Raw genomic sequence first — 53,704 nt, forward strand, 5'->3', positions numbered from 1 at the left:
GTTTCAAAACTTTTCGCAAAGATAGCGTTTAATAACTCTTGCGAGTGTTAGTTAAACCATAGTGTTATTAAATGCTTGTGTTTTCAAGTATTATTAACGAGTACAAACCCTCCTGGTATACACCAAGTATTATTAACCACTCCTGATTTCCATATCCAATCCTGACTAGTCCGGGTTTAACCACTCCTGGTATCTAAGTATTATGATCATTCCTGGTATCAACCCTAGACAACCGTCTATAATGTCTAACTCTCCCCAGCTAAACAATACAAGTGTTCTAATTCTCTTCAGAATATCCAAACACAATCAATGTTTGTTTACAAGTACATATTTGAGTAACTCTCAATGAGACAATAAGTGCAATACAATGAAATCTGCTAACTTGAAAGTTTTCTTTTGTTTTATGAAGAGACTCAGATGATGTAAGCTTATAGAGAGAATAATAATGTAACGATACAGTGATAGCAAAAGTTCTTTTTTTCTTTCGTGTGAATCCTTCTTATATAGCTTTCTTCGAGAGATGATGGTTACTCAAAGAGAGTTGACCTTCTTAAGAGTTGGTGGCTTCTCGTTTGAAGATATGTACTTTTCTACGTCTTGGGAAGAACATAATCACTTTTGTAGTAAGAGTTTGTACAACTATGGTAGGACATAAAGCTTTAGGAAACATTACAAGAATGTCTTTCTATTTCACAACACCTTTTTGATCCACGTGCAATATATATATATATATATATATATATATATATATATATATATATGCATTTAATAATTTATACGTTGATAGAGTATTGAATTATGATTCGTATAATATAAGCATTTAGTACGAGTCTAAGCCTTTTCAAACTAATGACATTTGATAAGATATATAGTATTTACTACTTCTTTCTTCTAGACATGTTTTGTCAAATATTGTTTAATATTTTATAAGTGACACGTCATGATTTATCTTATAAGTGTTTAATAAAAATGCATTTTTTCCAGACACTATATTTCACTAAATAATACTTCGTTAAATATTATTTGTTAAACTTCAAAACTCGAAATGCTAAACATTCTATTCTTTTTAGACAATCTTATTTTAACACCCATATCTGAAAATGAGGATGACGACACCTCATTCCGGAACTCCTTTCTCATGTATGCAACACTATAAAACCCTAATTCCCAAAAAAAAATCCCTATGTTTGTAACACCAAAAAAACCCAAATCTTTTGATTTCACATAAAAACTCTTTTTCAATTTCAATATAATCTTTCCATTTCACCATTCATTCTATTTGCTTAACATGGTTTGTTTTAATTAAAACGTTAAAATGTGTTGTATTTTATAACGTTTAATTTTCATTCAAAATATAATATTCAACAAATTACAGACACGTGCCACTTGACGTGTAAGTAGGATATATACTTAAGTGGACACCATTTGCCACGTGAAAATGAAAAACTAAAGTCATTACTTTTCAAAGTAGAATAAAAATTTTGAACAAGGACCATTTATACATACAAAAAAAATATTTAACCCTTTTATCTTATTAACATATGTCAAGAAAAACAATTTGAATAGACAATATATATTTTTAACTTAAGTTTAGTGAAATATTAAATTTATTTATTTTTTAAAATCTTAAATACACAATTCAACTCTCTTATTTATTATGTATTTAACGTTTTCACACCAAGATAATATTTTGTATATTTATTTTATTTTATCTTCCGTGATTCAATGTATTTCTGATTTCTGTTTCTATTAAGTTCTTAAGATCATTGCAGTTGATGATTTTTATATTTCTGTTTTTTCAAACTTTGCAAAATCTTCAATTTTGGTTTAATTCAAGGCTCTGTATACGTTTTAATTCTTTCATTTTAATACAATTAGGTATAGAGTATTCATTTGAGACGTCTTAAGAAAAAACTTGTTTGTTAGAATATAAAAAGTAAAATAAATGCAAGCAATTTTAAATATTTTAGACCAAAATTATAGTTTTTCTAAAATTTTAGAACTATATTGTATAAAAAAGCAAAAAATTGTGGAACAGTGATTAAGGGATCAAGATTACAATTGAGACCATTTATATTACAAGACATTGTTTATGTAATATATATTGTATTAAAAAGTGGTTTTTAAGTCTAACTTAACCTTACAAAACTTCAAGCGTGAGAATAGAAAGTAATGAGTGGTCGAATAACGGTCCGACAACGGGTGGAATAGAATATCCACATAGATCTCGCTAGGATAAGTTCCAACCATAACTCCGATATCATGTTAGAAATTAGTTTTTAAGTCTAACTGAACCCTATAAATCGGTTTGTAAGGTGAAGTTTGTACTCACTTATATATTATAAATTGATCTTATCTTTAATCGATGTGAAACTTTCAACACATTGCCAGTACCTAATATTAGAATTTTTATCCATATTTTCTTAAAATTCATAACATATAAAAATGTTTAATTAATATTAAAAGTCCTATGGACTGTGTCTGTTTACACACACAAAGCCTATTATTAGTGAGAATGTGAAAATGAAAATGCTAGAAAGATAAATAATATTGAATGAATATTGGAAACATTCTTCCAAAAAAAAGAATATTAGAAAGAAACCCACTTGAAGAGTGATATTCACATTCTATGACCATTGACTATAATGAAAAAGACAAAATTAATGACCGTTTGTTGCGGATAAAGTCACGTTCGTTTTGTATTATTATCATTATTTTTATTTTATATTAATATTTTGAAGGTTTATTCTATTTGCGAAGGCAACGAAAAGATGTCGTTTTTTCAGTTGAGAGAGTCTTCTTGGAATTTCAGACACAAACGACACCATCCAGATACAACCTCAAAAGAGTTGTTGTTCGCTAAACATCACTTATTTTTTCTTTTTACTCTTTATTAAACAGTACATGCATTTATAATATATATTCTTAATATTAATTAACTTTTTTTGATTGTCATGGCATCAGTAATTTTAACTTCAAAAATACAACAAAATATAAATATTTTCTTAAGAGAATTCGATGCTTGAAAAAGGAGCCGTATCTAATTCATTTTCCAAGATTATGACATCATAAGAAAATCTATTTTATATTTTTTTTTATGTAAAAACATTTGATAGAAGATAAACTTTTAACTTCTGAATAATATGAGATTAGAAAACTAATTTTCTAAAGGATAATGATACTTTGACAACATTTTAACATCATCTATGTGTTATTATGTGATTAGTCCAAAATTATTCAACAATCAATAATAATAATCATAAACACCAAAATGGACCAATCATAGAATGACATGTAGATAATATTAAAATGTTGTCAAAAGAATATTGTCGAAGTATCATTATCCTTTCCTAAAATAACATTGTAGTAAAGTTGTTAAGATGGACTCTGATCAATCCATCTTGATTCATCCATCCCATATTTGGCTTGTAAAGAATGAGCTGGTCCAGTTCATCCCACTTAAAAACTGCAGATTAATTTCTTTGTCTTGCCTTACATAACGTTTTGTTCGCATCAGACTAGCTCGTGACCAATACAAGATTTAAATAACTATATTTTTTTTAATTAAATTAGTAGAAATAATAACTTGTATAGACCTATTTCTTAAAAATAAGTAATATTCATAGTTATATAATTTATAATCTTTAAGTACGAGTCTATTAAAAATAGAAATAACTTTTTGAACTTGATTGAAATAGGAGAAAAAACACGGATGAAACTATTTTTGAATGAAATAAACACGAATAAAAATAATTTTTGAATAGACTAAAAAAACATAAATAAACAAGTTTGCATAAAAATTATATACACGACATAATGTGTTAATACTACAAGATTTTAGAAATTTAAATTAATATGAATTATATGAGCCAAATACGGATCAACCCGTAGTTAACCCATACAAATATAAATTATGGAGAACGAACCTAAGTGGTTCAACAAATGAAAATAGTCTTTTCTTGCGAGCCAGGTCTACATGCCCGTATTGTTATCCCTTCACATGCTTCCTAATATTCTCCCCATTCCATGTATACTACATATTTTTTTATGCTTAATATTATTGAACTTGAAAAATGAAATAAATTCTACGCGTTTTTTTTTTATTATTATAAACATGCTTTGCGACTTAGTGTCCTAAAATAATTAAGAAAATTATTTTACTTTTTTTTCTATAAAAAGTAACATCTAAAATCTGATAAAAGAACATGTTTTACGTTTTTAATAAAAAATAATATTGTTAACTTGGTCGCCGATCCTTTAAGGACACGGATTAACATTTAATTTGTCCAACGATTTTAAAGACCAGTTAATTTAAAACCAGTTTTAAATTAAATTTGAACCTATTTATTGCATACTTAATTAACTAATTAATTAAAATTAATTAATTAATTTAAATGCTTCACAGTGAAAAGACAAGCATGCCCCCATAAAATTTAAGACACAGAATCATTCAACCATCTTCCTAAAACTACGTCACATTATTTTTTCTTTTTCTATATAATGAAAGTTTAAAAATTTGATGGATCAATCACTTAGTCTTTTGTACTAATTGAGTAAGAAGCGCGTGAACAAAGTTTCAGAAAAAACTATAAAAATGGAAGAATCATGATTAGACACATAGCATTGAATCGTGAGAGAATAACACTTGCAAATTGTTCATACGTCAAAAGTTTCCAATAAGAGTTTTGAAGGCATGGGATTATGTCCCAGAAACAATAAATTCGAGCTTTCAAAGTCCAAAACTCAGCACAATTAATTTTGAATGTGACGAGTGACTGAGGCAAAAGGGTCTTCAGAAGAAGCCGTTTCACACAGAAAATTGAAGAGAGAAGAAGGGCTATATATAGGGATAGATAGAGAGAAAATCTGAGAAGGGTGTGAAGAGAAGAACAAAATGGCTGGTGGTGGTGGTGGTGAAGAAGGGAACAACTTGGAATTCACTCCCACTTGGGTGGTTGCTGTTGTCTGTTCTGTGATCGTTGCTGCATCATTTGCTGCAGAACGGTTTCTTCACTATGGAGGGAAGTTTCTCAAGAAGAAGAATCAGAAGCCACTCTATGAAGCTCTGCTGAAGATCAAAGAAGGTTCTTCTCTTCTTTCCCTTTCCTTTTATTGTGTTGGTTTGACAGATAATAGTTGTTAACAATGCATGTGTTTTGGTTGTTCTTTTGGTATGGTTGTCTTTGAGTTAGACTTTTGCAACACCAACTGTTTGACGAAGGCTAAAAAAAGAAGATATTGAATATGTTTAGGGAATCTAACTGTGAGTCTAATTAGTAATACAAAAATTCATAAATCTGTTACAGTTTTTGGGTTGAAAATGGTGTTACTGTCTTATAAAAATTTGATTTCAAGTTTCATTTGTGTTCAATATCTTTGCCCAATGAAGTATCCCTTTTGAAAGACAACTTATTATTAATCAGTTCATTTCCTAAATTTGATCCTGATGTCTAATGGGTATGCTGACATTTCTGATAAGAAAAATGGGATGTGATCAATTTTGCCACAAACTTTAGGTTCTTAGCCAAACATATGCTTTTGGGGTTTTGGTGTGCTTCTCAAACTAGAGCTCCACCAGAATATATAAGGAGGGATGAGCTGCTGAGATAAAGCTCTAATTTTGATTCAAGAATGTTCCTATTTTAGCTTAACGATTAATGTGTATGCAGGGACTTCTGATATGAAAAAATGGGGTGTGATTAATTTTCTGTTTTTGTTTCAGAGTTGATGCTGTTGGGATTTATTTCTCTGCTGCTGACTGTAACACAAAATGGGATCATCAAAATCTGTGTTCCTGAGGGTTGGACTCACCACATGCTTCCTTGCAGTCTTAAGGATAAAGAAGAGAAAGAATCAGCAAAACTCACAGAACATTTTCAGACTTTTTTCTCTTTCAGTCATATTCCTGCCACTGTTAGGCATCTTTTAGCTGATAATGAGGATCACCAACCAACAGCTGCTGAAAAACTTGGACACTGTGCTAAGAAGGTATCAGAGCAGTAGAAAAAATGATCATACTAAGTTTTTCTTGGCCATTTTTTCTTTGATGATTTCTCATTTTGTATGCCTTTGATGTTCTGTTTCATTCCACATCTTAACCAAAGTGTAATGCAAATTTTCCTTTCAGGGAAAGGTTCCTCTGTTATCTGTGGAGGCACTGCATCATCTGCATATCTTTATTTTTGTCCTGGCCATTGTTCATGTGACATTTTGTGTTCTCACTGTTATGTTTGGAGGGTTAAAAGTGAGAGCATAATTTGCTGTTTTTTTCTTACAAGATGTGATTTCTGAAAGATTTTTTTACTGATAAATTACTCTACTTAACAGATAAGTCAGTGGAAGCACTGGGAAAACTCAATTGGAGATGAAAATAATGGAACACCAGGTAAGAAGAGATAAGCTGTTCGGTACTGAACATCATGAAAGCTATCAAATTTTTTATTTTTCGTCTGCTGACTTCTTTATGTGCATATTGATTTCATTCAGATTTGGAATCAACAGTGACTCATGTTCGTGAACACGCTTTCATCCAGAATCGCTTTACTGGTTTTGGCAAAGATTCTGCTCTCTTGGGTTGGGTGGTAAGTTATTTACAAGTATTATTGCTCTCAAACTTATACAATTTAAGAATTCATATAAAATTCATATAAATAGCAATGAAAGAATTAAACAATGTATAAAAAAATTTCATAAATTTATTATTTTAATGTTGAGTTAGAAGTAAAGTTAATTCCTTTTATAAGTTTCATTCTGGTCTCATTGTTAATCAACTTTCTTTTCTAGTAATTTCACTTGAAGACATACTATTGTCATATTTCCATTGCAAGTTAATTCAACTAAACACAAACACATGTTATATTTCTTTTACCAATTAACAATTTTTCTAAGGGTTTAACATTATATAGCTGTTACTAATTTTTCATTTTTCTTCAGAAATCATTTTTCAAGCAATTTTATGGATCCGTGACAAAGTTAGATTATGTGACATTAAGGCTTGGTTTCATAATGGTAAGGTTCTAAATGTTCTGCCAACGAAGCTGGTATTGTCATGATTGATGCATAATAATATCTATTTTATATCTCTGTTTTAGACTCATTGCAGAGGAAATCCAAAGTTTAATTTTCATAAATACATGATTCGTGCCCTTGAAGACGATTTCAAGAAAGTTGTTGGAATAAGGTATGTGCCTTCTGAACAATAATTCTTTAATAATTATCGGTTTAATAACATTTTTAATCCGTCTAACAAAAATTTAATATATTTTTTTAGTTTTAATTCAAGGTGATTTTATATTTTTTTTCAAAAATTTTATGTGATTCTTTTGATTAGATTCGTGCTAACGTCATTTCTTCTACTTTACTTTTGAAATTGGACAATAAATATTTAAGAAAGAGTGAATAACTATATTTACATATACAAAGTTATTTTTTTAAGCGTTAACTCTCGTATAACAGAAAAAATATATATTAAATCTTCTTTTAAAAAATATAGGTTAAATCAATTTTTTTTTTGTAAAAAAGTCTTAAATCAGTATTTTTTTTTCTTTTTTTTATACGTCTTAATTTAGTTTTTATTTCAAAAAATTTGATGTAATCATGTTTTTCCTATTATGATTTTACTAAACTCTATTAAGCTATCACGTAACTTCATCAATAAGTAATTAATGGCTAAAATTTTTTTTATGTTATTTGGCTGGCCAAGTTTTTTATTCTTTAAAGTTACAATTATTGTGCAGTTGGTATCTTTGGATCTTTGTGGTCATCTTCATGTTGCTTAATATCAATGGTAAGCTTTGGATTTTTGGTAATCTCATACCTAAACTGAACTTAAATGTATTGAAAACATTTAGAAAAAAAAACACTTAATTTAGTACTTAATATGAAGAAATCCATTTAATGTCATGAACAATTTTGTTGATAAAGAGAATCTGAAGGGATTTTTTTTAGTATGTGCTTAATTCCTAGAAGGAACAATGAACATTGTTAACAATGAACATAGTTAATAATGCCATGTTTTGTTTTTCGTAGTTGTCTAAGAATATTAACTTGATTCCCAAATTGCTTTTCCAGGTTGGCACACATATTTCTGGATTTCTTTCGTTCCTCTCATTGTAAGTATAATGTTCATAGAAAAGAACCAAACAAATTTAGGGTTTGTAGGGAATTGTCAATAAAAGAAACAAACTTTGGTTTCTAATGAACAATGTGTGGTCATATATAACTTGTGTATTTATGTTGTAATTGTGGAACTAATGTTTGTTTGGTTGGTTTGAAATGTTCAGCTTCTACTAGCTGTGGGTACGAAGTTGGAGCATGTAATAATTCAACTAGCTCATGAAGTAGCTGAGAAACATTCAGCCATAGAAGGTGAATTAGTTGTTCAACCAAGAGATGATCACTTTTGGTTTCATCGCCCCCACATTGTCCTCTTCTTGATTCACTTCATCCTTTTCCAAAATGCTTTTGAGATAGCATTCTTCTTTTGGATATTGGTAAGCTCCATTTTTGGTTTTTGTGAGTATAGAAGGAGTTGGAGAAAAGTATGTCATAACCAAAATGACTATATAACCTTATTGGTTTGTGTTTTTCAGTTTACATATGGCTTTGACTCATGTATCATGGGACGAGTCCGTTACATTATTCCAAGGCTTGTTATTGGGTAACTACAATATTATCTCTTTGTTATATTGATTTTAATATGTTAAAATATATTTAAAAAAATTAATATACGAAAATATGTGTATTTTGAAGTTACAACATAAGAATAACACAAAAAATAAAAAACTTAGACTCCTTGAATCTCATACTTTCAATTATACAATTATATTTTTCTATGTTAAGGTTTTGTGTGTGATCATGTCATATAAAAATTATATATTTATCTTTATTTTTTGAATTAATCCAAATTCTAATGAGATCTAACCTATTTAATTTATATGAAGAAGATATATAGCAAGATTTTCAAATAAGAAGGATCCATTCCCTTTCAATCACCCATTTTATATTTTGGTTCATGAGATTTGAAAACCAAAATTATTGTTGCTTAAATTGTTCATTATTTTTTTACATTTTGACTCCATAATGAGCATTCTAATTAATTTCAATCTTTTTCCTCTCTTCTTTGTTGGGTTTGTTCTTTGTAGAGTATTTGTTCAAGTACTATGTAGCTATAGTACCCTACCACTTTACGCAATTGTAACACAGGTGAGTTTTCTTTCAAAGTCAAATTGCAAGATCGCTATTCTTTCGTTTAAATATAATTTTTCTTTGCATTCACATTCAAAACAATCAAACAAATTTAGACATTATTATAAACTTGAACATTTCAAAGCTATCAATAATTTATCATTACCTGAAATTTCATTTAAAAAAATTGCAACACATGTTACATGCAACGTAGATGGGAACTCACTTTAAGAAGGCCATATTTGATGAACAAGTGCAAGCACGTCTTGTTGGCTGGGCACAAAAGGCAAAGAAGAAAGGTTTGAGAGGTGATAGTAATGGCCAATCTGCTCAAGGAAGTGCTCAGGTGGGTGCTGGAATTCAACTGGGACCAGTCTTCAGGAGGGCATCTGCCCCAGAAGACAATGTTATTGTCCCTAGCAATGAAGGGCATGAATGAGTGTGGCTGCCCTAAACAAATGTTTTCAACCATATTAATTATATAGTTTCAGGTGTTGTAAGTTTGCTCAGTCTCAAATCAGCAAAGAATAACCCCACAATGTTGTGGCGGAGAGCAAAGACCCTATGTGATAGGGACATAGTGGATTAGTGTGCATTAGGAAAATGTTATCCATTAGGCAGAATTTTGTGATAGAAATAAAAAATTTCAATCGTTAAAACTTGATGTATATATATCGTGAATTGGATTAAAAAATGTTGGACCCTTTTTAATAAATATTTCAATGGACATTTTCAATCTTTTAAGAATATAAAGAATGAGTAATAAGTTTAGACGAGAATCACGTAAGAATTTATACTAATTCGACTCTAAAAAAACTTACATCCAGTTTTTTTTTTTTGCAAACAATCTTAATTATGAAATAGGATGATGTAGAGATTAAAGATGTACAAGTTTAATTTGTAAATCTAAACTTTAACAACCAAAAGAAAAAATCTTTGCAAGTGATGCTACACATAATACTTTTGTTTTGTTTTCTGCTTACACAACAAGTACTCAGTACAAGATGTTGATTTAGAATGAAAGTAAAAAACTATATATACACATAAAGTGAAGATTTCACAACCTAGACCAACCGTCAGGCAGATCTAGAGACATGCTTAGTATCGATTGATTTCCAAGTGTCTAACTTTTGAACTCTTCCAGAACTCTTTAATCACTCTTCTTTCTTTGAAATTCTCTGTTTAGGATCTCACTGTTATTATTTTCGAATTGAGGCAGTCTTACATTTATAGAACACCTGTTACTAATATTATTATGTATTAATTTAATCGATTAATGGCTTTAACAAATTGTATTATCACAAAAAGAGATTAAAGACTTGTAATATAGCATTTTCCACATTTTCAGAATAGTTTGAACATCATAAAAACCTATCATCAATTTATGTTCTCCTTCATATATATATATATATATATATATATATATATATATATATATATATATATATATATATATATATATATATATATATATATATATATATATAATATGAGCACTAGGTTCTAAGAAAATATATTCAAATTGTTGAACTCAAATAGTTGAGTTAAATGTTTCCAAGTTCTTTGAACATTTACTTGATAAATATTTTCTGATAAAGATTGGATGGTTAATTGTCCTTGCTTATTATCTTGTTAAATCTTTGAAGAGTTGAAAGATTTATTGAAAACAACTTTATACACTAGAAATTTTTTAAAGGTTAAAAGAGTTTTAAAATCAATTCACACATCTCTTGGTTGAAGATATATTGTTGTTATTACAATTTAACAAACACATTCGCAAATGTAAATTTATACAAACTCTCAAATCCACATTTCGCCTAAAACAAACGTAAATAGTTGGCCGCCGCCTCCCTCCCCCCCCCCCCCCCCCCCCCCCCCCCCACCCCCCACCCACCCCTCCCCTCCCCCCCCACCCCCCCTTTCAAAAGGAGATGTTGTTAATCTCTTGTCAGTCAGGAGAGGTGTATTCTAAACCTCTATTCTACTTCACTTTGTAAGTTGTTGGTTTATTTCTAGTTATTGATTAATCCCTCTTTTAGAGAGATTGAAACCTTGATGTAGGATGTTTTTAATCTGAACCAATATAAAAATCACATGTGCAAGCTTTTCTCCCTCATACTCAATTATTTACTTGCTCTTATTTGACTTGATTTTTCTGTTTTGTGAAGTTAATTTTTAAAAGGGGAAGTCCGTTTAAAAAAAACTAGTTTTAACGAAAAACCAATTCATCCCCTTCTTAGTTATTATCAAACATCGAACATTTCGTTGTTGTATGTTTCTAACAGATTTATTGCCTCTTTCAGATACAACTTCTTTAGTACATAAAGAAGGGGTAACAAAAGTGGGTTTTATTAAGAAGTTTTATAAGAAGATCAAAAGTACATTGGATACAACAACAAGGAGTGTAAAAAAAATGGTTTTTTAGGAAGGGGACACTACTACAAAAAAGGCTTTTGACATATGTTATTTTTGACATTCAACATCTAATCCAGATCTGACGTCAATTGGACGTTAGATCCCCTTTTCCGAACGTCAGTTTTGATGTCAGACCCCTCCTAAACTGATGTCCCTTTTGTTTTTTTTTTAAATTAATTTGTTTCTACAGTATTACCACACCTGAAATACAAAAAACCATTATAGCACATTATAAAATTGTATAGACTATGAGTTTCAAGCAATGGAGATTGGGCACTCATTGTCGCCGTCAAGATACATCAACTCACGAACAAAACTGCATTATAAGCCAAAATTAATTGGTGCAAACGGAATTTAATCGGTGAAAAAATAAATTAATTGGAAGAAAATTAATCAAACATACCTTATAGCAGCAATGACGAACGCGAAAGAAAGTGAGCCTCACATTCTGAGTTTTTGGAGTTTAAAAAAGCATTTGACGTCAACTCCCCTCGAGATCCAACGTCTAATTATTAAAAAAATTCATTTTGGCGCTAGTTTTTGGGTATTTTCGTAGCTTATTGACGTTTGGGAAAGAGCATCTGACGTCTAATGTGTATTAGACGTCGACCCGTTCTACGTTCGATGTCCAATGTTTGAAAAAGTGACATTTCAATTCCGATTTTGCAGCAGAGGATTTGACGTCTGATCTGGGGGCACCGATGTTTATTTTCGGACCTTTTTGAAGTCTGATTTGGGGGACCGACCTTTATGTCGTAAAAGAAATTAATATTAGCGCTTAAAATGAGGTATTTTTGGACCTATTTGACGTCTGATCTGGGGTGACCGACGTCTATACCTTATTTGACGTCTGATCATAGGGGAATCGACTTCTATAATGACGCTTTATTTACAAAAATGTCATCGGTCATTTTTTATGTTGGATTTTCTATCGTTAGACGTTAAACATGTGACGCTAAACATTATTTACGCACTAGTGGGACTTAGTTTGGCTTCACTTAAAAAAGGAAAGATCAATTTCCTTCTCAAAGAAAGTCTAAACTTAGACCTAACGGAGATGGTCTTTTCAAAGTGGTCGAGAAGATAAATGATGATGCATATAGGTTAGAACTTCCTATTGAATATGGAGTTAGTCCTACTTTTAATGTTTGTGATTTGATCCCTTTTTCAGGTGCTACTGATTATGAAGAAGTAGTGGATCTGAGGATAAATCATTTTCAAGAGGGAAGGTCTGATGGATTTGATGGAAGCCACATTGAACCTTTGACTAGAGTCATGTCTAGGAGAATGGAAGAGGAAGAAGGACTTCAAAGAACACTACTCATTTGGAGAATAATTTATTAACTTATTTTCCCTTCTCTTAAGCTTTGTAAATAAGTCTTTTCTTTAGAATTTGTATTTGGACCAAGCTTACATTTGATGTAGGCTTGTACTTTGACTATTTTTGTTTATCAATCTTTGATTTAATCAATTATGTAAATCTCATAATCGATTAAAACAGACAACAACCTGCAAAAAGTGTAATTCTCTTATTTAATCAATTATGTAAATTCCATAATCAATTAAAACAATTATCTTTCTTCAGAAATTGTAGTTTTGACTTTTTAAGTTGATTATTGAGTGACTATACGAACTAAGTGGTTCTTTTGGCTTGTTCGGCCTCAAGTAACCCTTAGAACATTACTTCAAGGCTAAGGCACCTTGAGAGGTGCATGTATCCTTTGTAGAAGGTTCTTGAAACTTTTAGATTCATTGCACGTTCTTTCACTTAAGTTAAATCTTCTGTTCTATAAATAGGAGTATCCAAGCTTTGTAAATTCAACTTGCAAATACTATAGAGAAATTTTGCCAACATTGCAACTCTCCCTTTTTAGGTTTATTAGGCTAGTTGTCTTCTTGACTTCTCCTAACCTTTTTCTTGATGGTTGGCCTAACCTTCTTCAAGATACACATTCAAACCACTCTTCAAACCCCATTTTCTTCATCTTTACATGCTTCCACATCCAATACATAATCTCCATGGAGTCTCCTTCAACTTGCATGAAGAGGGTTTCCATCTAGAAATAAGAATCAATCTCAATGGTGATAATAATTAGGGGATCTCTTATTCCCATTGGGCGAAATTCAAAAAAGAAGCACTAATGGAGGTCCTCCAAAGTTCGTAGTTCTCGCACTAGTTTAGAAGTGTTTGTGGTAGCTTTAAATGGGGTCAAAGAACTAAGAAAAATAAAGAGAAACATGGGTGTGGAGTAAGGGAGAGTTTCAAAATAAAGGAAGAAAAAGAGCAAAAAAAAAAAACTCACTAATGGATTTCGTACAATGTTTGTAGGGTATTTGCATTGTCTTTTGATGTTGTTGTATGAAGAAGAAAATAAAAATGAAAGTAGCACAAAAACTACATGCAAGAGATTTTACGTCTAAGTCCTTATAGTTAGACTTAAATATTGACACATTATTTACAAAGATACCATTACATATCTTTAACGTCTTACCTTCTCTAGTCAAACATAAAAATGTTGACTAATAGACTCTTATTTTATTAGTAATAGTTTATTTAGTATAATATCCAATTGTCGTTTAAAATTAAATTGAGTGGTTGATATAGTTATTGGACATTTTATCTTATCACAAGTTGCTAAGTCAATTCATCAAGTAATATAAAATTTTGCGTTTGTCTTTCACATATTCAAAAATTTATCAAACCAATGACTTAATCTAACCATTAATTCTCACCCACTATCCATTAATGTTAGCATTACTTATTATTTTAGTTATAATTATAAATATTATATATAAAGGGAGATAAATATCTTATATATTTTTTTGTCAAATTTAAAAGATACACAACATTTTCTAAAAATTGTAATATACTCCTTAGCATATAAAAAATTATATAACTGGTAAGATATGTTTAAATAAATTCAACTTATAATAAAATTATATATATATATATATATATATATATATATATATATATATATATATATATGGGTTTGTGTGTGTTTAATGTCTGTACGTGCATTGTTAGTTTTTAAAGTGGCATATTGATTAATATGAAAAAGGGAAAAAAAAGGATGAAATATTATAATAATAAAAACTTGATTTGATAGTTGTGTTAGTACATATGGAGATTTAGGTAATTATATGTTATTGAAAGGTTTGCAATTTTATCGAGAATTATAATATTTACTAGAAAAGTTGTATAGAAATACTTGCAGTTTTTGTTAAAAAAACTTACAAAGTTTACAGTTTTTGTCAAAATATTTTATAATGATTAATAATACTTGAGTATTTGTGGATATAAGTTTATATATATATATATATATATATATATATATATATATATATATATATATAATATTACGAAATATCCCATATTGTTTAATTGTCATTAATATGAGCAAAATAAACTATATTTGAGTTATCAAAATGAGTAAGTTGTTACGATAGAAAACTTTGACATTATAGTGCAAAGAGAGATCACGACAAGGGTTATTTTTTTGTGTCAAAATAGATTATACAAGAGAATGAAGAGCAAGAAGAAGAGTAATGTTCCCAATCCAAATTCAAATCCACCAATATCACGGTTGGAGATGCTTGCATGGTGATTTACAGCATAGTTAGATGAGTTGCCAAAAGGAAAAGAAGAAGGCAAGTGAATAAACACATACACTAAAAGAACAAGAAACACCAAGATTAGGGTTGTGACACTTTTCTCTTCAACTTCTGAAACCCATTGAAATGAAGATGATAAGGTATCTATAAAGGGAAACAAACTAGGCCAATAGATTAGGAAGCCCAAGCAAAGCAAGAATAGAGAAGGCATCAATGGTGATGGCCCTCTTTCCATCTTCTCACTAACCAATATCTTACGATGTTCAAAGAAGAATTGAAATCAAATTTATAAGAGAAACATTGTGTGTTGTAACATGTTTTGCCACATAGGAATTAATAATAATATAAACTTTGTTCTCTTATATTTGGTGACATATGTCTTATAATTGGTTGAGCTATCCCAACTTCTCGTGATGTAATAAAGACCACTTTTGAATATATATCATTTTCTCAATACACAATATAATATTATCAACATGCAAGTCATGCATATGTAGGCATATGAAGTTGGATACCAACCACAATTTTTTTAGTCTCTACTTTTAACCTGGGCCTAAAATGGTAAAAAAAAATGGTCTTTTAAGAATATTAATTGATAAATATACAGCATGAAGATAGTCTTGTTCAAAACAATGGTAGTTATGACTTTTTTTCTCCAAACAAGTGTTTTCATTAAGTTGAAAAGAAAAAAATACAATATATTTTTTGTGCATTGATTCCCCGAATATTACACTTTCCATTTCATTTACGAAAAAAAGAAGAAAAATGTTACTTACTAATATGCGAAACACTTTTTTTATTTTCAGACTATTTTAATTTGAACATAATTTTCATTAATTGAAAATTATAAGAGTGTATGACTCTTACATCCTACTAAATAAATCACTTTCATGATTACGGACTTTTTAATGAGTTGTCTGGATTCTAATCTTGATCCCTTAATTATCAATTAATAATTTTGTGCACTTTTTTTAACGATTTTAGTTCTTAAAGATTAGGAAATTTATAATTTTGCATGCACTTTTTTATATTTTAATTAAGAATGTTTTTTCTTACGGCGTCTTAAATGAATGCGTTATCCCTAATTATATTGAAATGAAAGAAGAAGATTTTGCAAAGTTTGGAAAAACAGAAAAATAAAAATCATACAAGCAATGATCTTAAGAACTTAACAGAAAAAGAACATAGTAACAAATTTCACATGGTATATGAACATAGTAACAACAAGCTTGTATAAAAAATTCTCTATATAATCCTTCTTATCTTTTCTTCAAAGCTTCTATCTATTTATAGTTTTTCTTCAAAAATGTCTGTTAGATAAAGAGGTTGACTTCATGAGAGCTAGTAACCTTTTTAGGTGGGAAGTCAAACTCATTCTACTTTGTAGGTACAATGCATTAAAAAATATATTAAAATGAAAAATTTGTATTCATACCATAAATCAGATTTCCTTTTTTTTTTTCCTGAAAACATATATATTGATTTCATGAATCACGGCATGGAGTAAAAAAAATGTGAACTTAAAAGGTGAGAAACCTTGTGATATTTGGTGATTCATAACTTTTTGTTACATTATAGTGGTATATGTTGGTTAACATGTAATGTATGAGATACACATTTTCTTCTGTTTAGATAAAATCTTTGATATAAACTTAAGAAAATCACTAACCAACAAAACTTAATCACAAAAGATATTGTTATAAATTAAAAGGAATTTTATTGACCTATATTTTCAATTAGAAACGAACTCGTTATATATATACATAGTAAAAGATTTGTTTAATGTCCTATGCAACTTCTAACTATTTCCATTTAAAACACTTAGTTGTGAATTCAAAACACCTTTACAACAACCAACAAAAAAGAAAACATATGCGCGTGTGTTAAATATATATTTAGATATGTGAGTTGTATCAATACAAAATTTTTACTATAAAATTAGCAAAAGAAGAAACGTTCACATGCACACCAACTTTTATCAAAAATTACTTACACTTTCAAATAAGATTGAATCTTCACAATGACAAATCATTCGTATTGTTCACATCTGGTATGCATTATTTATATTATTATTTTTAATTTACCTAATTTATCTATTCTTTTATAATTTATTTGAACTATACTTAAAAGCACTAACACCATAAACAAAATTATAGGTAACAATACTTTCTTGTATGCAGGTGAATATGAAGTTTATATTTTCATTTTCAATACTTCTTTTGCTACCAAGCGCATCATATTCACAATATCAAAATCCTATAAATCTAATCAAGACAGGTACTTTTGTATCTGAAAGTTTTGAAATGGAACCAGGACTAATCATATCAAAAACACTCATGGATATAGAGTTTCCAAAAGGTCACATTGGAGTTAAAAGTTTTGATGCTGAACTAGTTGATCAAGAAGGAAATTCTATACCCTCATATGAAACATACCTTCACCATTGGTTTGCCGTAAAATACCATCAAAATATTACCATGTCGCACGATCCTAAGCTTATTCGTCAAGAAGATTTCATTTATCTAAGAAATGAAGGCACATGCAATGACTATATTCTTCCACATTATTGGGGATTTGGAGTGGAATCACGAGGAACAACATCAAAAATTCCTGATCCTTTTGCAATAGAAGTAGGTAACCCTACAAAAATTCAGAATGGATTTGAAGAGAAATGGTTACTCAACATCATGGTCATTGATACACGTGGTGCACAAGACAAGAAAGGTTGCACAGAATGTAGATGTGACCTTATTAATCTTCCAAAAGACTTCTATAATGTCACAAGAGATATACATAACCAAACAATAACTCCTACAAATTATAAAGATGGACTATTTTGTTGTCAAGATAATGTACAATGCAAACTAAGCGAAGATTTTCAAGGTCCAAGAAGAAATGTTTCCATGAGATACAAAATAAGTTGGATTGATTGGAATAAAAATCAAGTACCACTCAAGGTTTATATACTTGACTCAACAGATAAAGTAAGATCAAATGGTTCCCAAATAATTCATGATTGTCAGGTAAATGATTCTTTTCAATATTTCATTTTTGAATAATGATTCTTTGACACACCTAAAGTTTTTATGTTCATTTGACACTATCTTTACTTACTTTTTACTCTCTTCTTTCTTGAAAAAATACAAAAAATTACACTTTTATGACCATTTTACTCTTATACTGTGTTAAATGAATGTAAAAGTGTGTCATGATAATATTACTTTTTTTCTTAACATAATAAGTAAACCTTTTAGTTTTCATTATATTGAATAAACAACAAAGGTTTTTTAATTCTTTGTAGGCAGAGTATACTATTCAACCAAATGGTGTTGGTGACACTCCTCTTGTCCAAATGGCAGATATACCAATGGAAAAAGGAGGTTATTTAATCTTTGGACAGGTGTTAAACAATTTTATAATGAATTATTTTTGTGATTATTTTGTTTACTATGTTGTTTCCTTGTGATTGCAAGATGTGTCATATGGTAATGCATTTAGAATTATAAAATTTTAATTCTTTTATATTTTAGGATGGAAGGACTCTATGTACTTCAACACCAAAGTATGGAACAGGAATAGAGGCAGGAAATGAAGAAGGATATTTGATTGGAATGTCGGTTTGTTATCCACAACCTGGATCTATCCAGATTAAAAATGGTGAAATTTTGACTGTGGAATCTAGATATAAAAATGAATTTCGTACGGGAGCTATGGGTCATTTCTACATGTATATTGCTGAGAATATACCATAAGAATATTACAAATATTTTATTTCTTTTTCACAATTTGCTTAATTTGTTTTCTACATAGTTTGTTTCACCATAAAAAAAGTTTCAAAATTTCTTTTTGCTCTTGTGTTACTTAATGTTTTTTTATTGTATATGCCATGAGGACCTATAAAAGAGGAAAAATACTATTAAGATTTTTGGTCCAATATCAATTATTTCATACTTTAAAACCATATTATGTTTCTTTTAATCCAAATTTTCTTGTGTTGTTTATAGCATATATTTGTCACTCATTATAATCTCCACATAAGAGTATAATAAGGATAATTACTTCAATTTGTTTGCATTATATACTATAAATAATAAATTTAAATGTGTTTTATTTATACAATCAAAGAAACCTTTACATATATGATAAAATAATTTAATAAATAGGAGTGCTTTTTTTTAACTTTTTTAAATTATTTTTTTCCTTTACAATGTGGACTGAAAAACAATAAACAACCATATTTTTTAAAATTATAGAAATATACAATTGAATAAAAATTACCTAAAAATGTAAAGAAAAACAAATGATGGGTAAATTTTATTACCTTTTCACTAAAATGATTTTATTTAATTATTAAACATTTCTTTATCATATATCCTTTAATTTGTTTCAAAGTCTATTTTATAACTATTTTACTTCATGTAGGAATCTCGATTGAAGTAGCAAACACACTCTATAAGAGAGGATGGAATAAAATTATATAGTTTTTTTGAAAGCCTTAGATAATCTAACAAGTAAAAGAAAAATAATTTACATTGGTTCACCTGGTCATTCTCCTTATAAGAACAATTTATGTTCTACCAATCAAAACTTATTGTAAAGACAAGTACTAACCTTCCTCGATTAAATATTCTTCATTTTCATTCATAACTAAAATCACTTAAAAATGGAAAAATAAATATTATCATGTATTTTAATCTAATTTATAGAAATAAAAATATCTATCATTCATAAGTTGTTGCTAATAAGCAAAAAAAAAAAAAGTTCTAAGTTTTTTACTTTAGTCATGCTTAATAAAGTGTGTCATTTTCACTCTTTAGACCACGATTTTATACCCTTGTCAATTTTGCTTTGCCTAATTCTGAAATATTGTTGTGTGTATCTTTACAAAGTGCGGAATACCAAGTTTAATAATCTTCCCAAGTAAAATATTACACAGGAAACTTATGTTTTTCTCTTCTAACTTCTTGGATTTTATATTAGGTTTAACGAATAAGATTATTGTTTATATAATCTTGGGAAAAAAAATTTAAGTTGATAATATTTTTGTTTGAATCATTGCATAATGATATGCTTAAGGTTGATGCTCCAATGCAATTAATTTAACCAATGAAATTAATTTTCTAGCAAGTATATTTGATAGTTTGTAGTACAACAAGTGTCATATTCACCAGGATTTGGTAGAGTACACAATTATTAAATTGGTTTGATTTTTGTTTTGTAAAAAGGGATGAAAACATAATTAATGTGTAAAAGTGCTTATTTAGTATAACAAAGACGTATTGAAATAGTATTAAGTTGAAAGATTGATTTCAATATGATAAAGAGGTGTTAAGGCTAGATTTCACCACTTTGTCACGCTCTTGTACCAATTCAATTATTGTTCCTGTCATCTAAAAGCAGGAGGAGAATCAGTTAAATCACAACTTTGAACCAGTTCCCATTCCATTCCAAGCCAATGAAATAAGATAAGTAATGGGCTCATCCAACAACAAACTCAAACTAATTCATAAACATGTAACAAAAGCATACTTTAAGAAATAAAACAATACTAATACAAGAGAGTTCCAAAGGATTACATCTTGACCTCAACACAAAAAGAGGCTTAGCTCCTCATAATATATGCAAACATTACAATGCTTGAGTAGCCATATCCTTATGCATTCCCTAATAATTACAAAGGAAAGTGTTTCCAAAGACTCTCTAAAAGTTTCTCAAAGTATCCCTCAAAATGTCTATCTAAAACAAGGGTGCAACTCTATTTTTATAAACTAATAGGACAATGCCCAAAAGTTCACTTGTGGCTCAACAATAGAGGTTTCCTTCCCATGTGGGTTTACTTTTATGGTCCAGTCTCATGTAGAGTGCTCAACTCCTAAGATAACCTTTTGAGAAGGAGTCTTCATGGCTTAACCTCAAATTTGATGCTTGAGGTTTCCTCTTCCAAGGGGTTTGGTCTTTGTGGCTCAACCTCAATTTTACCACTCAATCGCATCAATCACAGTTAGAGCTGTCAAAACGAGTAACTCGACTCGACCCGGTTTGGCTCATCACGAATTGCTCACTTAGTGAGTCAACCCAACCTGGCTCATTTATTAGCAAGTTGAAAAAAATTCAAACCTGACTTGACCCACCACGGGTTGATGGGTTAAACGGGTTGACTCACTGACTCATTTAATTATAAGTTTTTTTAAAAATAAAAAAATTACAATTTTTTTAATTCAAATCTAAGTAAACGTCACACTAAAATGATGTTAAACTCCAAAGACAATTTAAAATAAAAAGAAAAAAGTATCATACAATCAAGGCGTAATCCAAAAACATGTATAAAAGGCGAACAAATAGGTTTTTAATATTGATAATTTTTGTATAACTTGTCCATTTATAATATTAGAGTCTTGAATAGATAAATATATAATATTTCTCTCTTGAAACATCTTCTTCTTTATGACCATCTACAATATAATAAAAAAATGATAACTAATAATATTGAAACACAAAATAATAAATAATAAATAATTAAATTAAATTAGGTGGGTTGGTGAGCCAACCCGACTCACCACGGGTTCAACCCGGTGAGGGTTCTAAGTGAGCTAGGTTGAAAACTAGTCCGCATAAAAAATTACATTTTTTTTCAAATCCAACCCGGCTCAAACCCATGACGAGCCGAGTTGGCTCGCGTGTTACAATCCATTTTGATGGCACTAATCACAGTTTGCCCATAATTGCTTGAATTTTATCGAGTTTCTCTATTTTTCCCCTTTGACTCTCTTCTGGTACTAGAAATTACAAAACAAACTTTAATTCAAAATTAACAAAATCAAAAGAAGATAAATGCCCAATTTATCTCAAAATCAACTAAAGTTGCGAAATTATCAATACCGCCAATTAGAACCCTTTAGGATTCTACTAAACACTTAGAAAATTTTCGGACAAATTAACGTATTTATTTTCATCATAAAATTAGAAAATTAAAACGTTCATTTATTTCATCAACTAAATGTTCCACTTAATAAAATGTATTTCTAATAATAAAAAACATTTAGAAATATTCAATAATTAACGTTTGTCCAAAATACATCCAAAATACAAGAAAACATGTACAACCCCCATACTCCTCACTGTTGTGCATTTGTACCACTATCTGCAGCATTATTTGTTTACATATAATATAGGTCATATGATCATCACAAGTGGAAAACAAAACCACAAATATACAAGGGTGAATTAACTTAACAGAAAACATAATAATTAAAATTATAGATAATTAACAATAATCTGCCATAACACGCCTCATTCAATCGTTCGATGATTCATAAATACCACATAATCAAATGATAATTATTGTCGTATCATATAGCAACCATGAATCTATGTGTAGACTCGACCCCAAGAGGTTCAATCATCACATATTCCTTGCACATAGTTTACCATTCAAAACGAGTTCATGTGTGAATATTCACAACTCTTGTAAAGAGTTTCCAGGAAAAATTGAACAAAAATAAAATAAAACATGAAAAAGATGCTCCACCACATCAAAAGAGCATTTGTCGTTAAGGAATATGGATAATATATGGCATATCACGACCATACACAAATTTTAAAGGAGAAATGTTATGAGAAGTGTGAAAGAAATAATTACACAGTTTTACCTATGATAAGAAGTGAACCCGGAGCTTCGGAAATTCTTGAACAAAATATCAGAGATATATGTCTCAAGATATTTACTAAGAACATCAAAGTAAGCATCACTTTGAAGGTGAGATAAGCTAGCGAAATCTGTAAGAAAACGTCTTAAAACTAAAATAAATAAATGAATTTAAAATTAAAATCACGGTCATTCAAAATCGCTATTGTAAAATTTTATCACAATATAAATAAAAGCTTGAGCATAATATTTAAAATTTAATATTCATAGATGAAAAACTGAAAAATATTTTGAGATACATAATATTGTATTTTATAGGATCTTTTAGTGGTATACTTTAGCTAATATATAATGTATGAGGTACACATTTTCTTATGTTTAGGTAAAATATTTAATAAAGTTGAAAAACACTCATTACAAACTTAATCACAAAATAAAAATTATCAATTTAGAACAATTTTATTGACTCATACTCTCCATTGAAACAAGCTTATTATAGTATAAATAGTAAAAAAAATTGTTTAATATTTTACACAACTTCTAACTATTTTCATTTAAAACATTAGCTATGAATCCAAAATACCTATTACACCTACTATTTTTCATGAACTTATTACACTTTAAAAAAAATGCACTTTATTGAAGCTACATAAGCGTTTAAAAACTTATCTTAAGAGAATTGAAAAAACATGTCATATTTGTACACTCATTTGTATTAGCAAATGACATATTAATAACCGCTCAAATGATTTCAACAAGTTCGAATTCAAACGGTGCCAATAATACATTATAACAATGATTCTCGTCATCATAAACTTCGATTGTTTCATATATGAAAGTTTACCAATAGTTGATGATCGTACTTAAGGATAACAAACAAATATCTATCTGCAGGTAAAATCTATAAATACTAAATAAATATTCTTAAATGAATAATGGATATGGATGATAGAGTGAGTATGATTATCATGATATTTGATTCATAAATACCTGCTATCTATTAATAATTATTAATGAATTTTATTTAAATAGTTTTTTAATTCAAATTATCAAAATAAAATCATTAGTGAAAAGATATTAATCATTGAATAATCATTTAAAATTTGACTTTATATATTTTTATTTTTTTATTTAGACATATGAGATTGAAGTTATTTTCTAAATATTAATTTTTTAAAATTTATATTTTGTCACAATTTATTTACATTTAATTTTTAAAAAGATCGAATTTATATGTAGTAATATTTTATTGAGTAATTTAATTTAAATTGTACTTAAAAATTAAGTTTTTTTATTTAAGTTTACATTTTAAAGAAATTGTTAAAATATCAAACAACTGTTAAAAATTAAAAAAATATTAATATTGATAATATTTTGTAGTCAATTTTGATTGTTGTAACTTTTTTGTCCAAGCTCTTTGAAAAAAAAATTATTTTATATTTGTAAGACTTTTTCTTAATTTACATTAAACAAATTATTTTTAAGTTATGAAATGTTAAATAGGCTAGATCAAAGTAAGATAACATCATATTGAAGTTGTCCAAGATTGGATTGAGTCTTCTCAGGTTAGAGTCAAGCTAAGTCAACTTGAGCTCACGCCAAGTTGAATAGTCTTAGTCCAGCTTAAGTCAATTTTGGTTCAGGTCCCTAATCAAGTTGAGTTGGCCGAACACAGGTCAAGTACAGTTGGTTTGGTACTAGGTCAAGCCCAATTGGTGTAGCGCAAGGTTAGGCAGAATTGGCTCGAACTCAGGTCAAGTTCAATCAGCTCAAACCCAATTCAAGTTGAATCAATTCAATCTCAAGTCAAATCGGGTCAATTTAGATCTGAGTTGAACCAGGTCAATTAGGGCTAAGATTGAGTAAGATTGGTTCAAACTAACATCCAATCGAGATGAAATGAGTTCATATTCATCTGAGTCTGAGCTTACCCACATTAAATCAAGCAAAGTCTATCCAAATTCAAGTTAGACCGAATTAACTCTGACTCAAGTCGGCCTAAGTTAAAAACATCAAAATATGAATTTGAGAATAAAAATAATTTCAAATTTTTAATTTTTAAGTAGAATTTGAAATTCTTTAATTTTAAATTATGCAATTTACCCTAATAAAATTCTAGAAATTTTAATTTCTTCCAAAGTTTCTTAGCCAAACAATATATATTGTCATAAAGCATTTCAAATGCTTTAAAAGAAATGAACTACTCTCTTAAGATATTTCATTCAAACTCAAGTTTAAAGTTATAACTTATAGTTAAGAGCAACTCATTCTACTTAAGAAAATAACAATTCAGATACTATGATTTGATTTGTGACTTGTTCCACTTGTCTTACCATAAGAGACAATTGATATCACTCACAACAATCTTTCCTAAAAAAAATCTGTTAAGAATTGAACTTTTTAATTATGATTTGGTCTCCCTAATTTTCACCATTGGATAATTATACAACGTGCACTAATGTTATCCTAAACAATTGTTTCACTTAAAACCGAACTCTTAACATTAACTCTAATATGAAATGTTAAATTAAGCTTTTATCACTGGATAAAAGTTTTAATTTATAGTCAAAACACAAGAATAGCAAAATCACTGAGTCCATATTATTTAATGAATTTTCACTATCCCTCTTCGTATATTTGAATTGCGTTAAATTTATATATTTTATTAAATTTTAAAATATCAAAATTAATGCAAGTTTGAGGCATTATAAAAACAATAAAAAGAATCTAAATTAAACAACTAAAATAAAAAGCAGCAAAAAATCTAAATACAATAACCAAAGAAAGTGAAAAGGAAGAATTTATTTTTCTCCAAACCCACCCAAACCTTTCATATTAATCAACAAGATTATTTCCTCGAAACCTATTAGAATGTAATCGAAAGAAATTCCCATGTTGAGAGACTAAGCTCTTGGAAAAAGTGATTTCAATAGACAGAGATGGTGATATAGTGCTATGATGAACGAATGCTAGAAAAGGATTTTGTGAAGATGTGTGGGATTTTTAATCCAATGAGAAAAGGGGGGTTCAAAGATAAAATAGACCTCTGTTACTACTATAACCAATTTAAAAATTAATAAAACTACAAATTTGATACTAATAGTCGATTTAATAAAAATGAATATGATAATTTTAGTTAAAATTATTATTAAATAACCAATTAAAATGCTTGTTTTCAAAAAGACTTAAATGCATAAATTGACTTCTGTTTATAATGAGACTTTAATACATTTTACTTTTTTCATTCTTGAAGTTTAACCAATCAAAAACATACAAAAAAAACAAAAATACATATGCATAAGCATGAGTTTAAAGCATAAAAAGGTATGATCATGAAAATCAAATCTGTTCAAAGTTTATGATCAAATCTTACAAGAAAATTTTTTACATCAGCAAAAAAATATAACTCTAAATTCCTTTCAGAAATAAAATAAAAGCAAAATAATAAACTTCTCTCAAACCAAGATCAACTGATAAATTAACTTTTACAAAACTCTTCTCACCAAAAAATTTTAAATCCAAAGGGCACTAGTTTTTGGTTTTGTAAAAAATATGATGCATTTTACTTTTTTAATGGTAAATTAACTGAAGAAATTTACCAAAACAAAACATGTATATATCAAAAGTTCAAAGAAAACTATGTTCATAATCCACCATTTCAACTTGAGTGGAATCTAAGCATCAAAAAATCCAATTCAACTAGATTTGTTAACACTGCAATGAGAAAACCGTTCAAAATATTTTAAAAGCAGAAAACTAGAAACACTACCCCCTACCCTAGGCTTAAATTGATAAAAATTCAAAAATAACTTCTGAATACTGACCGACCACTGCATAAAAAAAAATAAAAAATATCCAACAAAGTTTGCATCTCAAGTAGAAAGAAAATTGGGTGAAACATAGCATTTGATTTAACAATTTCACATGCAGTTAGTTGTGGATTTTCCTGCATTTGGTTAGAATAAAGTCAATCAATCAGTGTATAAAATATAACAGGCAAACATAAACTGCTAATAAATAGCTATAAATTTCCATAAAATTTGACATCATCCAAAATAGTTTTTCATTCTTGACTAACTAATTCTTAAGAAACTATTTGATCCAATCCTCATGTCTTGAGACACTAAAAGTATGTAGTTCTTTATGCCACCAGGTTGCATCATAGTATGTAGCCAGACAACCACTGGTTAAAATGTCAATACCTATATGTAACTAACAAACAATGCATTTCTTACCCTTTACTATCTTTTGCATCTACAAAAGATACTCTTAAAAATAACTAAGTGCTGTCATGTGAAATCTGACTACATACTCAAAGCACCTTCAATACTTTATTCGGTCAAGATGTAGGGCTGTAGCGAAGATGCTGCTCATAGAAATTGATGAGCTGCAACATATGAAAAATATAAGGGTTATATGAGAAGAGGCCTTAGAAACATTGACAATGAAATAATCAAATGTAGTAATGAGAAGGAAGAGGGTACTACAAGAAGTGGATTAAATGCTTTTAGATACTTGTTGTTAACCATTACTTCTGTTCCATCAGACCTGCAAAGTTTATCACTAAATTATTAAGCTCATATAACATACTCAGAATAGAATAAAAGAGAGAAGGATATCATTTAGGAACAAAATTGAGTAACACAAATGAAACCCCAGGCTCCATCGAATCAAATGATATATAAGCCAAAAATAAAGAGTAGAGACATGTTTAAAGAAACTTATCCCTTTACAATTAGAGAACAGATGAGGTAAAAATGAAATAAACTTGATCAAAAAATAAAACTATCTCATAAATAAGCTGATTTGCTAAAAACACTCAGTAATTTCTTTAAAACCTAACTTATGCATAAGCTAGTTCTAACTTGTAAGGAAATTGATTTCATTTTTTCTTCATCTAAATACATAGGTTTATCTAACAGACCATACGTACATTTCTTCAATGACCTTGAACAAACTTCTTTGGCAGAATTTTGCTTCATTTGTTGCTCTCACATAACTATAATATCTTTCCTCTCAAAATGCTTTCGAAATTATAAAAATGAGAGCAGGCAAGATCACCCTTCAGAAATACAATAGATTTAAATGTATATGAGAACATACAAAACTTGCAAGACTAGTTTAGAAAATCATAGCTCTCAATTGCACCCAGTAAGGCTGCAATCACAGTAGCATTGCAGAGCAGCACCCTACTGTTCTAAGAGCAATCTCACAGCACATTTTTTTGCCATTTTCACAGGCAACCTCTTGTGTCTCACCTGCCTGATACCAGAGCTTAGCCAGGAATCTTCTACTCTGAATTTTTCAGCAAAATTGGTTATCCATCTCGCAGCAACCTCTACTCAAAGAGGCAAATCATTAATGGGTGAGTGAGCATGTATGTGAGAAAGAGGTCGCAACTGGTTGGAGAGGATAGGGAAATTGTTTTTTGGGACTGTTGTGCATCCCCAAATTGGACCACTCTATACCTCCAAACAGTCCACTATAGGAGGAGGGTATTTTGTTGTTTTCCTATTAATCATAGACAAAAAAATTTTCTCTGGTGAAGGATAACTATGGTTTCTACCAAAACATACAAGAGACAAAACAAACAACATATTTATATATCATTATACTGATATATAAACAGAACTTATGAATAAAAAATTTAATAACCAAATTGAAAAATGCATATAATAATAAGAAAGAATGCAAAATATTATCAAACAAATACATATATTTGAATATAACAGAAGCTTTAAAGAAAGCAATGTTGCCAAACTCAAGGATAATATAAAGACAAACAGATCATAACATTCTTCCAAAATTGCACAATTATTTTAGATAGATGCATATATGTAAGAAAAATAGCATACAATAAGAAAAACAATCTATAACTTATAAGTCGAATAAATCACCAAGAACAGAAATAACAGGCATAGAGAAATAAAACCCAACAGACGCAAATACACTAAGAACAAATGAATGTAAAGCATAGGTTCATTTCACATATTGACCTACATGCCCAAACCCCACCTTCCCTATCATTTCTTTTTAAAGATCACACAGTCAACCCGTGTCTAGACTCAATCACAACAACACACAGAAACCTTGTTACCTCTGTTATGACATGCAACGTAAGAGTCATAACAAGCATGGCAGTAACAAGGAGCAAAACAACCACAATGGTGTTTCTCAGGAAACCTGGAACACTGATGACAACATCCAGCTACGATTGCTGCAATGCCCAGTTATGGCAATGGCAATATTTGACAACAATGAAAGTATCAAGTGCATCTTCATTCATCTTAGAAAAGATCAAAGCAGACCAGTGATCTAATTAATCATTTGTCTGCTGAAACTCTTGATGCACAAGTGACCTATGCAATTAGCAATTTATTGACATCACAGAGAAAGAGAAACAATGTTTTTGAGTGGCTGCTCTTGGTGCTATTGAATAGTGAAAATGCTAATCATCAAGGCAGTATGGACTAATTTGGCATTAGTAAAGAAAATGCATGTACAACATGCAAATAAGAATTACAATGATGACCAATTTAAATTAACAAACAAAACAAGCAAACTTCACACAACTTGATAAATCTCAATTTCCAATTAATGCAGATGCATTAGAACTTTATCTAAGGCAAAGGGTTTTCAGGATATTGAAATAAAGTTCAAACTTACCAGGCAAGTAATTATGTCCATCAACAAGGAAGGAAACAGATTTTTATTAGATAAATAAAAATTGTGTCTAATAGATTGTGTCTAATAGGGATACATTTTCAGAGAATATTTATAGAGAAAACTTGTAACAAAACTTATCTTTTCTACAACATGTCATCCTCAAATGGTTAAATAGAAGTTGTTAATAGAAATCTTTCTCAACTACTTAGGTGTTTGATATCTAAAATCTAAGTCAAAAGATCATCTCCCTCATGGAGTTTGCTTACAATAAAGTAGTAAACTCCAAAACTTCTCATTCTCCTTGAGTTAGTCCATGACTTCAGTCCATTAACACCTCTTACTCATTACATCTTCCTAACTTCAAATCTATGATGTGTTGAGATAGGCTTAAGAAGATGACTTTGTTAATAACCTACCATTAGAGTCATGGTTATCAAACTCGCGAGTTAACTCGTACGAGTTTGCATTTCTACACACAGCTTCCAAGTTAACTCGGATGTAAACTCGCTTTTGGTATAAACTCGGTAAAATCGGAAGCAAACTCAATCAACTCGTCCAAGCTTGAGAGTTTGCAACCGAGTTGGCGAGAATTCAGAGGAGAAATTTTTTAAACCCAAAACGACAACAACCATAGTCGTTTGGTGCGCGAAACTAAAAAAGGAAAACTCGCGAGTTAACTCGTTAACTCGTACGAGTTTGCATTTCTACACACAGCTCCCAAGTTAACTCGGATGTAAACTCGCTTTTGGTGTAAACTCGGTAAAATCGGAAGCAAACTCAATCAACTCGTCCAAGCTCGAGAGTTTGCAACCAAGTTGGCGAGAGTTCAGAGGAGAAATTTTTTAAACCCAAAACGACAACAACCATAGTCGTTTGGTGCACGAAACTAAAAAAGGAAAACTCGCCGTGAATCGATTGGCGTCTCGCTGCACGATTGTCTCCTCACTACGTCCCTCACTGCTTGTGGTGCCACTACTCGCTCACCGCTCGTGACGCCACTATTCGCTCACGCTCGCGACGCTACCACTCGTGGTTTGCTCACGCTCGCGACGCTATCACTCGTGGTTTGCTCGTCACACAATTGTGTCATCGTTTGCTCGTCGCACAACTGTTTGCTTATCATTCGTGTATCTGATGTTGTCTCTAGTCCTCTACTCTGTTCCAAAAAGGTAAGTTTTTTTTGTTGGTTAGCTACGCACCATTTTTTGGAGGAAGGGATTTAGGGGATTTGTGAGTTTTTTTTTGTCAGCTGCAGGAAGGGATTTTATTTTCTCGTGGTGTGCAGCTTTTAGAAAGGAAATTAATTAGGTTTTTAATTAATTAGGATTTTTAATTAAGAATTAGAGATTATTTTTAATTATTTAATAATTGTATAATGTTTTGTAATGTTGTAGTTGGAAACTGAAATTATGAATAATTTAAAGTATGTCTAGGAATAAATCAAATTTAATTAATAGTAGTCTAAACGTATCTTATTTATTAAAGAATAGAAATAAAAATACTTTAACTATTTTGTTTGATCATTTTGTTGTAATATTTGAATTAATATGTTATTTATAACTTTTTTTCGTAAAAAAGTAAACTCTTACGAGTTTACGAATCGAGTCTACAAGTCAAGTTTACGAGCTCTCACAAGTTTACGAGCTCTCACAAGTTTACGAGCTCTCACAAGTTTACGAGCTCTCACAAGTTTACGAGCTCTCACAAGTTTACGAGCTCTCACAAGTTTACGTAAACTCTCGAGTTTGACAAACTTGGTTAGAATAAAAGGATCAAATAGAACAGAACACAACAATATAAAAATTCAACAAACAAGTGTAGGAATTAAGTCATTTTCCAACCAAGTAAATGGGTGTGACTTCACCTAAGAAATGATAGGTTCCCCTCTCAAAGGAAGTCCAAACTTCAAGATTGAGGAAATGGACCATTCCAAGTACTTGAGAAGATCAATGACAATACGTACAAGTTGAATCTCCAAAGTGAATATAGTGTAAGTCATGCTTTCAATGTTAATGACTTAACTCTTTGTGATATAAGTTAAAAAAATTCTAGGACAAATTCTATTCCAGTAGGGAAGAAAGGAGCCCACAAATTCAAGAAGCTTCTAGAAGAATGACTTGAAGCAACACTAGGGAAATAGAAGAACTCCTAAAAGCTAGCAATATAATTAGAAAAGAAAAAAAAATTACTTAGTCTACCCTTGTTTCTTTTGTTGGTATTTTGAGGATAAGAAACATATTTGAACACAAGCATAACTACTAGGCATTTTTCCAATTCAAACCCATGGCCCACTGGTCACCAAGGCTCATCATTACAATTGAACCAAGGATCACCCTCACTTGTGCAAATATTTACCAAAACTTAAACCCTGGAAGCAATGATGTTCAGGGTAAAATTGGACTTTTGAAGCCTATATCATAGTTGCACCATGGCCACACTATAGTGGCCATGGTTATTGTGTCTTCCATGGTTATAATTGCTACCAAATTTGACACCCTGGTATGGAAAGTAATTAAATGGATCATACCCAATAGACAAAGGTAGAGAAAGACCAAAGAAAAACAAATGAAAAAATTTATAAAATAGAAATCTTGATTTAATTGGCCTTACCAAAGACTTATTTTTTGCCAATGCTACCTAATGAGAAAAAGGTATTGTTATAGGCCATGAATGTTACATTAAATGAATTTGGAACTCAGTTACGCCCACAATTTGAGAAATAACCCACAACTACAACTTTTTGCAACTTTAAGGCTTTTAGACACTCCCTAATCACACGACAACCAAAATTGTGGTAACATTACAATTTTTAAACCTTGGTTATGGTTACTAAAATAGTTAATTCTATATTAAAAATAGTTAATTATATGCTAAAAATAGTTGATTCTATACTAAAAATAGTTGTTTTTATACTAAAAATAGTTAATATGAAATTTTAAACCAAAAATGGTTAATCTTATACTAAAAGTAAAAATTAAATTTGTATATAAAATCAAGTTTTAATAATGCAAGTACCATAGAATACATTTGCGTCTAGAAGAAGTGCACTTAATGCTCAGGGTATTATCATGATTTTAAGAAGACATTTGCTCGCTTCGCATTACTCTTAGGAGGGGGAGATGCCTACACTACGCCTTGAAAAAAGGCTAAATTGGAAGCCAAATGAAGAAAGTGGTTCCATACTCTAACAAATGCTACATAATAGTAGTGTTAGGCTTACTAGACAATTTCCAAGGGAAGTTGCAGGATCAAACCCCATCCATCCTGACCTAGAATTCCTTGAACTAATCAATTAATGTTCTAGGGCTAGGATATAATTCCAATAGAACAACCCTTCTACTGATCCACGTTTCTCATCAAACAAACCGAAGAATCAAAATCATATAACTAGTACCAATTGATGGAGTAGATTAGGTCTATCAGGGTTTCACTATATTAATTAAGCATACAAAGTAAGGATTCAAAGAGATACCATCTTATTGGCTTTTTCATTAATCCTGGCCCATCAAAAGAGTACCACTCCAATTTCTTTCCCAATAGGACATAATATTTTCCTTTTTTACAATTCGCAATTACCTTAGCAAAGTAAGGATTCAAAGAGATACCATAAGTGTTGCTTTGTTTTTTGGCCTATCAAAACCACTCCAATTTCTTTCCCAAGAAGACATAATATTTTCCCTTTTACAATATGCAATTCAATTAGCAAAGCTAAGCCCACAAAGTAGATCTTATATTCAACCTATCACTTCTTTCTAGCTCTAGTTTTTCCTTCTCTATAAGTATCCTTTCTTCCAATCAATCAATAAATTTTAAAAAATTCAAAACCAAGCATACTATTCCAAAGATCTATTGAAGTTTATGAAAAAAAGCAACCAAATTATCCCTTAGCACTAGCACAAAGTAAGCAAGCTACCTTTTACTCTATAAGAAAGAAAATACCCCCGAAACCATATCAAATAATGATTCATAAAAACTAGAGTTCTTTCCATAAATTCTAAATATGATTTTTCATCAACCCATCCAATCTAATTCATTACTCTTCCAGTAGACACAACACTCACGAGCAAGGATCTGTAGTCCTTTAGAACAACCTCTGGATCCCAAGATTTTCAACTTCAACCCCTTTTGTAAATTTGAAACTCGTGTTTGAATCTTAATGGCAACAAACAAATGACACTTACACAGGACACCATGTCCTTTTTCCAAGGGTACCTCTTTCAATTTATTATTTTGTCTCAAAATATGAACTCCAAAACCTTTTTCTCTCATACCCATTCGCCCAAACTCCGATGATTTAGCTTTTGATATGATATTATTGCTACACTTGTTTCTTCTCTTTACCAAGAACCGTAATCATTCTTTGTTACTTCTTTACTTGACTCCTTTCCCTATCAATGATGATTTGCTGAAAGATTGTTCCACTCCAAGGTTGCATGCTTCCTAGAACATTATGAAAGGTGGTCGATAGAAGCAACGCTTCAACACTCTCTTGAGGCTAGTTTATTTATTTCCTTAACCAAATAACTCTCAGTCAAGTTGACTACAATACAAGTCATGTGGGATGGTCCTGCCAAGCCAGATAAGTTTAGCTTAGGCACCTAACTTACGTGTGTGTGAGTGGCACTTCCTCTACCGTTTGCCTTTCTTCCTTCCCATTGGGACCCCAATGAGAACACTATTGGGTCTAGTCATCAGGTGGGGCCTTCTAAAAGCCAATCAAGGTCTAATTGAAGAACCACAAAATTTAAAGGTAAGTATTTTGTTTAGTATATATGTTTTAGCATTTGTCAACATTGGCTAAAATTGTATTGGTACTAACAAAGGAATTGTGGACATCTTAGCTTCTCAAGTACATCAATTCCCCCCTTTCTATCAAATATTCCACACCGCATCCTTTATCAACCAAAGAATAGAAAAACACTATACTCAGCACAATAAAATTCAAGCTTTAACGGCTTGTAGTGAAACATAAAAAAATAAAATAAGCTTCAATAAGTCAAAACGATATTGGAAATATCTGTGACTGGCCTCATTTATTACTAGAAGCTTGATCAACTGTCTCTATAAATTGTAAGAGAAAGGTACTACTGTTTTTTCATTAACTGAAAATAATCATTATCGAAGAGTACACAATTGCAACCAAAATTAACACTTCTCCTTTCCTGAACCGACCAGCTGTATCAAAGAAGAAAGATATCATAAAAACATACATGACTAAAGGTAAATTAATCTTAGCATGCATATTATGTCAACAAATGCACAGTGAAATTTATTGTTATTTGCTGAGTTACTTACTTTGAAGCCACAAAGGTTACCAAAACATCCTGCGCTCCGCTGGCTACGGAAGCTGAATAGCCTATTGGTTTTATAATCTTTACAATATTGCTAGCAGGTCTGGCATGATTACCACCACTACCAGCATTCCGTGATAGTAGTGCTGACTCATCTGTACCAACAGCTGCTCCAATTGGGTTTTGTGTATTGGCAGGCTCACCAGCATATAACTCTTTGTTGAACCTCTTTACAGAACCAGATTTTCTCCTTTTGGCTCCTCGGCAGCGACCACTTTCACTTGTTTCCATGCGAACCACCTTTGGTTTAGCAGCTGTTTGACCATTATTGCCAGCAAACCCAGGACCAGAAGGCATTGCCTCTGGAATTCGTATTGCAAGCCTGTCGGCATCATTCCCACTGGCAGAAGAGGCTTTAAGCTCACTAAGCTTAGGATCATAATCATTTTCCTCATTCCTTTCAACATTTTGTTCTAAAACAATTGGAGATTTGTTAACAATAACAGGTGTGGCACTTTCAAGATTGCTGCCAGCACCATTTCCCAATTCATCAGCAAAAAGAACAGTCTGAGGAAAGGCAGGAATAACAGGAAGGCTAGCATCACTAAGAACAGGAAGAGCAGACTGTGAATGGTTTCCAACAGTACTGGAAAAGCGTCGAAGACTGTATGGAGTGGTAGAACGCTCCAGCCTCTTCTTGGGTTGAGTATGATGCACCACGTGCTTGCGTTTGCGCTTACGGTGTCTTCCTGACTTCAAGCTTGGAAACCACAAAAAATAAGTATTAGTGAACAGGTGATTTGCACAATCTAGACATATATATCCATCCAGTTTCGGGCAGCTACAGTCTTTTTATAAGCAAAGTAACCTATTCTAAATAGCAGGAAAAACAGAACACAAACATAAAATATGATAGGAATATATGCCTCTTCACATCTAAGCGCATAATTTAACACAAGGTCCAAAGAAAGATATAAAAACTTTTATCTTTTATGGAAGGGAATACCTCTCCTCAAAAGCTTCAACAACATCAGGAACAGAAACTAGATTTTCTGGTGGCTCCCAAGTGTTGGCTGTCTCAGGCCACCCATTCCTTCAGCAATAAACCAATAAACAGATCAGCAAAAATACATACATAAAAATGTTCACACTAGACCCCTTTTCCTTCATGATTTGATATTCATAATAGATAATCTCTTCCACCCCCATTTCCTAGTTATCTGTCCTTATTTGTGATCAGATTATAAGTCGCATCTATCACTTTTACTCTCTAATCTTTTTTACTTTTCCCACTCTGTTCTTCCACCCCCAATATGGGATTGATGGCTATTTTTCTTTTCCCGTTTCGTCACAACCAAGTCAATAAATAAGAACAAAAGACAAAGGAGCAAAAGGGACACTCACCACTTGATAAAGTATTGCACTTGACCCTGTATTAGCAGCATTGGAAATCCACATTGTCATAAGGAAAGCCCCCAACAGGACAAAAAAGAAGTTAGGCCAAAGAACAACATCAACAACAACAAATTCTCTCCAAGTTTGGCTGGCTACTCGAATCAAGTTCGCCAGCAAACCATAAAATAACTCAAGAATCCTTATTAAGATAAAAATAGACCAAAAGCACACTCCCATTACAGATAAAACTAGACCAACAATAACTATAAAAAGAAAACTCCATTACATATCAAATAATTAAACAAAACATAACCTTCAATCACCAAAGAATAAGAACAACAATAAATCCAATGATAGGCCACATGAATCACACAACTAGGTGGCCCTTTACACCAAAAAAAAATCAAAAAATTCACTCTTGCTGAGGAAGCTGGACCAAAACTAAAGCGATTGCAGATAAAAAAATTTAAAAAACAAATTACGGAAAAAAAAAAGTCGGCTACATGAATCCCTCAACATAATTGACGTTATTTGGCAACCGGGTACCCCATTAAACCAAAAAATGACTCAAAATAAAAAAGGTAAAAAAGACATAACAGATTAAACTAGGCCAAAAAAAAGTCAGGGAAGATAAAATCATTTAAAAGAAAAAAAAAAACACAGACACAACACAAAGCAGAACAAGAGGGAGAAAAACATAAACCCCAATCATCAAACAGCAAGAAAAAGCCTATCTAAGAGCAAGGTCGACTACATGAATCACACAAGCCATGATACGAAACAAAACAAAACAAAAAAAATACCCATTACAGATAAAATTAGCACAGACAAAACAACTGGGGAAAAAAATCTCCATTGCAGCACCACCAATGCCCAAATAAGAGGAAAAGATGGGAACTTTTTACCTTGCGCACCCTCTTACGACGTATAGCTTCAACTTCATAAAAATTCTCAGCAAGAACAACACCTTGAGCCCCTGGAAAAGCACCACCAGCATTTTCCTCTTCTTCATCTCCCTCCACACCATACTCTTGTTCCCCCTCCCCTTCTCCTTCCTCACCCTCCCCTTCAGAATCCTCCACCTGGGGTTCCTCATCCTCACCGTTCCGCAACTGGGTACCCTCGTTCCCCTCAAAGCTTTGAACTTTGTCACTTCCACCCTCTCCACTTCCCGAATCCGCAGCACCAGAAGGCTCCACCACCTCGGCCGGAGCATCCGCCGTGGCCTTTTTCTTAGCACCACCCTTCATTGCAGCAACCTTGAGCAGTGCCCTCTCTATTTTGTTCTTCTGGTTTTGCTGATGAATGAAAAAATAAATCTTCTTCTGCTGAAGAGGAAACACCAAAAGTTGTGTCCACTCTGGGGTGAGGTGATGAGCTGTCAATCTATGTGTATCTATGCCTGAAAGCGTGATCCATCGCTCAGGTTTTTATTTAAAGCTTTTCTTCTTTCGCCCCTTTTTCCTCTTTCTTTCTTCTTTTTTCATTAAGATTTTTTCCTTTTTAATTTTTTTTTTCTCACTCTTTTTTTCTTCTCTGGATTTCTTGGTGGGGTTTGTAATTTTGTTTCCCTCCCTACCCCGCCTATTATTTTTTTCATCAAGCTTCTTCGTTCCTTTTTTTTGTCTTTTTCTTTCCCTAATGTCTTATTTTTTTTCAAGATAAAAAAATATTTCTGTCAGAAAAAATAAATTTATTTATTTTTAAGGGTTAATGAAATTTTAAATTTATTGTAAACTTAAATATTTTCAATTAAGTTTTATTTTTGTTATCATATAAAGACAAATAGACACAATGTAAAAATATAATTACATTATTCAATTAAAAAATGTAAATAACAAAAACAAAATTCAAAAATTTATTACTAACTTGAAACTAAATTCAATTAAAACTTTTATAGAATTACTAGAGAATGGCTTAGACACGTTTTAAGATACACTTCGTATGCAAATTATTTTATGTGTCTCTTATTAACAAATTTTTATATTTTATTGAATTAAAATCATTTCATATTTGATAAAAGTACATAATTTGTTAATCTTTTAATTAACTGAAAATAAGCTATATAACTTACTTTTTATTGTTATAAAATTATTTATAGTTTTGAATTATTGTGAATGCACAGTGGGTGGCATGCGTTTCCCTTAGTATTTATGTAAAAAGAAAAAAGTCTTATATTCTTTTAATAATTTTGTAAAGTTTTATAAATAAAGCATTGAATGAAAAATATATATTTAATGATTTCAGGCAAAAATTAATTAATGCTTATACTTTTATATTGAGTCATAAATAAGGTATTAATTGAAAATTTATATTTATGCGTTAAACAAACAAACTATTGAATGCATGAACTTCTTTTATAAATAAGGTATTAAGAGAAATTTTATATAACAAATATTTTTAATCCAGAATGCTATGATCATCATTATAATGGGTGGGATGGTGTTGATAAATTTATTTAATAGTTATTTAAACTATATATAAAAATGAAGTATAGTTTAGTTTGATTTGATTTGAATAAAAAAATGTGAACATAATTAGATTTGAGCTAAGTTAATTATCAAGCCAATGCTTTATAGTTTGATTTGAATTCATGATTGTATATTATTATGATAAAATTGTTAAACACTTTTTACAGAAAATTGTTGAATATTTATTATTAAAATTCAGTTAAATAAAGAGACGTATTACTTTTTTATAATCATTGATATATTATTTTTTCATTTAATTATAAATAATATTAGAGTGAGCACTTATTACTAAATCAGAAAAAAAAAACAAATAATAGTCAATGTGTAAGTCAACAAGATAACTGAATAATCTATAATAACTCATAACAACTCAAGTTATTTCATTATAATTCGACTCACTTTTTTGTCACCAAAATAATGGTGCAATCCAGAATAATTTCCTCTAAACAATTGTATTGTATAGTAGAAATTAAATTCATGACTAGTAATAGATTTTCAACAAATATTTTGATGGACTAAAACTTTTGTTTAGATATATAAACTTTTTTTAAGTTATCTAACATCCTAAAATATAGGAATAACCATAAATTAGAATTAATTACATTAAACAGTAAAACAATGCAGTCTTTACACTAAGATCAGAGTTCAAAAAAAACAACCGGCTTTAACTACAGAATTCCATACCCTAATTCAGAAATAATATGAGTTTAGGACGAACGGTTTTACAAAACAAATAACCGAACGTCAAAACTAAAACAACTATCGTCTAAAAAAAACGAACGCTCTAGGACTCGGCTTTAACTTCCACCTCTACCAGTTTTTCTTCTTCCATCACTTCTTCCAACAGAGTATCCCCTTCTGCTCACATCCACACGGATGACCATTGCATTGACAGGACGGACGTACAGATACAGGACAACACAAAGAAAGAACACAGGGTAAGCTTATGTAATTTAATTCATGCATCAAACATACAAATTAAACATACCAACTATACAAGAATATCTCAACACATATAACCATCCAAAAACTCTCATTAGACAGACTGTCCGGATTGTATGAATCGGTGTATCTACAGGCGTTCGTGCACCCGGGTGATGTAGTAACTGGGATACCCTCAACAGCTGCCACCCGAGGTTAGCCCTATCAGTCCAAAGTACCCCTAAGGACTAGGACCTCCTGCCGTTCCCACACATGACCTACCCTCCTCTACGTGAGGACGAGCACTCATGGAACATTAGGATGAACTGTCATCAGTAGCTTTACCACGTTCATACTATACAACTTCCCATATTCAATACATAGAGTCGTTCCTCCCTGGAACGCTCGTTCAAAATCCACCATCAATTATTCATCTCATATACTGTTCATTACGTATAATATTTCACTTTATTTTCATTTTAATCTTCCAATCCCAATTCACAAAATAACGAACGTTCAATCCTATTTATAATGCGGACGAATGTGAAGAAAAGAAGGAGAAACCTTAGTTCAAGAGCAGAATAAATTCGACTGCAAATACACATCATTTTTGACAAACGTCATTTACCAGTTGAATCAGTGGAATGAACTGACTCTCGGAGGATTAGATCAATACTCAAAGAATAATTTAAGTACAAAGACTCTAAACCGGATCCAATGGATAAAGCCCCCTTAAGACGATTTCAGAACCATAACGAGAATAATTCTATTTTGGAGACCGACTGCCAGTCTATGACCGAACGCGGTAAGAGGATTTTACTGAATTTGAACGTACGCTATTTCAACACGTATAATATTTAAAGACGAATCTGAGCATTCGGTATAAGACCGAACACTACTTATGACGTACGCTAGGTGTAAGACCGAGCGCTACAATTCTTAAAGTACAAGATATATATATATTACTTTATTTCGAAGATTAAGGTACGATTATTCTGAGCCGAACGCTCCAAGATAATATTTCCACATGAGGACGCTCGTTCTCGATCAGAGTCCTTTCCAAATGAAAGAATTCCCTTTTAACCGGTTTACTAGAAAACCGAACGGTAGAGGACCGTTCGATGACGAACGTACATAATCATAGTAAGAAGTTCATATTCAAATTTGCAACTATCTTCAAATTAAGTTTTTCCATGTAATAGTTCATACTTTATACTTCACATAAATTATAAATTTTCAGACTTTATAGCATCCACCTCAATAATTCATACTTCGAATAAATAACTCATTTTCACATTCATACACTTCATACATATCAACCATCATGCCTCATATTCATACTGGATACATACATTCACTCGTTCAGCAACATGCATTCATTTTCAGCAAACATACAACAACATACGAATTAAATTAATAAGCTTCCCTTACCTCTAATGTGAACGGACGTCCTATAGTTTGCAACTTGCCTTTTCAACTACAATCCTTTCTACCCGCAACGCTCACTACCCTTCGAACCAACATCACGGCAGATGAAAAGGATTCAGAATTCAGCTTAAGAACTCATGCACCCAGAGTTGGGTGTGCATGGTCACAAGAACGAATAGTTGAAGGAAAATTAACTTACCGGTTTCAGAACTCTAAACTGTTCGGTTCAGGTGAAAGCTCAAGACGCCGGGAATACTTCTACGGTGCCTGAACAGTGGTCGGAGCAGAGAAGAGTGAGTTACAGTAGAGAGAAGGGAAAGGTTTTCTAGAGAGAAGGAGGAGGAAATGGAAAGTCTAAGTTTTGGGAAGAAGAAGGTGCATGCAGAAGAGTGACGCGGATTTCAGAAAGTTCAGTTTTGTTTAAAAACGAACGTCCGTTCTCCTGCTGACACTTGTATCCCACTAACTGATTTCAGAATTTTCCATTTTGACACTTGGCAATTTGGCATCAGGGTTTGTGAGTGCGTTTTTAATGGTCTGAGCAGGGTTTTGGGTGCATTAAATGAGGTTTGACAGGTGGGTTTTTGAGTTAAATTTCCAAGGTCTTACAAGTTACATATATTAAAATTTTTAAAAATTAATTTAAATTATATATATATATATATATATATATATATATATATATATATATATATATATATATATAAAAGGTCCAAAGTCTCCTTCAATTCAAAAAAAATATAGTAAAAATATTACATATTTAAAACTACGATAATTTTCCTTAAACAATTGCATACTATGAATTAAACTCGTAACAAGTGGCCTATCTTTATCAATAATTTGAGATGTTAAAATTTTTATAAAAATATATAATTTGTAGTGAAAAATATATTAAAATTTTAAAAAATATTCTAAATTATATATATATATATATATATATATATATATATATATATATATATATATATAATTAGGAATTCAAAATAATGAATCTGTCCTTGGTCACCGATACCAATAGTTTGATCAAGAACTTATCATTAATTTAAAAGTTAAAATTAATATTAAAGAGTATAACTCTTTTTACTTAATAATATAGTCTTGACAATTTTATTGTGATTTATTTTATCTAATTTACTATCATAAGATAATTGATACTTGTTCAACAAATAATTCTAGAATTTTTATTTGAAATTTAAATTAAAAAGTTTAGATAAGAAAAAGATAAATTAATATATAACCGACTTATTTCTCAACGTACATAATTCTCCACAATTATTAATAGATTATTTTGCTAGTATGGAAATATAATTAATGTAAAATAAATATTTTGGTTGAAAAAATTGTTAAACATTAATAACGGAAAATAATAAAGTAATTATATATTTAAAACTATAATCATTTTCGTTGAACAACTACACATTGAGATTTAAATTTGTGATGAGTGGCGGATCTTCAACAAATAGTTTCAAGGTGTCAAAATCTTTGTATAAATTAGAGTTAAACATATTCAAATTAAAAAATATATATTTTAAGTTATATATTAATTCACACACACATATATATATATATATATATATACATACATGGTGTTGGGAAACACTAAAGGAAGGGGTTGAATAGTGTTTTCACATCTTTTCGCAATCTCCAAGTTAATCATGATGTACGTAATACTTTGTAAGTTGTTAGCCCTTGTTTGGTAAACGATATCCTGAATAATCGTTTACATGGCCGACTCAGCATGTCCAACGTTTATATGTATAGGCAGTAACTTCAAAAAGAGTGAGGAGTATAATGAGAGTGGGAGTGTTGAATCTCTAATTACACTACATCGTTTATCAATAGACTAAAACACACAAAATGTTTTATACTCGTTCACTTGTTAAGGCTACATCTAGTTCTCCCCTAAGTTAACTTAGAGGGTTTCATTAGATATTCAATGAAGTATATTTGAGTTTAACTCACTCTTGATTGCGTAGTATTATTCATCACTCCTAGTATCCCTAGACGCTCCTAGTACATTTGAGAAACATCTTTTAGTTTAGTTTCCCCCACTTCTGGTTGCGTATTATTGTTCATCACTCCTGGTATCCCTGATCACCGAATAACCTCTAATTACCCTGGATCAATTGAGTATTTGCACTACTTTTGGTACTCAGCAACCCTACCGAGATTTCATGAGTATTCGCGTCACTCCTGGTACTCAGCAACCCTGCCGAGATTTTCTTGGAGTATTCGCATCACTCCTAGTACTCAACAACCCTACCGAGATTTCCTTTGAGTATTTGCACCACTCTTGGTACTCAACAACCCTACCAAGATTTGCTTTGAGTATTCGCACCACTTTTGGTAGCCTTAGGCAACTTGGTATCCACGATATCGCCTAGTTGAGTTTCACCCACTCATGGTTGTGTAGTATTCTTCACCACTCCTAGTATCACTGATCAGTGAATAATCTTCAATTATCCTAGATCAGTTGAGTATTCACACCATTCCCGATATTAGACGACCTCGCATAGATTTCCTTAACCACTCAAAGTTAAGTTGTAAGTGTTTTAATTCTCTCCATAATTGCATCATAGATTGCTTACAAGTCGTTCAGACCACAACTCTCAAAGAGATGATATGTTAAAATACAAAACAGTTTAAACACTCCCAAGTTTTTCTCTCATCTATCTTTTTCTCTCCTTACATAAGTAAGCATTTAATACAATGAAGTACTCGAGGGATGGTTTAATTCACTATTTCTCTCTTTCTTCAAGTGGATGTTTTGATGAAGCTTGAGAGTATTCTTCTTCTTTTCTTGAGCTCTTCTCTTTTTCCTTTTTCTTGATAGGAGGAGTTTATCATTGATAGTTCGAAGAGATTTCCTTGCTCAATGGATGATGAGATATCTTTATATCTTCACATTTTCTCTTCTCTTAATCATCATCTTCTTCTTTCTTCTAGCCTTCTACACATACATCTTGATGATATAAATGTTGTGACGATGCTTGTCTTGAGATTTGATAATATGACTGTTTTGACAAAGCTTCTCTTGAGATTTTTTTTCTTCTGGTTGTTGGTGTAGATGTCAATCGTAGGATGGTATTCTTTGTTAGAGCAAACCTGTTTTTCAGAGCTTTTATCAAAAGTAGTTTTGACTTATCTTTTTGGAACAACTTTTGATAATCTTATTAGTGCTCCTTTTTGTCTTTTTCTTAACGTTTATTTTGGTGCTTAATAAGATGAATGTTTGTAGCAATTGCCTTGCACAAGATAGAAGCGTGTATAACAAGTATGTCCTTTTTGCTTTTATATTTTAAGTGTTCTTATCATTACTTTAGGTTTCGGCATTTTCTAATGTTTTATGTTTACAAGATTAGATGGTATGTTTAGTTTGTAAAGTCTTGTTGGTTAATGGTTTACTTATTGATTTCATGATTTATTTTGACATATGTATTATGTCACAGTTTTCTAGAGTAAGAGCATTCCATGAATGTCTTTCCTTTTACTTACTACTGATTTGACTGGTTTTTGGTGAACTACAAGTTTATCAAATATCATTTTTGTTGTTTTTGAACGTTGAGCATTTAATGTCATTTGATGCTTGCTCAGAACAACAAAGTGTTTTTTGATTTCCTACCATTAGGTAGCTTTTTGGAATTAAGTTCTAATCTAAAGATACCAAGTATTGTATGGAGACTTCATCATTGGACAAAGCATTGTTTAAACTTATGGTATCGTTTAGTCTAATAAACGCTTCTTTTGATTTTGTCTCTTTCTTAGACAGATAGTGTTTAGCTTGTTAAAGCTTTCTTTTTATATTTTAATAATTAGAGTTTTTTAAAGTTTTTTGTGAGAGACATTATCTTGACTGTGTTGCTTTTGAGAGTTATGTTGAATACCTCTTTCAGGTATGATAGACATTAAGCATTTAATTTCAACTCTCTTGGACTCTTTAGGCACAATAGTGTTTAGTCATGCGTCTGGGTGTTATAGCCTATATGTTTTTCTCAGTGTTTTCCTAAGCTTTTATATGTTGTGGATTCTAGTTCTAAATTTTTGTGTAGGTTTTCTACTTATATTGTTTTCTTATTAGTGTCTTGAGTTATCTTTTGTCCTCTTTTCTCCTGACTTTCTTATCTTAGTTTGATCTTTTTGTGAATTTTTATATCTGACTCTTTCTTAGACGATCATCCATGTAACACCCCAAATATTTTAAGGGGTATTACTAGTAGTAAAGACTAAATTAATTTGATATCTGATATAATCAATCAAACTTTATTTCAATTCTTCCAAAGTACAATTCCAAACTTACAAACTTTAAACAATATAGTCTTCACCACTTAACATAAATTCATCATTAAACATATAAGTCTTACACAACATATTTTTCCAATGCAAATTTATTCTTTTTATAAAAAGCCCTCAAAGTTTTTCCCTGCATCTCTCTCAACATCTCTAAGCTTTTTCAACCGCATCTGCAACATTATCTGCTCACATATAACATGAGTTATATGATCATAGCACAAACAAATAAGGGTAAGCCAACCATATCATACAATCATTAAATTTACTTATAATATAAATGTTTCAATCATGTATTTCTGCAATTTATAAATACCATTATCCTGATGTTATTAATTCATTTTTTTTTAACTTCTTCAAAATCATCTTTCTCATTTTCATAGACTTTACAAGTATACCATGCTTACTCACGAAGTCTTATGGTCAGACCGCTCTCTGCCTGCTTCCTTAAGCCTTACTTGTATACTATGTCTTACTTTCTGAAGTCTTATGGTCAGACCTCTTTCTGCCTGCTTCTATAAAACTTACGAATCATATGTTTATGTCAAAGCCTTATGGTCAGACCACTTTCTGCCTGCTTTCATAAAACTTACGAATCATATGTTTATTTCAACACCTTCTGGTCAAACCACTTTCTGTCTGCTTTCATAAACCTCGAGTGTTACTTTGCTCATATCAAGCTCTCATGGTATAAACCAAACATACTACTCCCAGTAGTAAACGTCATTTCACAAGTAATGATTTCTTATATCCACTCCAACATCTCATAAAATCAACAATTCATACCCTCTTATCCACCTAACTCAATCATGTTCATTCTTTAATCATAAATTGACAATAACCCATTTTGGTGTCAATAAATTAAACATATTGCCAGATATCATACTTCATATCATAAACTCAATTTTCCCGTAACGAGTGTAACTCAACAGATTTTCACCAATCAAAGGTCATATATCAGCCAAAATACATCAACATATCTTAGGAACTACATATTAAAGTTTGGGCTCAATGTAACGGTAAATGAAATATATATGAAGTTTTTACCATGTTAACTCAAGAACAAAAATATAGTGTTCATCATACTTTTCAAAATTTCGAAATTTATTTCTCAACACATAGACTTCTAATTACAAATCCAAACGGTCATATTATAGCAATATATCTTAGGAATCATATATAAACTTTTCAGGTTAATCTAACGGTCAAATAGAACAAAATCTATATTTTACCGAGAGGACTTAGTAACACAATAACAGGGGTAATTAATTTACTCAAACCTGCAGAACTTATTTCTCCAAGTACAGACTCTTAATTAATGATCTGAACGGTCAAATTATAGAAATATATCTTAGGAATCCTATATCAACTTTTCAGCTTAATCTAACGGTCAAATAGAATAAAATCTATATTTTACCGAGAGGACTCAGTAACACAATCACAAGGGTACTTAATTTACTCAAACATGCAGAACTTTTTTCTCAAAGTAAAGACTGTTAATTAATTATCCTAACGGTCAAATTATAGAAATATATCTTAGGAATCATATATCAAATTTTCAGGTTAATCTAACGGTCAAATAGAACAGAATCTATATTTTACCGAGACAACTTAGTAACAGAACTACAGGGGTAACTAATTTACTCAAACATGTAGGATTTATTTCTCCAAGTACAGACTTCTATTTCTAAATCCGAACGGTCAAAGTGTAGTAATAGGTCTTAGGATTCCCATATTAAAATTTTAGCTAAATCCAACGGTGAAAACAATTAATAGAAAATTTTCACCACAGTAACTCAAAATAAGAATTTATAATCATGAAAACCAAATTTACACAAGTCAATAGATAACTACCATTACCAAAATTTAACATATTCATACTCATATTCATAATCATAACAAGAAAGGATTAGCTCCCCTACCATCAAAATAATCTTAATATAAAAATTCAGGGGAAACAAGAAGTTGAATCTGGCAGAGCCGGTTAGACAACTTCTCATCCTTCCAGAAAGATGCAATAAAAATTAAATAGAACATTAAAAGTTCTGGGGAAACAAGAAGTTGAATCTGGCAGAGCCGGTTAGACAACTTCTCATCCTTCCAAAAATACAATATAAATAATAAATAAAAGGTGTGGGGAAACAAGAAGTTGATTCTGACAGAGCCGGTTAGACAACTTCTCGTCCTTCCAAAAATACAATATAAAGAAGAAATAAAAGGTGTGGGGAAACAAGAAGTTGAATCTGGCAGAGCCGGTTAGACAACTTCTCGTCCTTCCAAAAATACAAAAGAAACAAATAAATGTTCTCATTCAAAATTCAAGACCATACAGCAACAAAATACTACATATTCGAGATTTAGGATTAGAGAAAAGCAAAGTATAAGAGTGGCTTCCCTTACCTCTATTCCAGACTTAGTTTCCTCTTCTCAAACCGTTCTCCGGAAACTTCCAGAATTTCCCCTCTTCAACTAGAATTTTCTCCAACTCTCTTCTCTCACAATTTCTCTAGAATTTTGGTGCAAATCTTCAGCCTCTCCCCTTGGCTATTTATAGCCAAAAAATTTTACTATTCATTTTTACTATTCATTTTTACTATTCACTTTTACTATTCATTTTTACTATTCAAAAATTATTTTTTATTCACCATTCTTATCTCTGAATGATTAATTCTACGTGGAGTGTTCTCTTCCACAATTTATTTTAATATATATTTTTTTTAACTATTCACTATTCACTATTTACTATTTACTATTTACTATTCACTTTTCTTAAAAAAAATCCTAAATAAGTTATCAAAAATTTGAAGCTCTCCTTCTAGAATTACTATAATTTTATATCCAAAAATTTACATTTTTCTATCCATTAAAATTATTATTACTAATAAAATGCTAAAATTTACTATTATAAATATATTTTTTTTTCATGGGTCTTACAATCCACATCTTTTACTCTTTTAGAGTTTTTCCCTTAGTATTCTAAACAATTATCTCTTGTTCTTTATCTTGTAAGGTTGTGATCTTTATCTAACTTTTCTAGTTTACAGCTTTCTAGCCTAGTGTTTTCTGACTTAAGGTTGATTTTCTAATCTAGGGTATTCTACCTTGGTGTTTGATGTTTGTTTCTTATCCTAAGGTTGGTCTTAGGTTCTTCTATCCTAGTGTTTGATGTTCAATGTTCTACCTTAGTGTTTGGTGTCTATTTTCTATTTTGAGGTTGGTTTCTTAATTTATGGTTTTCTATCTTAGTGTTTAATGTTTCTGAACTGGCTAGTTTGCTAAGTGTTTTTCTAGCTTAAAGTTTATGAACTGGCTAGTTTGTTAAATGTTTTTCTAGCTTAGAGTATGCTTTCCATATACAGAGACTTCTTCGTTAGTTTTCCATGCTCAAAGACTTCTTCGTTTCATGTTATTTAGTTAAACTTCAAAATAAAAACCAAAGTTTTTACTAGATGAGTTTGTCTTGTAATTAGCTTGTCATATTCTCACAATTTCTCCCTTCAGTTAAGGATTGTCACTTTGATCATTAAGCATAAAACAACAAAATAGAACAAGGGAAATAAAAAAAAACAAAGAAAACTAAAATCAATCCTAAGGTTTTTGAGAGTTGTTCTACACAAACTTAATTTTCAATATACATAATCATCCATAATTATTTATGGTTTAATGTCCTCAAAGGTCCCTATTTTGGTCCGAAATCTTAAATAGGTCCCTTTTCTTTTTTTCATCTTAATTGGGTCCTTTTTTTTTGTAAAATTGTCGCAATTAAAGGTCTGCCGTTAAATTAGACAAACGACCGTTTAAGTGTTGGTTACGTGGCATCGTCAGACTTGACATTAATGAGACATGGCATTAAACCTGTTTCTTTTTATTCTTTTAAAAAAAAACATTTTTCAGGTGAGCTGTTGACTCATTGAGTCTTCTTCTTCTAAGCCAAGGCAAAACCTAGGCAGTCAAATATGCTTTCGGACATGAGCACCTTCCCCACAGGACTTGCCACTGTGGCAGCCTTTCCACCTGGCCAGAGGTGCCGCCGGTGATGCCGATCGTTGCCGAACCTCGTCGACCACTACATGCTCCCTCTTCTCTTCTTTCAGCCTTTGGTCACACCGTTGTGTGTTTCACGGTCCGTCAGAGCCATCGACACCATCATCCAAATCAGAAGCACCACCGCCATTCGCTACGGTTCAGTTAATGTAAAGTAATTAATAATTGTTATTTTGGTGTAATGAAAAGTAATTAATGTAAAATAAATATTTTAGTTAAAAAATATATTAAACATTAACATCAGAAAATAATAAAGTTATTATATATTTAAAACTACAATAATTTTCCTTGAACAATTAAACATCATAAATAAACTTGGGACCATTGAAAATGTAATATTTTAGTTAATAATATATAACTACTAAATGAAACATTAACATTTGATAATACACATAAGATAGTCAAGAACATCCATAATATTTATATAGTTATTCATCTTAATAACTATAAAAATAATATGTATATATACACACCAAAAAGAAAACCATAAGAGTTTTCAAGAGAAAGAAACTCCTAATAGAACCAACTAAATAAAACAAAACAATCATTATATCACATCTTGCCTTTTAATATTATTAGTTAACTCATTGTCTGCTTACACTGTGAAGTGATTATCGCAAAAAAAGAACAATAAAACACAAAAAAAAAAGATAGGATAAGCTCGTGTGCCAAAAAAAACATCATAAGACAGTTTAATAATATAAAATATCAGCTGAACATTAACAAAATAATATATTAGTAATAATTGGCAATCCTCATGATCATGATTTTAATACCAATTTTTGGGTGAACAAAAATTTTGATATCCTCGTGATCTTAATTTTGATAGCAATAGTTTGATCGAACACTTACCATTAATCCAAAAGTTAAAATAAATATTAAAAGGTAAAACTCTTTTTACTTAATAATATAATCTTAGTGTCACAATTTCATTGTGATTTATTTTACCTAACCTTTGTCATAAGATAATTGATACATTGTTCAACAAACAATTCTATAATTTTTATTTGAGATTTAAATAAGAAAGTTTGGATAAGATAAAGATAAATTTATATATAACTGACTTATTTCTCAACGTATATAATCATCCACAATTATTAATAGATTATTTATCTAGTACTGGAAATGTAATTAATGTAAAATAAATATTTTGGTTGAAAAAATTGTTAAACATTAATAACGGAAAATAATAAAGTAATTATATATTTAAAACTATAATCATTTTTGTTGAACAATTGTACATTGGGATTCAAACTCGTGACTAGTGGTGGATCTTCAAGAAATAATTTGAAGGTGTCTATGTTTAAATTATGGTTAAATATATTCAAATTAAAAAATATATTTTAAGTTATATATTAATGTACACACGTACGCGCGCGCGCACACACACACATATATATATATATATACACACACACATAGGGTCCAAAGCCTTTTTGAGTCTTCATGATGATTTATTACTACTCCTGACCTTGACTTTGATACCAATTGTCAATTGCAAAAAGTTATAATGAATAGTTAGAGACAAAACTTTCTCTACTTAAAGAATTTAGTAGTCTAAGAGTCATCATTCCATTGTGATTTTACCTATCTAACCCGCACCATAAAAAAATTGATACATCGTATAACAAAACAAATGTATTTTTTATTTGAAAATCAAATTAGAAAGTATAGATAAGAAGAAAATAAATTAATATATTACATGTTAGGACAAGACAAACTCGTGTATAGAAATCTTAGTTTTGAAATTTAACTAAACAACATGAAACGAAGAAGTCACATACATTAGAAGAATAGAAAACAAATATTAAATGCTAGGATAGGAAACCCTAAGTTAGAAAGAACAAGTAACCACACAATAGGAAGCCTCATAGAATAGAAGAATAGAAAACAAACATTAAACACTAAGATAAAAACCCTAAATTAGAAAGAATAGGTAACCAAACATTAAACGCTAGGATAAAAAACCCTAAGTTAGAAATAATAGTTAACCACACAATAGGAAACCTCTTAGAATAGAGGAATAGAAAACAAAGCATCTTAAACGCTGGGACAAAAACTCTAAGTTAGAAAGAACAAGTATTCACACAACAAGTCCAATATACCAAGAAGAAAATCATATAAAGGTCAAACTAGGATATGAAATTAGAAAAATAGGATTAGGCTAACCTAGGAAAACAGGATTATACTAGCTGAAGAAAAACTAAAGAAAACACTTAGAAAACAATTGGACTAGGCCAACCTAGGAAAACACTTAGGATTTAGGAAACAGAAAAACAACTAAGTCAAAACACCCAGACGCAATGTCAAACAAATGCTAAGTCAAAAGCGTATAAGAGAGTTAAAGCTAAACATGTAAAGATTATCATACCCAAAGGGTGTTCAGTTTAACTCTCAGGAAAATGAAACAATGTCAATACGATGTCGTTGACAAAAACACCCTAAAAGACTAAAACTTCAAACACCAAAGAAAACACAAACAATGTTAAACGCTAAACTATTACTTCGTCTAAACAATAAAGTCTTCACTCAACACTTGGTATCTTTAGAAGAAAAACTTAATTCTTAAATGCTACCTCAACGGTAGGAAATCAAAAAAGCGCTTTGTTATTCTGAGCAAGCATTAAATGACATTAAATGCTCAACGTTGAAAAACAACAAAAGTGATATCTGATGAATGAATTATACATCAAAACCCTGAATAGATCAGTAGTAGGTGTCAATAACAAGAAAGACATTCACAAAATGTTCTTATCTTAGGAAAGCGTGACACAATACCTACGTCTAAACAAATCATGAAAAAAACAAGTAAAACACCAACCAAGAAGGAGTCTCTTACAAACTAAACAATATCAACTGCATTCATAAATAAAACATTAGAAAACATAGAAACCTGAACAAACGGTGAAAGCTTTTGAAAACATCAAAGCCAACAGGAAATAGGACATACATGCTATACAAACTTTTGTTCTATCTTGTGCAGGACAATTGCTACAAATGTTCATCTACCTAATCTTATAAGAATCAAAATGAACCTTGGAAAGAAGAAGATAAAAGAAGAACTGTCAATTTATCAAAAGTCGTGCCAAATGAGAAGTCAAATTTGCTTTTGATAAAAGCTCTGAAAAACATGTCTACTTTGACAAAGGACTTCATCCTATGACAAACATCTACACTAATGGCCAGAAAAGAACAAATCTCAAGACAAGCTTCATTAAACGATCATATTATCAAATCTCAAGACGAACATCGTCATAACAACTATATCCTCAAGGTGCATAAATAGAAGAAGACGATGATGGTGAAGAAAAGATGAATATGAAGATATATCATCATCATTTAAGCAAGGAAATCTCTTCGAGCTATTTAAACAAAAATCCTCTAACCAAGGAAAAAGAGAAAGAAAAGAGCTCAAGAAAAGAATTATACTCTCAAGCTTCATCAGAATATCGACTTGGAGAAAGAAGAGAGTAATTGAGTGAAACATTGAGAAATTCTCTCAAGCCTTATTGTAATATTTATTTACCTATGTAAGGAAAGAGAAGAAAGAAAAAAGAAAGAGAGAAAAAGAAAAGTTAAGCAACAATCTTGAGCTTCATTGTATTATTTGCTTACTTTTGTAAAATGAGAGAAAATAGTGTGAAGAGAAACACCTGCGAGTGTTTAGACTACACTGTATTGTATTCACAACCTCTATGCGAAAGCAATGGTTACTCAATAGGACTAGAAACACCAGGAGAGGTTTAAAACACTTATTTGTACTTCATTGAACATTTAATGGAACCCTCTAAGTTAACTTAAATGAGAACTGGATATAGCTATAACAGGTGAACCAATATAAAAATTGTATGTGTGGTTTAGTCTTTAAAATAAACGATTAAAGGCAATCATTATTAAAGCTTAAATTAGCTTTAAGTTTTTAGCTAGCATTTATGTCGTCAAGGTGTTACTATCCAAATATATTTTGGAGAATGTTTAGTTAGTTTTGTAAATGATCTTCAAGGAATTATGTTTAACATTGTAATTTTTACTAGTATAATCGATTATGGTTAAGCAATAATCGATTATCACAAGTCATACTTGAATAATCGATTTTCACTTCATATAATCGATTATCACTTTTTTTAAAACTCTGTAATGGATTTGAATAATCGATTATCACTTACAATAATCGATTATTCATGGCAGTTGGGAGCTGACCTTTGGCATTCAGTGTACTTGGCTATATAATTTGATTTGGAGAAATCAGAAGGTAACGTTTTTTGAACTGAGAAAGCTTAGAACACTGTGTGTCAGAGGAACGTTCTTAGAGAGCTTTTTGTTCATTGTTCCCTTGCTTG

The 53,704-nt window shown here is 30.7% G+C and overlaps 3 protein-coding genes across 5 annotated transcripts; 2 read left to right on the forward strand and 1 right to left on the reverse strand.

The window, feature by feature from the left end:
- The first annotated feature begins 4,599 nt into the window (after positions 1-4,599).
- Positions 4,600-9,905, forward strand: LOC108347048 (MLO-like protein 1). The gene is made up of 13 exons (XM_017586158.2): positions 4,600-5,084; positions 5,723-5,988; positions 6,128-6,244; positions 6,328-6,385; positions 6,487-6,581; positions 6,934-7,008; positions 7,092-7,180; positions 7,737-7,786; positions 8,071-8,111; positions 8,283-8,492; positions 8,592-8,659; positions 9,144-9,204; positions 9,401-9,905. The coding sequence occupies exons 1-13, from the start codon at positions 4,895-4,897 to the stop codon at positions 9,623-9,625; spliced, it is 1,545 nt and encodes a 514-aa protein (XP_017441647.1). The 5' UTR covers positions 4,600-4,894; the 3' UTR covers positions 9,626-9,905.
- A 7,647-nt stretch (positions 9,906-17,552) lies between these two features.
- On the forward strand, positions 17,553-18,968 carry LOC108346764 (uncharacterized). Its single transcript, XM_017585813.2, has 3 exons — positions 17,553-18,239; positions 18,518-18,616; positions 18,747-18,968. Exons 1-3 carry the CDS (start codon positions 17,553-17,555, stop codon positions 18,966-18,968), a joined length of 1,008 nt encoding a protein of 335 aa, XP_017441302.2.
- A 7,896-nt stretch (positions 18,969-26,864) lies between these two features.
- Positions 26,865-37,735, reverse strand: LOC108347498 (chromo domain protein LHP1). Of its 3 annotated transcripts, XR_008245174.1 has the most exons (7): positions 37,119-37,733; positions 36,223-36,248; positions 35,825-35,911; positions 34,823-35,578; positions 28,120-28,372; positions 27,349-27,409; positions 26,865-27,248 (listed from the first exon to the last, which is right to left on the reverse strand). XR_008245174.1 is itself a non-coding variant. In XM_017586778.2 (6 exons), the coding sequence occupies exons 1-6, from the start codon at positions 37,461-37,463 to the stop codon at positions 27,201-27,203; spliced, it is 1,323 nt and encodes a 440-aa protein (XP_017442267.1). In that variant the 5' UTR covers positions 37,464-37,730; the 3' UTR covers positions 26,865-27,200. The 3 variants fall into 3 exon arrangements, 2 of the variants coding, with proteins under 2 accessions (XP_017442267.1, XP_052724142.1); XM_017586778.2 differs by lacking the exon at positions 28,120-28,372 and having other exon boundaries at positions 37,119-37,730; XM_052868182.1 differs by lacking the exons at positions 26,865-27,248; positions 27,349-27,409; positions 28,120-28,372 and adding an exon at positions 34,271-34,702 and having other exon boundaries at positions 37,119-37,735.
- Between the last annotated feature and the right edge of the window lie 15,969 nt (positions 37,736-53,704).

Source organism: Vigna angularis, chromosome 9 (genome assembly GCF_016808095.1).
Source record: "Vigna angularis cultivar LongXiaoDou No.4 chromosome 9, ASM1680809v1, whole genome shotgun sequence".
In the NCBI taxonomy this organism is placed as follows: Eukaryota; Viridiplantae; Streptophyta; class Magnoliopsida; order Fabales; family Fabaceae; genus Vigna; species Vigna angularis.

Excerpts from the sequence above, each read along its gene's own strand:
- LOC108346764 (XM_017585813.2), top strand. The coding sequence starts at position 17,553 with ATGGATATAGAGTTTCCAAAAGGTCACATTGGAGTTAAAAGTTTTGAT. Across the intron at positions 18,240-18,517 it reads AAATAATTCATGATTGTCAG|GCAGAGTATACTATTCAACC; the intron begins GTAAATGATTCT and ends AATTCTTTGTAG. Across the intron at positions 18,617-18,746 it reads GTTATTTAATCTTTGGACAG|GATGGAAGGACTCTATGTAC; the intron begins GTGTTAAACAAT and ends TTTATATTTTAG.
- LOC108347048 (XM_017586158.2), top strand. The coding sequence starts at position 4,895 with ATGGCTGGTGGTGGTGGTGGTGAAGAAGGGAACAACTTGGAATTCACT. Across the intron at positions 6,386-6,486 it reads TGAAAATAATGGAACACCAG|ATTTGGAATCAACAGTGACT; the intron begins GTAAGAAGAGAT and ends GATTTCATTCAG. Across the intron at positions 7,181-7,736 it reads AAGAAAGTTGTTGGAATAAG|TTGGTATCTTTGGATCTTTG; the intron begins GTATGTGCCTTC and ends ATTATTGTGCAG.
- LOC108347498 (XM_017586778.2), bottom strand. The coding sequence starts at position 37,463 with ATGAAGGGTGGTGCTAAGAAAAAGGCCACGGCGGATGCTCCGGCCGAG. Across the intron at positions 35,912-36,222 it reads GTGCAATACTTTATCAAGTG|GAATGGGTGGCCTGAGACAG; the intron begins GTGAGTGTCCCT and ends TTATTGCTGAAG. Across the intron at positions 27,410-34,822 it reads GTAACCTTTGTGGCTTCAAA|GTCTGATGGAACAGAAGTAA; the intron begins GTAAGTAACTCA and ends TAAACTTTGCAG.